This window comes from Primulina tabacum, chromosome 1 (assembly GCF_025594145.1).
Source record: "Primulina tabacum isolate GXHZ01 chromosome 1, ASM2559414v2, whole genome shotgun sequence".
In the NCBI taxonomy this organism is placed as follows: domain Eukaryota; kingdom Viridiplantae; phylum Streptophyta; class Magnoliopsida; order Lamiales; family Gesneriaceae; genus Primulina; species Primulina tabacum.
Window position 1 is genome coordinate 16032915 of NC_134550.1, and position 72089 is coordinate 16105003.

The 72089-nt window shown below is 35.8% G+C and overlaps 4 protein-coding genes, 1 long non-coding RNA gene and 1 pseudogene across 6 annotated transcripts; 1 reads left to right on the forward strand and 5 right to left on the reverse strand.

Annotated features, from left to right (window-relative positions):
• Positions 1-11050: 11050 nt before the first annotated feature.
• Positions 11051-11542, reverse strand: LOC142505741 (uncharacterized). The gene has a single exon (XM_075618844.1). It carries the CDS (start codon positions 11540-11542, stop codon positions 11051-11053), a length of 492 nt encoding a protein of 163 aa, XP_075474959.1.
• A 5492-nt stretch (positions 11543-17034) lies between these two features.
• LOC142518287 (uncharacterized) lies at positions 17035-19422 on the forward strand. 2 transcript variants are annotated; one of them, XM_075621044.1, is made up of 2 exons: positions 17035-18633; positions 18915-19422. In XM_075621044.1, the coding sequence occupies exon 1, from the start codon at positions 17709-17711 to the stop codon at positions 18444-18446; it is 738 nt and encodes a 245-aa protein (XP_075477159.1). In that variant the 5' UTR covers positions 17035-17708; the 3' UTR covers positions 18447-18633; positions 18915-19422. The 2 variants fall into 2 exon arrangements, with proteins under 2 accessions (XP_075477159.1, XP_075477169.1); XM_075621054.1 differs by having other exon boundaries at positions 17035-18609.
• A 3790-nt stretch (positions 19423-23212) lies between these two features.
• Positions 23213-26212, reverse strand: LOC142542381 (protein TUNICAMYCIN INDUCED 1-like). Its single transcript, XM_075648991.1, has 3 exons — positions 25934-26212; positions 25285-25632; positions 23213-24218 (listed from the first exon to the last, which is right to left on the reverse strand). The coding sequence occupies exons 1-3, from the start codon at positions 26063-26065 to the stop codon at positions 23394-23396; spliced, it is 1305 nt and encodes a 434-aa protein (XP_075505106.1). The 5' UTR covers positions 26066-26212; the 3' UTR covers positions 23213-23393.
• A 735-nt stretch (positions 26213-26947) lies between these two features.
• On the reverse strand, positions 26948-28276 carry LOC142518295 (uncharacterized). The gene is made up of 3 exons (XR_012813506.1): positions 27589-28276; positions 27380-27498; positions 26948-27292 (listed from the first exon to the last, which is right to left on the reverse strand). It is a non-coding gene; the product is annotated as an uncharacterized LOC142518295 (long non-coding RNA).
• Positions 28277-29859: 1583 nt separating this feature from the next.
• LOC142505756 (uncharacterized) lies at positions 29860-31499 on the reverse strand (annotated as a pseudogene).
• Positions 31500-40676: 9177 nt separating this feature from the next.
• Positions 40677-46182, reverse strand: LOC142542388 (zinc finger BED domain-containing protein RICESLEEPER 2-like). Its single transcript, XM_075649004.1, has 5 exons — positions 45929-46182; positions 45622-45836; positions 44263-45471; positions 41867-42571; positions 40677-41577 (listed from the first exon to the last, which is right to left on the reverse strand). The coding sequence occupies exons 3-5, from the start codon at positions 44497-44499 to the stop codon at positions 41518-41520; spliced, it is 1002 nt and encodes a 333-aa protein (XP_075505119.1). The 5' UTR covers positions 44500-45471; positions 45622-45836; positions 45929-46182; the 3' UTR covers positions 40677-41517.
• Between the last annotated feature and the right edge of the window lie 25907 nt (positions 46183-72089).

The following is a 72089-nucleotide window of genomic DNA, read 5'->3' on the forward strand; positions in this document are numbered from 1 at the left end:
AAATTTTATAAAATAAGTTTTCCAAAAATAATATTTTTGATTTTTTAAAACTCCTTGTTTGCCCTAAACCAGCTTCCCCGGAAAAATCGAGCTCGACTCGTAAAATAATTCGAACTCCAACATTTTTAGGGAAATTAAATCATATTAGGAAGCCTTGTCGTTATTTAATGAAAAATAAAATTCTTGTTTTGGTCGTCTCCGGTCTCCTTTCCCCTGCCTATTATCGAATATTCCGGTAAAATCCTTAATTTCATGTAAACATGTCATATTATCATTTAATCATGCAATCATGCATTTAATCATATAATAAATATCATGCTAGCATTTAAAATCAATTAAATAAAACAATCAAGCAATTAAAACAATTTTGCATGCATGCAGTTTACGTAGGTTAGTTTTTCGGATGTTACAAGAACTCTTCTACCAATCTCTCTCAAGCCACACGAAAGACTCACACGAAAAGCTCCCACAAAAACGACTCTTTTCTCTCCAACTCACCCTTTGTAGCCGTGAGTCCCTCCATATTTATATCCAATGCTTTACCTAAAAATAATTACATAAAAGATTCTTAGAAAATATGAAAACAAGATTTTCATTAGGGATAAAATTCTTTTTAACAAGGATAACATATCTTAGAAATAAAAATCATATTAAAAATAAATTCTATAATATTTAGAGATAAATAAAGCAAGATATTATCATCTAAAAATAAATCAAACAAAATCTTATAATCTAGAGACAAAATCTTAAATTGATATTATCAATTTAGCAAAAATAAATAAGGAATAATATATTCCTTTCATGGTCTTTATCCAAAAAGCATCATACAAATAGAGATATCACTCCATTTTATTAACTCATGATCTTATTCTTGACTTTGGTTGTATTCCAACTAACTTTAATAATATTCATCACCAGTTTTGGGCACAAAATTACTGCTTAAGTTTGTAAAAGGTTATTACTTATTCAAAGCTAATATCATATTTGACTAAATATTTACAAAAAACTGAAGTCCTTTAAAAATTGGGTTTGAAGCGGGTCCCTCACATGTTTGACGAATTAATTTATGGTGTCATTTTTAAATGTGACTCAAGTGGAAATTATGTATCGGCCATACTCTCGTGTGAATGTGCCAACATAGTTTTAATCTCCAAAGAAAGGAAATTAATTAGATAAAATACTAAATAATTTGCATGCATGAAATTTAAGTCATGATTGAGTATAACAATTTGGATACATAAATAATAATAATAATAATAATAATAATAATAATAATGGTAGGACGGTTTGTTAGGATCAGGAAAGAGTTTAGAGGGGGAGAGTGAATGAACTCTTTCAAATTTTCTGAATTAAAATAAGTTTTTCAAGCGTTTTTAGGCGGTTGAAAATTTTTTCTCAAACGGTTGGAAACTTGAACCACTAATGAGTGCGGAAAACGGTTCACAATTTTCAACGACAGTTCAAACACTTTTGGCAAACTTAATAAATTGCGGTTAAAAAAGTAAGAGCTTGCGATAAGTAAATAACATAAGATTTTTATGGATGTTCAGAGATTGAATACTCCTACGTCACCCCTTCTTCCTTTTTCAGGAAGGATTCCACTAAAAGACTTTGGCTCTACAACGTATTTGCAACAGCCCACTCCAATCAGGATTTATCACACTGCCTGTATTGGAACTCTTAGTGATCACTTTACACTTCTGGATATTAAGAACTCTCAGTTCACCAGATAACAAGACTTGATCTAATAACCAAAAGGTTAGTGATGAGAATAGACGGTTTGGTGTGAGTAGCACGAAAAGGATCCTAAGATGATCAAATGATTTTCTATTGGAAGCGTGTTGATTAAGCGAAGAAGTATGTAAACTTTTAGGAGCGCTCGAAAATCTTTTCAAGTATGCAAGCAAGCTGTTATGATTCGATTGTGAGCTGAAAAGACGCCTTTCTGCTAGCACACTCTTCCGTTAATATACACGATTTTCTTAACGGTCGGGAAGGACATAGCAACATTAACCTGATTCTCTGAACAGATGAGTCGCTGTCATCTTTATGAGCATTAAATGTTCTTTAATGAACGCATTTAATTTTCCTTTTGCTCAGCACCGTTCTGAAGTGCTATTCTTGAGGAGTTCCTTTTATAGTAACTGTATTTAGCATCAGAACATGCAGTCTATACTTGGTCTCTCTTCTTTGGGATATGATCATAAATGCGGATCAATCTTGGAGCAGATGTATATACGTTGACTTCAAGATGGTGTAATACTTTGAATGTATTAAACCGGTCAGAGAATGTCTTTGAGCAATAAATAGTCCTTTAAATGATCCGGTTCTGAAAATCGGTTGAAACTCCTTTTAGCTTTGGTCGGTTAGAAAGATAAGCCATTATTTGAGCTGGACGGTTGAACTGATATATGACACATATATGAACCGCAGAGCTATTTTGTTTTTGTCATACGCCAAAATTCTTGGGAATAATATTTTCTTCAACAATTTCCCCCTTTTTGGTGATGACAAAACCCAGCTGGAAGACTATTCAACTTAGTATTTTAAGGAGATTGAAAGGAGCGAAAGAGTTGTATTTCATTAAGTGAATGAAATTACAATGTTCAAAGTATCTCACAATTGTTTGAGATGACTAATTTCCCTTCTTTGAACCTGAGCTTTGTTCCCCAACTTTAGTTTTGTCTACCTTTTATCTTGAATCACGTAATTCCTTCATTACAGATAGTTCTGCTTCTTGAATTTCCTTTTGCCGCTCTCTTTCCCCCTTTTTGACATCACCGTGAACAAGGAAAGTCATAATTTCTGCAAGCTGAGCACCTTGGGCATCGAAGCGTTGTTCTAGATTTGCCTGAAGACGAGTCATTTGCTCCGAAAGGCCAAGGCACATGTTGAGATGTTTAGAGTTGTGTTTGGCTTGCTTGATAGAGAAACTTGTTTCAATTGAGGAAATATCAGTGCGAAGAGCCGACTTTACTAATTGAAAGTCCTTTTGTAGATCAGATTGTCTGTGATTGAGCGCCAGAATTGATTGATCCATAGTGATCAATCGTGCCAGAATTCGCTGTTGACAGCTTTCTTCTAGAACTTCTTCTTGAGATACCTGTTCTTCAAGTTTGTCTTCTCCAGATAATAAGTTGTGCTCGAGAGAGACCAATTGAGAGGAAGGCAGCTTTTCAGCAATTTGTAACGGTTCTGGCTCATGTAGTTCAGCTGTAATATTCTCAATGATTTGATCAATATCCTCAGTGGAGGCAGAGCTTTTAGAGCCGGTTTCAGTTGGTGCCTCAGGCTGAGCTGGCGTTGTATGAAATTCCTTGGGGGATGTCAACAGCTGTTCTGAAGGAGCTGTTGAATCATCCTTGGTGGGATCGATCGGTGAAAAGACTGTTTGATCTTGAAAAATGACAGCTTTATCAAATTCAGATAAAAACTTTTCTGCCTCATCAATGAAAACAATTTGAGTAGCTGAGGGATCAAGTTGAGGCAGTTGGATAGACTGATCCATGGCAGAGATTGTTCGAGACTCAGATGGAATGTCGGTGGTAATCTGACGACTCTGTGTTTCAGCACTTGGAAGATCTTCAGCCGTGATTTTCGTTGTAGAAAGAGGCACAGTGGTTTCTTCATCACCCGGTTGAGCTGTCATGGTAAGTACTGGTGAAGAAGGTTTAGTGATTGTACCAGGAGAAATAGATGAGGAATCTTTTTTAGTAAGGATGGCTTGAAACTGTTCGGAGCTCAGATCTTCATGAATGTCCATCAGAGAGTCTAACTTTGTTTGATCTGGGACAGCTGGGAGATTAAGATCCTGTCGCATTTGAGCGACTCTCATAGCCAATGACAACGCGTCCATCTCAAGTTGAGAGATGACTGTCGAATCATCCTTGGTTGTAGGACAAAAAGGGTCAAAATTATTTCTTTTCAACTGTATGATGATTCGGAGAGTGCTTTCTTTCATTTGAAGTTCTAGAAAGTCTCGTCGTTGAAGAGCGGTTTGAATATCAGCCGTTACTGTCAATTCCAAAATGGATTGCTCCAGCTTAGCAGATGCTTTTATTTTGCCGGTTTCAAGTAGCGAATCAAAAGTGACAGCAGTCCGATATTTAACCCATCTGTCAAACATCTTTATCTTTTTCTGGACAAACCTCATTTACAGGCTCGCTTGCGAGTACTATGGCCGTATGAACTGCATTGTTTTGAGGTGGATTTTCAATCACCACCTGTTTTCCCTTATCTGAGGAGAGAATAATGGGAAGTCCAGAGTAAGATGACTCAATCTCTGGTTCTCTAATTTGAATCCCTTTCAACTTAGTGAATGAGATTGCAGGGATTGGGGCACGAACGAGTGGTGTAGAAAGATGTTTGACCAATCTTATCTTTAATGGTTGTGCAGTTATCTTTTTCTTAAAAACTTGAGCAACTGGAACGTCATCTTCGGACTCATCATCGGAGCTTGTTTTTAGAACTAGCTTCCTCTTGGTTTCTTTGACGATTGAAACGGTTTTGGATGATTTCTTTTGTTTTACAAAATCTTCCCCAGTTTCAGTCTTGATGGAGACCAGCTCCTCAGCCGGTCGATTCTTTTGGATAAATTTTTCAACCGATACCCAGTTGAAGAGCTTAGTTTTGCCAACTTCAATCATATCAACCGGTTGAACTCCGGCATCAATCAGCATATGGCAGATTTGAACCGCAAAACCTTGCGATTGGCTTTCTTTGTTGATCATGGCCACCAATATTCTGAAGAGAACGTCAGACCAGTTAACTTGCAATTTGGATGAGATAGTGGCCATAACAAGAAATTTTTCCAAAGTGATTTTATCATAAGCACCGGCTTTGGCAAGTAGTCCTTTGGCGATGATATCTGCTAGCAGTCTGTATTCAATCTTTAAGTCGTGTTTTTGACAAGTTGGATGTGAAATTGGAGAGTCTGTGTCTGAGAAAGCACTACGCCAGATATCAATATTTCCATTAGGCAGTGTAGAGAAATCAGTTACTCCTTCTGTGGGTAAGCTGAAAAATTCAGTAAACATCTTCTGTGTGAACAGAAGTTTTTTGTTTTTGACGACACAAATAACTTCTCCGTTCTTCATGTGCACAGACTCAAAGAATTCCTTCAGCAGTATGTCGGAATATTTATAGCTGTAGCCCAGAAAGGAGCGAAGCCCAGAATGTTCTATTGTGCGAAACATGGCTTGCATCGATTTCTTGGGCATGGCAAATATTGACGTGAAGTTAACATCTATTGTGTTCTGAGCAATGGAGGCTGCCATTTTCTTGATATACCGAGGGGGTTTGAATTCAACACCTGCAAGTTAGATGAGAATGCGATGGAGTTGCAATAGCAAGGTAAGCTTAGCGAGGTTGCAAATGTAGAGTATGTATGTGCGGTTCAGATATTCACCAGTCAGTCCACGTGGAGGACTGTTAGTGGAGAGAATTTTGTAATAATTTTTTTTTTAGAGAAATTTGAGCGGCGGTAAAATAATTAATTTGAAATTTCAAAAGTAAAAATAGTCACGTCAGTCAAAAGCAGTCGAAAAGTTTGAGTAATTTTTACGCAATGACGTGGAAGTATCTCGCCCAAGTAAAATGAACCCTATGCGTAATGTAGTTAAGAGGAAACGGTTGGGAAGTCTATTTAATTAATGACTTAACCATTTTTTCCCCTAAACAGGTGGATTGAAGACTAATCCTGGATAATGAATCGTCGATGGCTTAGACAGAAAGCCTCTTTAAATCCTAGTGTCTGTCAATATGAGAGAGAGACCCTTCAATCACTTTATCTATAAAGACAGGTAGAGGGGTTAGTTTTACACACAACAATTATCAAAATGGAGAAAGCAGACAGTTCAAGTGAGCCAGATCTTGTGAAAGAATTTATGGAGTCGATGTTAGCTTCCTGCAAGGTTGCTCTTGAAGATAACGTTTTTGAGAAAACGCTGGTAGTCTGGACAAAGGTCTAAGAGCTTCGGTTCTCCATTGATGGAGGACTAGGTGTTACTGCTAAAGAGATGTCACTTCTGAAGAAATATCAGCGACTCTTTTATGTTGCTGATTCATCATACGTCTTCTCTGATGATGGCGTTTACCTCCTTCATGCTCTTAAAAGAGCAGAGGACTGAGGAAGATTGCTTCCTCAGATGACTTTTTACGTACCTCCACCGGCAAGCTGACCGCTTGGTTGCGCAACTGGTTGAGGGCAGTAGAAGATGAAGTTAGGGATGTACAATGCCGTCTGTTTGTTCAATAAAATATTTCTATTTTGTATTACCGACTTTCTTGTTTATTTCCTGCAATACAAACTAAACACACACAGAACTAAATACATCAAGATAAATCAATTAATCCAAGCATATTACGAAAATGAGAGAACTTAGCCTCTGGTAATGGTTTTGTGAAAATATCGGCAGTTTGTTGATCCGTATGAACATATTCAAGCCGTATTTCTTTCTTCATGACATGTTCTCGGATGAAGTGATGTCTGATATCAATATGTTTTGTCCGAGAGTACATAACTGGGTTGCATGTGATTTCTATTGCGCTGGTGTTATCGCAGAAAATGGGTGATTCACTAGCTTGAATGCCATAATCTTTTAAGTGTTGTTGTATCCAAAGCATCTGAGCACAAGCAACTTCCAGCCGAAAGGTATTACGCTTCAGCGGTTGATGCAGCAATTGACGTTTGTTTCTTACTGAGCCATGATATCAACCGTTCGCCTAAAAATTGACATGAACCGCTCGTACTTTTTCTGTCGACCTTGCACCCAGCATAATCTGCATCTGAGTACACTACAAGATTAAGACTTGAATCTTTGGGATACCAAAGACCCACATTAGCAGTTCCTTAGCAGTTCCTTTAAGATATTTAAGGATACGTTTAGAGGCAATAAAATGAGTGTACATTTTAAGATAAAATGGCAGTCAAATATAGCAAAGAACCTATTAACCCTCTGTACATTTTTGTGTCCACAGAGATTTCCCCCTTCATCTTTATCCAGTTTAATTGATGAGCTCATTGGGGTCGAGGCTTGAGAGAAATTTTCCATGCCAAATTTCTTTAGCATATCTCGAGTGTATTTGGCTTGATTTATAAATATACCATTTTCGGACTGCTTGACTTGCAGTCCTAAAAAGTAATTTAATTCGCCCATCATGCTCATCTCAAATTGCTCCTGCATCATCTTAGAGAATCTCTCACATAGCTTAGGGTTAGTTGATCCAAAAATAATATCGTCCATATATATTTGTACAAACAATGAATGATCATTTTTTGAGAATGTAAACAATATTTTATCAACCGTTCCAATTGAGAAACCATGCTCAAGCAAAAATTTGGTTGATGTGTCATACCATGCTCTCGGTGCCTGCTTAAGTCCAGACAGAGCTTTGTCCAGTTTGTAAACATAATTAGGAAAAGTGTGATTAATAAAGCCAGGTGGTTGTTCTACATGAACTACCTCATTTAATAATCCATTCAAAAATGCAGATTTAACATCCATTTGATATAGTTTGAAATTTTTAAATGCTGCAAATGCCAGAAATACTCTTATAGCTTCTAACCTAGCGAAAGGGGCAAAGGATTCATCAAAGTCTATACCTTCTTCTTGTCTATAGCCCTGAGCTACAAGTCTAGCCTTGTTTCTTATAATCAAACCGTTTTCATCCATTTTGTTTCTGAATACCCATCTAGTTCCAATCACATGAGTGTTATTAGGCCGAGGGACTAGATGCCAGACTTTACTTCTTTCAAACTGATTAAGTTTTCTTGCATGGCCTCTATCCAATTTGAGTCAAGTAATGCATCATCAATTTTCTTAGGTTCTATCTGAGAAACAAATGCAGCATGCATAACTTCATTTATCATGTGATTTCTAGTTCTAAGAGGAGCAGTAGGGTTACCGATGACCAGCTCAAGTGGATGATCCTTTTTCCACTGGAGACATGGTCCATATGGATTTAGTTCGGTAGGTTGAATAATTCCTTCTTCTTGCTCCAGTGCTACTTGCATCTGCGTTTATTGGATGTCCTCTGGTTCGTTCACCTGTTGAGTTTGTTCTTCAGCGGTTGGATTACTTTTGATGTGATTCCCCCTATTTTTCTCATATCTACTTCATCATCACTGCTTGCTTCAAGGTTAGTTGCATCAAGATTATTTATTAAATCATGTATACTGTTACTATTGTTGTCATGACATATAGATGATTCATCAAATACAATGTATATAGATTCTTCAACGGTGAGAGTTCTTTGGTTATAAACCCTGTATGCTTTGCTCACTGGTGAATATCCTAAAAAGGTGCCATTATCAGCTTTAACATCAAAAGCGGTGAGATGTGTTTTGCCATTAATGTGAATGAAACACTTACAACCAAAGATGCAAAAGTATCCAACTTCTGGCTGCTTGTCGGTCCAAATTTCATATGGAGTTTTCTCATGATTCTTATTGATCATGGACCGGTTTTGAGTATAACAGGCTGTGTTGATGGCTTCAGCCCAAAATCTTTGTGAGATACCAGATTCGGTTAGCATGGTTCTAGCTGCTTCCTTCAATGTGCGGTTTCTTCTTTCAGCTACTCCGTTTTGTTGAGGTGATCTTGCTGCTGATAATTCATGTTTTATGCCATGATCTTCAAGATAGGATGACATGAATCGGTTTATAAATTCAGTTCCTCTATCACTCCTGATTCTGTCAACTGCTTCACTTTTCTCGTTTTGAAGTCTTTTGAGCAGCTTGATTATTTGATCAACGATTTGGTCTTTGGAGTTTAGAAATGTTACCCATGTAAATCTGGAGAAATCATCAATTACTACGAGAGTGTATTTCTTTCCCCCTAAGCTTGTTACGGGTATTGGTCCGAACAAGTCTATATGAAGAAGTTCCAGGCATCTTGCTGATGAGTTTCTTCGTTTACTTTTGAATGTTGACCGGACATGTTTACCTAACTGACAAGCATTGCAAATTCTATCTTTGGCAAAATCAATGTTAGGCAATCCAGGTACTAATTTGAGTTTGCTGATAGTAGCAATAGATTTGAAATTTAGATGATTGATTCGCTTATGCCAAAGCCAATTTTTATTTCCATTTAAGGCGACAAAACAAGTAGGTGCGCTAAGACAGTCATCATTCCATTTAACTTTTTATGTATTTTGCTCTCTATGACCAGTTAACATGATATTACCTGCAACGGTTTTGACAGTACATATGAGTTTTTGAAATTCTACGGTGTAACCACTGTCACATAGTTGGCTTATACTTATCAGATTATAACTTAGATTTTCTACAAGAAGTACATCTCTAATAATAATTTTGCCGTGGATAATCTTACCCTTACCAACTGCTTTACCTTTAGAATTGTCATCGAAGGTGATTGTTTGACCTTTGTAGATGATTACTTCTGACATGAGATCTTTGTTTCCAATCATGTGTCTAGAACAGCCACTATCCAGGAACCAGATTGATTCCTCCAGGTTCTTCTTTTTAGACACCTAACATTATTGAAAAGAGACATTGGTACCCTTCCCTATTTGGGTCATGAGCTTATTAGACCCTTAGGGATCCACACTTGAATTATCCTGAAGGATTTTTCATGATGTGTCCTAAGGAGAGAGCTGTTATGTGCATAATCAGGTGGTGTATGCAGTGTCTTTTTCTTTCCAGTATGTTGTTTAGACCATCTGTCATTGTCACTCAACCGGTATCTCTTTTGAACAGGTCAGCTATTGTGGTAATGGTTCGGTCTAGTTTTTGAATGATTTCCGGTTGACCCTGACTTTCTGTTGGCCCAACCTAAACCGTTGTGAACGGTTGTATTAGGCCTGCGTCTGAGCCATGATCGGTTGGTTTTAGCATTCTCAATTTCGACGTATCCTAAAACACATCGCCTTCTGTTATTTTCAAGATTTACATTCTGAGTGCCTTGATCTTCAGGTTTATCATGTTCATATACCGTACTAGATCTGAAAAATTTAATTGGTTTTAAATTGCCTTTTTCTAGTAGCGGTTGAGTTTGTGCTCCTGAGGTGATGCATTCATTAATGCTATAACCTAGCTCAATTCTGTCTCTGGCTGGCTTCTGCATTTCTTGCATCCTATTCAGAGAAATAGAGGACTTGTTCCAAGTGTTAACTGTATTTATCAACCTTTTGTTTTCTTTCAAAGTAGCATGGAACAATCTTCGCAGATCATCATTCTCAGCCGTTAGCAGACTTAACTTTACTCTCAAACCGTTAACCTCTTTTTGCTGCGAACAACTAGAGAGAGTTAACTTGTTTTCCAAGTTTTGTTTTGGCTTCATTGAACTGCTGTGATAGCCTCTTAAACTCATCTACCTTGTCGTGAAGTGCGGTGAAAAGATCTACTTGTGTGAATTCATCAGAGTTAAAGTCAAATACCATTTCATCAGTAGATTCTTGATCTTCTTTGGCCATGAGACACTCTACTTTCTCATCTTTGCTTTCACTTGAAGATTCTTCAGAAATAGATCTTTTAGATTCTGATTCAGCCCATTTGCCTTTGTCTTCTTCTGCAACTAGGACTCGCTGACTCTTCTTTTTGATGAATCATTTGTTGTCTTTAACTCGTCTTCTGTCACCTGATTTCTTTTCATCTTTTCTTGGCCTGTTGCATTCTGCAATAAAGTATCCTCTCTTGCCACAGTTAAAACAAGCTTGACCATCATAAGTATGGTCCTTGTTGAAGTGAGGTTTATTCATCTGTGATTGATTCTTACTGCATGAATTTACTGAATTTTTTAACGAATAAAGACATGGCTTCATTGCTTAATTGCTCGGCCGATTTCTTACTTGAGGACTCTTCGACCGGAATAGTCACTATGGTACCTGGCAGTGCCTTTGTTTGTTGCGATGTGGATGGATCCTCTTCAGTTCGTATTCCTAGCTCGAACTCATACGCTTTAAGGTCGGAGAAGAGATCATGAAGTTCCAGTTTGTTCATATCTTTTGATTCTCGCATTGCTATAGTATTTACATCTCATTCTCTGGGAAGAGCTCGCATGACCTTTAAAGCAATTTCTCTGTTGGAATATTATTTTTCGAGTGAGGTGAGTTCGATAATGATACTGCTGAATCGTTCGTCAAATTCTGCAAGAGTTTCTCCTGGCTTCATCTTTGCGTTGTCAAACTTCTGGATAGCCACAATCAACTTGTTTTCCTTAGTCTGATCATTGCCTTCGCATAGTTGAGTAAGTTTTTCCCATATTTCATTCGCAGTAATGCAGGTCTTGATTTTGGCGAACATATTCTTGTCCAGAGTTTTATAGAGAATATCTTTCGCAACGTTATCCAAATTTGCCTTCTTTTTATCCTCAGCTGTCCATTCAGATCTGTGCTTTTCAACCATCTGAGGAGCACCTTCAGTTATTGTTGCAGCTGTATTCACCTTCAGAATTCTCATTGGCCCGTCAGTGATGACATACCACATGTCGTCATCTTGGGCTGCTAAATGTGCCTGCATGCGAATTTTCCAATCGTCATAATCTTCTTTAGAGAACATTGGAATTTTATTGAAAGAATCCATAAGTGATTGAAAAGATGCCAGTGTTTGAGAAAACCCTGCTCTGATACCACTTGTTGGATCGGGAAAGAGTTTAGAGGGGGGTGAATGAACTATTTCAAATTTTCTGAATTAAAATAAGTTTTTCAAGAATTTTTAGGAGGTTGAAAATTCTTTCTCAAACGGTTGGAAACTAACCACTAATGAGTGCGAAAAACGGTTCACAATTTTCAACGACAGTTCAAACACTTTTGGAAAACGTAATAAATTGCGGTTAAAAAAGTAAGAGCTTGCGATAAGTAAATAACACAAGATTTTTATGGATGTTCAGAGATTGAATACTCCTACGTCACCCCTTCTTCCTTTTTCAGGAAGGATTCCACTAAAAGACTTTGGCTCTACAACGTATTTGCAACAGCCCACTCCAATCAGGATTTATCACACTGCCTGTATTGGAACTCTTAGTGATCACTTTACACTTCTGGATATTAAGAACTCTCAGTTCACCAGATAACAAGACTTGATCTAATAACCAAAAGGTTAGTGATGAGAATAGACGGTTTGGTGTGAGTAGCACGAAAAGGATCCTAAGATGATCAAATGATTTTCTGTTGAAAGCGTGTTGATTAAGCGAAGAAGTATGTAAAATTTTAGGAGCGCTCGAAAATCTTTTCAAGTATGCAAGCAAGCTGTTATGATTCGATTGTGAGCTGAAAAGACGCCTTTCTGCTAGCACACTCTTCCGTTAATATACACGATTTTCTTAACGGTCGGGAAGAACATAGCAACGTTAACCTGATTCTCTGAACAGATGAGTCGCTGTCGTATTTATGAGCATTAAATGTTCTTTAATGAACGCATTTAATTTTTCTTTTGCTCAGCACCGTTCTGAAGTGCTATTCTTGATGAGTTCCTTTTATAGTAACTGTATTTAGCATCAGAACATGCAGTCTATACTTGGTATCTCTATTTTGGGATAGGATCATAAATACGGATCAATCTTGGAGCAGATGTATATACGTTGACTTCAAGATGGTGTAATACTTTGAATGTATTAAACCGGTCAGAGAATGTCTTTGAGCAATAAATGGTCCTTTAAATGATCCGGTTCTGATAAGCGGTTGAAACTCCTTTTAGCTTTGGCCGGTTAGAAAGATACACCATTATTTGAGCTGGACGGTTGAACTGATATATGTCACACATATGAACCGCAGAGCTGTCTTGTTTTTGTCATACGCCAAAATTCTTGGGAATAATATTTTCTTCAACACGGTTGGATTAGTCTCTTTGGATTTATTTCGTTTCGAAAATTTCCTGCCTAAGTCTACTGTGATTGCTTATACTAAAATCATGTTATTCAATAAATATAAAATTTCCCAGAAATTTTATCAGAATAATATAATATTTAGCTCCACATCCAAGATTTTAGAAAATATATTTTGTCCAAATTGACCACATACGATGTAAACTCTGTGTTGTGCACAAAAAATATGCAGGGAAGCTTGTTTATAATTTAAAATCATTCAAGTTTTTAATCAACAAAAATATTTCAAACTAATATATTTAAAATCTATTTTGAATATATACTCTCATTCGGCAACTTATAAAAAACTATATTAGTGGTGTTAGAATATTTCAAGTGCCTTAAATTTTGATGTTTGACAAATAAACAGTTTCAAGTTGTTTCAGAATTCATCCAATCTTTAATTGCAAATTCAGGTTTTCGGAACGCTGAAATTTTTTTAAGCTGTTCAGGCATAATATCAAGAGTTCAATCCATCTACGCAAGGAATTCAAGCCGCAGTACTTCTGATTTCTAGCTAAGAGATCATCTATAAATCTGAAAGGATTAAAGTATCATATGCAATAAACGTGTTCAAACCGTTTAACTCCAACTGTACTGATAACGGTCAGATCTGAGTAAATTCAAAAGATACTTCAAGTCAAATCGTTTATGTTAATGTATGATAGCATAACATCCTACCAACATCGAATAACAGAACGTTTTCTATTATGTCCTAAGTCAATCAAATTTTCAGATGCTACTGGAGCTAAAGACGGAAAAAGAAAAAAAAGGCATTAAATGGAATTTATTACAGTGTACAATGATGATATTGACAGGTCATTTCTTCGTGAACAAGTGCCTATGATTGTTGAAAAAAAATCCGGCCAGTTGAAGTTTTTAAACTATATATATATATATATATATATATATATATATATATATATATATGTATGTATGTATATGCAGACTTCAAATAAAAGAAACTACCAAACAGATTGATTATTTTTCTCGAGCCTGCATACTTTTGAGATCTTCGATCATCGTTAATTTTTCATATTGAGATATACTCACATAGCACACGCCTTTCAGAATATATCATATATTTAAGGATCAATTTATGCTACATTACTAAGTCAAGCCGTCAATCTGACCATTGGATTATTTGTATTTTTTTTTGTAAACCTAGGGTTCTTAAACATCTAGATCTTGTAAAGTGATAATTAAGAGTTTCAGTTTAGGCAGTGATAAGTTCTAACTGAAATGAGTTGTTACAAGATGTTGTAAAACCAAAGTTTTTTTAGTGAAACCTTCCTAAGTGAAAGAAAGAATGACGTAAGAGTATTATATCCGAATATCCGTAAAGCATTTGTCGCATTTCATTAGGTACTTTATATTATTGCATATTAGTTTTAAGGCGTTTCTTATTAACTGCCTTATATATGTTTTGTCACTAGAGTCACGTCCCGAGACCGAGGCGTGGAACATCCGATGTTGTCAATAATCACATGACTATTAACAACAAGCCTCGTAGTAATCAAATATCTAAAACCAGTCTATTTCATAAATCATATCAATGTCTTTACAAAACTTGAACGAAATGTGGAAGCGTAAACAAATATAATTAAAACGAAATAACATGACTGGTCTCGTTACGAATTGACATCTTCATCATCCCCATAAATATTCTTGTTCTTCTTCCTCAATTTGTTCATTGTTCTTATCTGAGGGGAGGAAGTAAGGGGTGAGTATTTGAGAAAATTCTCACCAAGTAGGAGCCGATCGATCATAGTTGATAACAAATGCATACATATATCGTATGTCATTCGAATGCAGACAACATGTTCAAATCATAATATATCATATTAAATCAAACAAATGACACTGAAAATCATCTTATTTTATATTGCTAACTGATCAGTTTCCTAAGTTATATCCTCTAAGGGGGCGATGTCATAATTATTATATCCCACCGAATCAGGGCCAAATCAAATCAAATCAAATGTCGGAATTTCCTGACCATTTCAAATGTGAATCATAGCAGTGACTTCAAAAATATTTTTCTCAAACATGCTTTCAAATATCATTTAGCAAATCGAAGAAATAACATATGTCGATCGAATTTCAAGAAACATACATAATTTATTTTTGTGCAAACGTTGACACACTTATGAAGAACAATCATGTCAATATATATATATATATATATATATATATATATATATCAAATAGTACCTTATGAAATACAAGTGTGCATAAAAGTATATCAAAAACCCACTTACTTAAAAGATTGTTTCAAAAATCTTCGAATGAACAAGTTAGAGTTTGACACTGAAAAACTAGTCACCTTGTAAGAATGTTTATGCATAATTGAACCGTTGGATCGGTCTGAATTTTTGCTATGTTGCTCAAAATACATGTAGGTGTATTCTGAACGGTGAAGATCAGATTTAGACTTATAAAAAATGAGCAAAACTTTCTGAAATTGAATAGAATTTTTGGTATTCGAAAATTGCAACTTTTGGAGAGGACTTTTGATGTTGTTTTGGTGTTATTTCACTCAGCCATTTGCCACTATTTATAGACGCCAATGTTACTTTAGGCCTCCCCCCTCCATGCCAAAGGTTGCATGGTTTATTGCATGTAATTTGTTCTCCTCCATACCAAAGGTTGCATCATTTATTGCATGTTATTTATTATCATCCATGCCAAAGTTTGCATGATTTACTACATGTAATTTATTATCTTCCATGAAATAATTCATCTTCAATGCAAAACTATAATCAACTTGCGCTGTCTCTTTGTATAGTAAAATTTTGGGTCTTCACATCCCTTCATCCTTATTGGAAGTTTTGTCCTCGAAACTTGAGTTGTTTTTCTCATTCAAAGAGAAAGATATGTTTCTCTCATATTTGCTTCCAACTCCCAAGTGGCTTACCTTTCTGTGTGATTTGACCAATGTATTTTGACATAAAGAATACTTGTTCGTCTCAATACTTGGTCGTTGGTATCCACAATTTTAATGAGAAATTCTTCATATCTTAATTCTTTGTTCAAGTTCCCTTCGATTAATAGCGATCCTTCTTCAAGAACATGACTTGGATCAAAGACATATTTTCTTAGTTGTGAAACATGGAAGACATTATGAATCCTCGCCATATTGGGTGGTAAGACTAGCCTGTATTCTAGTGTTCCCATTTTCTCTAGGATTGCAAACGGTCCAAGATATTTAGGATTTAGTTTCCCAGCCTTACGAAATTGGATTACTCTTTTCATCGGAAAAAATATATAAATAGTGAAATAATCACATCACGTTATTATAATGAAATTTTCATAGAGTCCTTTTTATATAATAACATGATATTATTCAAGTATATATATACAATAATTAAACAGTAACACAATAAAATTATATAGGCAGTGTAATCACATCACGTTATTAAAATGAGGTGTCATAGATTTCTTTTATATAATAACATGATATTATACATTAAATATATATATACAATAAAAATAAATAAACAGTAAATAAATATTCTTGCTTTTGAATATGGTTATATTGTTCTTGTGTTTTGGAGCTTGGAAAAATATGGAGAACCGAACCTTCGAGTATCGTGCTGATAACGTGTTAAAAGTAAAAATTTACGGTAAAAAGTTATAAAAATCTCAAACTCTCAAAATTTACCAAACTACAAACTTTATAAAATTTCTCTCTACTCAATTGTGATTTTATCACACATTGAAAGACCTATTTATAAATTTTTTTTGAAAATAATCCAAAAATAAATTCATCATTACATACATCATCACACACTAATTTTCAATATTTACAACTCTTATTTTCAATATTCAAATATATCAACTCTTATTTTTCAACATTTAAATATATCAACTATTATTTTTCAATACAAATATTATTTTCAACAATTTTCAGTTAGTATATTGAGTGCAATAATTGTCTCAGATAGAGAAATCGAAACATGGTGATCCAACTGTTGTATAGTTTAAAAGATTTAAGTTGTATTGTTACCACCAATAATAGCTTTTGGTAAAACAGCAAGCACTCAGTTCTACACAATTGGTATCAGAGTCAATGTCACATGTTCGATTCTAATTGATTATAAGAAGTGTAATAATTATTGGGTGAGAGATTATTAAGTGTAATAATTATTCTTATCAGGTAGAACATATTAGTTATATTATATTAGTAATATTATATTTATTAGTGCCTAAGGATATTTTAGTCTATTTACTTTCATTGTAAACCTAAACTATATAAACTCTTTATGTTGTTTCTACGGTTCAACAAGAAATCTTATTCTTCTTTTCTCTATGTTATCATGGTATCAGAGCCGCCCTATAAATTTGTTTGATGTTTTGAGAGACTGTTAATCCAATCTATAGTTATTGGAGATCGATTACGTTTCTCAAATTTGAAAAGAAAAAGAAGAAAAAGAAGGGGATTTTTCGGATTTTCGGAATTTTCAGGAGCAGTAAGACGAGAATTGCGATTTCTCACGTTTCAGCCGTTGGATCGTCTTGAAATTTTGATAGTTGGTTTAGAACATATAGAGGTACATTCTGAACGGTGGAGATCGTTTTTTTTGTTTTCTAAGACTGTTCAGTTAGGGAAAAACGAGACTGCAATTTGGGATTTGGAATTTTCGGTTTTTCAGATTTTTCACTTTGATTTGTTCTCGCTTTGTTTGATTGGATTTTGTCAATTTTTTGATTTTTCGACTCTGTTGATTTGGTTATTTGGGGATTCAAATTCTGTTGATTCAAGGATTTCAGATTTGGGGATTTCTTTTCTGTGTCTATTTCATTATGGCTAGTCGTAAGGATGATTCTCTTCAGTCGATTAGTATTCAATTGGATGGTTAAAACTACACGTATTGGAGCTATGTTATGAAGAATTTTTTGCGTGGAAAATCTATGTGGAGCTATGTTACAGGTGTGAGGGTTAAACCTACAGACGACCATGCAAACGATTATGCGGCCTTGGTCGACAATTGGGAGGCTGATAATTCGAAGATTATTACGTGGATTAACAATTCTGTTACTCACTCTATTGGTGTTCAATTGGCTAAGTATGAGACGGCTAAAGAGGTATGGGATCATCTGGCTAGATTGTATACGCAGTCTAATTTCGCCAAACAGTATCAATTGGAGTCAGATATTCGCGCACTTCAGCAGAATGATATGAGTATTCAAGAGTTTTATTCTGCCATGACTAATCTCTGGGATCAGTTGGCTCTCACTGAGTCTGCAGAGCTGCGAGCATTTGAACCGTATATTTCTCGTAGAAAAGCACAACGTCTGGTACAGTTTTTGATGGCCCTTCGGAATGATTTCGAGGGATTACGTGGGACAATTCTACATCGTTCTCCTCTTCCATCTGTTGATTCAGTGGTTAATGAACTGTTAGCAGAGGAGATTCGGCTTAAGTCTAAAGTAGATAAGGTGTCTGTCACAAATACGACTCCATCCGTCTTTGCTGCTCCTCAACATTCTCCACCTAGCAACCAAAACAGATCAGCTCCTAAGGTCTCTCCGGATGAATGTGCTTTCTGCAAGGGGAAAGGTCATTGGAAGGCTCAGTGTTCGAAATTGCTGAGTAAAGGCAAGCAACAGCAGCAACAATGACCACCGCAACAACAACGTCCGCCGCAGACTGCTCCATGGTCGTATCGCCCACCTCAGTCCAACAATGCAGTTGCTGCCCCGTCTTTGGATCCATATATGTTTGAGCAGTTTCAGCAGTTCCTTACTTCACATTCTCATGCCATGTCAGCCTCCTCTCCTAAAGGTTTGTCTTTGTCTGCTAATTCAGGTAAATCGTCTCCTTTATGGATCTTAGATTCAGGCGCTTCTCATCATATGTCTCCTGATATTGATTCTTTTACGTCTGTTAATTCTGCTCCCTCTTTGTCTGTCATGACCGCCGATGGTACTCCAATGCCATTGGTAGGAATTGGCTCTGTTAGCACATCTCGTGTATCTCTATCAGATGTATACCATATTCCTAGTCTAACCTTAAATCTTGCATCTGTTGGTCAATTGTGTGATTCTGGTCTCTCAGTTCTTTTTACTTCTACCAATTGTTGTGTTCAGGACCCGCAATCTCAGAAGGTGATTGGGACAGGCCGTAGGTAAGGGAGACTCTATGTTTTGGATAAGCTCCAAATATCAGATATTGCTGCTTCTAGTGTGGATTTGTCGTCTTTTCGTTTGAGTTGTTCGTCTTCTGATTTTCATCTTTGGCATTCTCGTTTGGGTCATGTTTCTGCGTCTCGTTTAAAGTTTTTGTTGTCTACAGAAGTTTTAGGTCATTTATCCAGTCATGATATTTCTGATTGTCGTGGTTGTAAACTGGCTAAATTTTCAGCCTTGCCTTTTTATAAAAGTATTTCTTTTTCTATTGCGCCATTTGATCTTGTGCATTCTGATGTGTGGGGACCCTCTCCTGTATCCACCAAAGGGGTTCCAGATATTATGTTTCGTTCATTGATGATTTCACTCGTTATACTTGGGTTTATCTTATGAAACACAGGTATGATTTTCTTACCATATTCAGTAACTTTAGAGCCCTTGTGAAAACCCAACATTCATCTGTCATTAAACGTTTTCAGTGTGATTTGGGGGGTGAATACACTTCTAACAATTTTTCTCAGTTACTTGCTTCTGATGGGACTATCCACCAAACCTCGTTTACAGACACTCCTCCACAAAATGGTGTTGCTGAAAGGAAACATCGCCATCTTGTTGAAACAGCTCGTTCGTTTTTGTTGTCAGCTGAGGTTCCAAGTGAGTTTTGGGGAGAGGCAATACTTACAGCTGTTCATGTGATCAATAGCATTCCTATATCTCATAATTTCGGTTTGTCCCCTTTTGAAAAGTTATATATTCATTCACCTGATTACTCATCGTTGCGCGTCTTCGGTTGTACTTGCTTTGTTCTCCGACCACATGTTGAGCGTAATAAATTGTCTCCTCGATCCGCCTTATGTGTCTTTTTGGGTTATGGTGTTGGTCAAAAATGATATCGTTGTTTTGATCCAGCTAGTCAAAAATTGTATGTCTCGCATCATGTTGTGTTTTTAGAGCATATTCCCTTCTTTTCTGTTCCTGCTAGTTCTCATCACATGACACGGTCAGATTTAGTTCGTATTGATCCTTTCGATACCGACCCCGACGATGTTCTATCTGATACTTTGGTTCACGAGGCATCCACCTCTCATGCCCCTGCTCCTACGACCACCCAGTTGTCGGATGAGATTGCGGAGGATCCTCCTCTGTGTCAGTCTACTCGTACTCGTAAGTCTACTAAACTCCCTGATTTTGAGTACTCTTCTTATTATACTTCCTTAGATTCTTTTGTTGCCGCTGTTCATCGTCTTTATGAGCCTTTGTCCTATAGAGAGGCAGTTCGTGATCCTCTTTGGCAGGATGCTATGGCTGAGGAACTTACTGCTCTACACCAGACTCATACATGGGATTTGGTTTCGCTGCCGTCCGGAAAACATACCATTGGTTCTCGTTGGGTCTACAAGATTAAAACCAAATCCGATGGATCTATTGAACGATACAAGGCCCGACTTGTTGCTAAAGGCTATTCCCAGGAGTATGGCATGGATTATGAAGAAACTTTTGCCCCTGTTGCAAAAATGACGACTGTTCGCACTCTGATTGCAGTTGCTTCTGTTTGTCAATGGAAAATATCTCAGATGGATGTCAAGAATGCCTTCTTGAATGGCGATCTTCATGAGGAAGTTTATATGACGCCTCCTCCCGGTGTAGCTCATCAACCTGGTAAAGTTTGCAAACTTCGCAAAGCTCTTTATGGTCTCAAACAAGCACCACGTGCCTGGTTTGAAAAGTTTTCCATAGTGATCACTTCGTTTGGCTTTCTTCCTAGTCACCACGATTCGGCATTATTTGTCAAGCGTACAACGGCAGGTCGTATTCTATTATCCTTGTATGTTGATGACATGATAATTACTGGTGATGATTATAATGGTATTGAGTTTTTGAAGTCTGAGTTGGCACGTTGCTTCGCTATGAAAGATTTAGGTGTGCTACGTTATTTTTTGAGAATTGAGGTTGCCTATTCTCCAAAAGGCTATCTCTTATCTCAATCAAAGTATATAGCTGATTTGTTTGAGTGTACTCGACTCACTGACAACAAGATTGTTGATACTCCCCTTGAGACTAATGCTAGATACTCTCCGTCGGATGGCACTCCTTTGACAGATTCCAGTCTCTATCGTACCATTGTAGGCAGTTTGGTTTATCTTACTATGACTCGCCCCGACATTGCGCATGCTGTTCATGTGGTTAGTCAGTTTGTCACTGCTCATACTACAGTTCATTGGGCTGCCGTTCTTCGTATTCTCAGGTACATTCGGAGCACTCAGTTTCATAGTCTCTTGTTCCCTTCTACGTCTTCGTTAGAGCTGTGTGCTTATTCTGATGCGGATTGGGCTGGTGATCCTACGAATCGCAAATCGACCACTGGATTTTGTATTTTCCTCGGTGACTCGCCTATTTCGTGGAAGAACAAGAAACAAGATGTCATATCTCGCTCTTCTACAGAAGCAAAGTATCGTGCCATGGCCTCGACTACCTGTGAAATCGTTTGGTTACGCCGGTTGCTTGCTGATATGGGTATTTCTCTTTGTCACCCTACTCCGTTACATTGTGATAATCAGAGTGCTATTCAGATTGCACACAATCCAGTTTTTCATGAGCGAACCAAACATATCGAGATTGATTGTCATGTCACTCGCCACCACCTACAGATCGGCACCATCACATTACCATTCGTTTCTTCTCATCTGCAAATTGCTGATATGTTTACAAAAGCACTCTAGGCTTCGCGCTTCCGTTTCTTGTCTGACAAACTCTCAATGCTTATCGCTGCAGCATCGTGAGTTAGAGGGGGAATATTAGTTATATTATATTAGTAATATTATATTTATTAGTGCCCAAGGATATTTTAGTCTATTTACTTTCATTGTAAACCTAAACTATATAAACTCTTTATGTTGTTTCTACGGTTCAACAAGAAATCATATTCTTCTTTTCTCTATGTTATCAAAACAATCAGAAATTGATGATTGAACTATTGTACGGTTTAAAAAATTTGAGATATACCGTCACCAACTTTTGGTAAAAGTGTAGTTGTCCCTACACAGTAGTTGCCCCTACTCCTCCTGCCACCACCACCATTGTTGTCCTTCCTCGTCCTGCCCCACGACTGCTGCCCCTCCTCCTGCCACTACTAGCGTTGGACTGTGGATTTCAAATTGCGGTATTTACCTTATTTGTCTGTGTGAGTCTAGGCACGTCGATTATTATTATTTTTAAAAAAAACATAGAATATACAAATTTATAATATTTAGATGATGAATCTCTTTTGAATAATCATATAATATACAGTGATTAAATTTCGTGCATTTACATTAGGCTTAATGAAGAATGAAGGGTTTTAATTATGTGAAGATTCATAAATTTACGTGTATAATTTACAATGGTTTTTACTCGAAGGTTTTTACGTGAATAATCATATTATATACAGTGATTAAATTTCGTGCATTTCCTTGAGCTTCACCGCCAGTTCTGAGTTAATATAGTGATTTACCAGTAGTTTTTACTCTTTGCTTTTTTACACATAAGCCAATCATATGTAGTTAATAACTGCTTAAGTTTAATGTTTTGTTAATTACATTAGTTAATTTTTTATAATAAACTTGACCACATTAAAATGCAATTAATCTTGTGAGAGTTGTGGTGTTTAGCTTTTTTATAAATCCTCGTAATTTTTTTTTTTTAACTGATCTTCCTTTCAAATTTTATCTGTCTGTTGATTAATATATCACTGTTTTAGATTAAAAATAATACTAATATTATCTTTTAATTTATTATCAGTACCCTTTGACATACTAAAAATCCGTTCTAAGTTGTATTAAGACCAAACTGACTATTTACCAGGAGAAGTCAAAACAAACAAATTTTTATAGTTTTCCATAGATAATTAGTGTAACTTGATAAAATATGTTGTTACGTTATATGATTTTAGCGTGAAGGATTAAGCCTGTTTAATTTATTTTATCGACCAAAATACCCCTCTATTATATGCTTAAAATCCAACTACCATGAATGGGGGCACACAACATGAACCAGTGAAATATCCCAAATCTCTCCGGCTTGAATCGCACCAAGGCGGGCTTAGCATCCAAAGAGAAATGTGAGAATCAACCACCAACAAACCCAGAAGAGAAACAGATCCCACCATTCTAAAGGTCCCAAATCCATTTACATTGCCTTAATTTCTAAAGGTTTAGCATATGCATGCATGATGCAGATACAACTTTCATACGAGGTGAATATATTATAGCCACACAAGTATCAGAAAAATAAAATTATGAGTATGGATATAAAATGGGTTTTAATTTCTTTATATATATATATATGTATGTATAATGTATATATAATTGCTTCCAAAGAAAAAAAGAAAGAAGAAAGAATATGGGCGGGAAAGTAATTTTACACTTTGCTCATCCTAAAAAAAATTACCTCCTCCACAAATATTCAGAGTGTAAATGGACTTAGAGGCTGGTAAACTATGGGAATACTTGACATTGTGATGTTTCCCATGAGCACATATGGTGCCACAGAATCCTCTTCCATCACAGGATCAACCTGCAGCACCTTCTCAGGCACGATTTTGTTTCTGTCAACCTTGGCCAACACCTCGAAATGCATAGTTACAGTCTCAGGCTTTGTTCTCCACTCTGGGTAACCCTCGAGGAAAAATTCTTCACCTTTTCTTATCTTCTTCTCGACCTTGAAACCTATCTTTATGAAAGTCTGAGCTGACACATCTGCCTTCAAAAGCTTAAAAGAACCCTCCTTATTCGCACCAGGACCGAGCAAAGAGGAAAGCAGTGTCTCAAAGCCGAGTAACTTGGAATTCGAGCCATTGATAGATGTGATGGGCCAAAATTTACTTGAAAAGTCCGTTGCAAGAAGAGCCTGTGGTTCTCCTGGTAGATCAATGGCTGGTGGGGCGTTGGTGTCCATGGATTTTCTTTTTGCTGCAGAGGATAGCTCGACTAGATCAGGTGCAAGACGCTTGAGTTTAAGCTTTGAAGAGGAAGATGATGATGCAGGGGATGTAAGTGATGTGGGGCCAACAATTCTAAGGGAAACAAGAGGACCATTGTGGGAACGTGCCGCATGTAGTAGATTTTCCGCCATACTTAAAAGACCAGAAGCAAAACCATTATCAGTTCTATTTAAGGGCAGTGGAAACTCCACTGCATGATGCAAGCTAACAGATCTGGCACCCTTGATGATGACCACGGCACCATCTGCTAAGATCACTTTCTTCAACACACCAGCATCCACATCATGCTGCATCATGTTTTATGCAAAAAGATCAATCAATACAGAAGTATCAAGAGAAAACAAGCATCCAATTGCTAGTTCCATTTGCATATACATGTGATAACACTCAATTTCCACCTTAATGTCCATGTTTGAATTGTTACAAAGATCCACAGCTCTTTACTAAAGCCTGTTTTTAGTAACCAACAACAAATTTTATTCCTCATCCAAAAGATTTATTATATTTTTAGAAATACATTTTTTGTAGTCTTAATGCAGTGAACCATGCACATTCCTGAATACATGTGAAAGGCAAAAATACATGTGAAAGGGAAAAATAAAGGCAAGACAGCAGTGCTAGATTAGACACAATATAGTCTTAATGCAGTGAACCATGCACATTTCCGAATCTATACACCCTACTCATCATTGCTGACATTACCAGCTTGTAGGCCCTTCTAAGTAAACACACCCAAAACACACACATAAATATACATACATACAAATCTGTATGTATTTTATAGGCAGAGAGTGACAGTGGGAAGAACTTTTAATGTTACTCGAGATGTTTTTATATATTACGCATACATAATGTATTACATGTAGAGGATTTAATCAACTTTTTTGTTGGGCTGTTCGATTCTGGCACATATATACAAGCGTTTTTGGATATACAGTAAAGAGAGATTTTGTGATGTGAGCCACGAAGAATTAGAGGAACCAAACTCAACTTTGATGCTTTAGTTAGGAGAACTTTGATGCTTTAGTTAGGAGAACTTCTTTTTAGTACTCTTATTTTTGTTTCAAGCTAAAACAAATTAACTTTCAACAACCATCAACAAATTTTATTCCTCATCCAAAAGATTTGGTTGTACTGTTGATTCGGTTACCATCCTCTGTCCTTTTCCAGAATATAATACAAGCCTTAGTCTTAACCTATTTGAGGTGGCTAACACATGTTCAAGAATCAACAGCATACAATACACATCCGATAGGTTTTTTTAAGGTCGAACAATCAAAATTTGAAGAAGCATACAACATAATACCGAACTAAATTATTCATATCAATCACGGATGAAAAACACGAACTTACAGGCAAAGAAATCCTCATGTCGTTTGCATCCTGAATCCACAGCTCCATTGGACCGGCCAACTGAAAGGGGGAAAGTACAGGCATCTGATAATCTAATTGCCTCCTGTCTACTAATCCGCTTTCATCACCCGGCATGATCGGATGTTCCGATCTGAAAATTGGCAAATCGACGTATTCCCAACTATTCACGTCCTCCACAAGCTTAAAGGGCATGGCTTTATGACCAATCTGAACAATGAAGTCGTACACTACAGACTTCCCCACCTGAGCGTCACTCGAATCGAAACCAGAAATCTTGAAATCATCAGATTGAAACCCTAATCCCTTCACAGTTATATCCTTCAAATCCTATGTCAACCAGAAAACATAACATTAAAAAAATCAAGATCAAAAAGAAAATCATTGTTACTCAACATTACTCTAACAGTAAAAAGACGAAAGCTTTGCTCCAAAATATGCAAAAAAATTTAAAAATAATAATAATAATACTCCCTCTTCTCCCAATCCAAGTCCCAACTCCGAACCTAAATTATATACACAACCCTTGATAATTCAGAATTCAAAATCTTTCCTTAATCGAAATTTCAATTCGAAGATGCATCAAATAAAGCCAAAAGACCGGGTTGAACAAGAATTTAATAAAAAATACCTTAATGGCTTCAGTTAACGAAGGCTCAAAACCTTGTGCGGCAACCGAAGCGGTTGATGGCGAGACTTTAGTTGAGATCAAAACCAAACAAAACACCGCAGAAAAATACGGCGATCGGAACCGCAAATCCATTGAAGTTAACAGAATCAACAGAAATATAGAATCGAATCAAACAATAGGTAATTGTATGAACCCAGCAGAAAAATTGATTTTAAAAAATAATAAAGCAGATAAAGGATACTTCTAGAACTCTGAGGTGATTACGTGGACGAGACGGACCAATAGGAATTGAGAGAATGATGCGACAATTAGATTTGATTGGAGAGAGGTAACTACGACAGTAATTTTAGGGTCCGACACGGTTTCCAGTATAAACTGGGCTGGCCGTCGGGTTTGGATATTGGATATCCAAACGGGTCAGTTGTTTTTTTGAAAAAAAATCCAGTTCGAGTTTATATTTGAACTAGAATTTTCTTTTTCAGATGGATACGGATACATATATTTTTTTTATGTTTCAGATTTTATGTAATTAACAATTAATAGTTAAATATATATATCATAAAATATAAAACAAACAGAAAAATATTATCCGAATATTTTTGCATTGGAAAAGGATATGACCATTCTTATTGAAGTTATTTTTTGTTTTTAGCTCTAAAAACAATAAGGAAATTTTGGATACCCAATATTTTCGGGTCGTGTTCGGATGGTTGAAAAGACGACTCCAGACGCCGACCCTAGGTTTGAAGAATACAAATATTTTTATCATCAGTGTGTCTAGGTTGTGTTTTTTATTTTAATAAATTGTAAGAATTATTATGAGAATGTTATTTATGTGTATGACAAGTTGGTCTACTGTAAGACCTTGAAATGAGATAATGATATTTTAAGAAAAATATATAGATTAAAAAATATATATATATTTATTATTATTATGAATATATATATATATACATGTACACATAGATAAATATAAAATTGCAATATTTAGTTGTTTTTGCAATTAGACCACGTCAAAAAATGTTAAATATTGGTCAAATCATTGTCAGATTCTAATTCGAATTCTTCTTCATTTATTTCATCTTCGGTACCATCCGATATATCATCGAAGTCCCCTTGAACATTGACATTGATATCGCTTGTAGGTTGTAAGGTGTCCATCTCCATCTCCATCTCCATCTCATCTTCATCATCACAATTTTCAACCATCCAAAATTTAGCTTTGCTAATATCACTTTCTTGTAAAATCTCAAATTTATGTTTTCTCTTTTTCTTGTTCATCAATCTTTCATTGAATTGGACATACACTAGATTATTCATCCTTGTAGTATCTAGTCTATTTCTTTTTTTAGTGTGTATCTACATTAAAAACAAAAGAAAAAATTAGAATAAGCTACAAATTATCATATTGCCACAAAAATAAAGTATAATGAAGTAAATATTTACCCCTTCAAAGACACTTCAATTCCTTTCACAACCCGATGAAGCAGTAGTTAAACCAAGGATCTTTTTTGCCATCACTTTCAAATTTGTCACCTCATTTCCATAGAAGTCCCACCAACTAACTATCAAAATTTAAAAAAAGAGAGAAATATCATGATATGTATCAACAATAATATATAAACATGAAAGGAAATAAAATAATGTTTACATACCTGGATTGTAATTTTGATAATTGTTTAGGCATCCACTTAATGCTAATTTTTTTCCAAACGCTCCTTCTTTTTGTGTGTATTTTTGCAACTCAACATTTATCACATGATTTTGCATTTGAACATCAGGAAAGAACTTTTCAACAGTAGTGATCATATTATTTGTTATCAAATGATCATCTTTGATGCTTTGATTCTTGAAGAAATAATATGGATTCAGAAGATAAGCTGTCGTATGAATTGGACTATCAAGACGACCCTTACTTTTTGCGTCAATAATGTCTAAAATTGGCCCATAATCACTTTCTTTCTTCAACGTTTTTTGAATTTCATCCTTTCCATTCAATAACTCTCCATGCACAAAACCCATAGAAGGTTTCTCCTCTCCATCAGCAAGTCTAAGAACTTTTACCAATGGAGTGAATACTCGCAAGCACAAATCTATCGAGTTCCAAAAATCATTGGGGACAAAAGTATCAAATGCCTCTTTTCCTTTTTTGCTCCTAGACCATTTAGTGTTATCTCATTCATTACTACACTAGTAGAAGTTCCTTGATTTACTTCGCATATTCAATGAAGTAATAGGTATATAATTGCCGAAGTAGACGCACGTGAAGTAATATGTAATCATTTTACTTCGCATTATCACCGAAGTCGTATCCAAGAAATTAGCGAAGTCTTTGGTCGAAATTAGATTGATGCTGAAGTAAAACAATATCTTCTAACTCGTCGATTTCGTAAAGTGCAGAAGTAATAGCTTATATATAACTGCATAGTTTACATTGAATGACGAAGTAAATGTGTTGTATAACTTCACAGTTTTGTATTTTGTGAAGTAATTGATGCGAATGACTTCGCTATTATGGAACTAAATCCTAATTAGCGACGATTTTTGTGGGATAGACCGTCGCTAATTTGCGACGGTGTTACATACCGTGGCTAATTAGCCACGGTTTATATAAAAAAGCCGTCGCTAATTAGCGACATATTAAATTATACAATCGCTAATTAGCGACCGTTAATCACAAAACTGTCGCTAATTAGCGACAGACTATCTCAAAACCGTTGCTAATTAACGACGGAATATTTCAAAATCGTCGCTAATTTATATTTTTTTTAAAAAAATTATTTTTATAAGTTAATAAAAAATATTTAATTTTATAATTTCTTATACATATTTTTAAATAATCTCCTCAACTAATCTTAATATTATATTTTTAAATAATCTATAAAATGATTTAACTTGCGATAAAATAAACGAACAACAAAATTAAATTCTTGATCATAAATTAAAAAGATAAAATAAACAAACAACAAAATTAAATTCTTGATCATAAATTAAAAATTGAAGCTAAAAAATTTATCTAGAGTGAAACTAAAATCGTTTAAGAGAAAAAAATAGACCGAAAATGTGAAGCGGTGCGGAGGAAAATGGAAGAGGATGGGGATATTTATAGGCAATTTGTGTAGGTGCAGTACGGTATATTTAAACTGTCGCTATTAGCGACAGTTTTTGCACCGTCGTCGATTCATTTAGCGACGGATTGTATTACACCGTTGCTATTGAGCGACGGTTTACTAAACTGTCGCTAATAGCGACAGTTAATGCACTGTCGCCGATTCATTTAGCGACGGATTGAGCAACGGTTGATTAATTCCATCGCTATTTGAATCGACGACGGTGCAAAAACTGTGGCTAATAGCGACAGTTTTAGTAACACCGTCGCTAATGAGCGACGATTTTGCCGAAACCGTCGCTGATACACCAACATTCATGTTTCAAATTTTTAAATGGCTTTGTTTTTTGTTTGTAAATATTTTATCTTTTGTTATTTCACAATTTATATTTAATTACGAAGTAGTAGATTTAAAAGACTTCATTTTTTGTATTGTAGTGAAGTAATTAATAGAGAACGACTTCGCAATTATTGAGTTGTGGTGAAGTAATTAATAAAGAATGACTTCGCAATTATTGAGTTGTGGTGAAGTAATTCTTTCTTTAACTTCGACACAATTTTAATATGAAAAGTTATTTTATATTTTATTACTTCATCACTTAAGGGAAATTAATTAAATTATGGTTCATTTTTTACTTCACTAAATTTAAGTTTCAAATTTTTTTTAACTTTTCACTTCATTAAAATTATTCTGTCGAAGTAAAATGATACAAAAAATTAGAAGTGAAGCCCGTGTTTTTTCAATTGTGAAGTAAAAAATAATGTTTTACTTCGCCGCTGTTATTACCGAAGTTGATTGATATATACTACTTCATAATTAATCATTGCCGAAGTAACTAGTGGCGAAGTAAAAGCCAAAAATTCTACTCGTGCTAGTCATCATATTTCTCAACTCTTGTTTCTTATCAAGCAAACTTTGCAATGTTAAGAAAGAGGTTGCAAATCTAGTTACACCCGGCCTAACTATCTCTCTTTTTGTAAACTTTCTCATCAATGCCAAGGTCTTGTGATGAGCATAAATGAAAATACAAAAAGATTTTGCCTTCTTGATCACTCCATTGAACATTTGAAGTTTAGAAATTCCTTCAAGCATAAGATTTATGGTGTGAGCTGAGCATGATGTCCAAAATATGTTGGATCTTTCTAATGCTAACAGATTCGCGGCAGCCATGTTGTTTGAGGCATTGTCGGTCACAATTTGCACCACATTTTTAGCCCCAACCCGATCAATACATGCAGTAACATATTCAAATATGTATTTTGCTGTGTGAGCTTCATTTGAAGCTTCTCTTGATGAAATAAAAGCAGTCCCCAACTTACAATTCACACAAAATTAATGATACTTCTTCTTTTCCTATCACTCCAACCATCAATCATAATAGAGCAACCATTATTTTCCCACTCTTCTTCCTGCTTCTTCGGAGTTTCTTTTGTTTTCTCCACCTCTCCTTTTAAAAGTGGTTCTCTAAGTTGGTATTGTGAAAGAAGGATATAGCCAGGACCATATTGTCCTAAAGCCTCAACAAATTTTTTGAAATTATCAATGTCAATTGCATGAAAAGGAATTCCGGCTTCATACACCCATCTTGCCAAATATTGATGAACTTGGAGAAATCGTTTTTTAGCAATTGCATCAGTAATATTTTGTTGTCTCATTTTCTTATTTGCACTCATAGAAGCATCATCAACATTAATTGGCTTTGCAAATTGATCAATAGGTCCAATATCAGTTGATCTTTTTTTACTCCCTCTCTCAATGATGGCAATTTCATCATCTTCATCTTCACATATATTCAAAGACATAACCACATCATTCCTTAACTTAGATTAATTCAATAATTTTTTCCGCTTCTTAGACTTATTATCCTCAAGTGCTAAACGACACTTTTCTTTTTGTTCTCCAGTTGCCCTCGCACATGCTTTTACACTTTTTCCTAGAATACCCGAAATGTGGATTTTGTGCCTATAAATTCCGCCGTTTGCAACTTTACCACACAAGGTACACTTGACAGATTTGTGATTTTGAGGATTTACTAACACAGCGGTGTCCCATCCAATATCCCCGGAGTCCCTTTTCAATTCACTGTCTGTAGAATGAGAATTTGATGCCATTGAAGAATCATTTTGTTCCATCGATCCCTACAAAATTCGAGCTAATAATACACGATGCAAGCTAATAAAAGAACTACATTTTTTAAACACAATCCATTGTTCATTCTGTTTTAAAAAAATCGTGGCAATATAACCCATTCATGCTCAAACAAAATTTGACAATAAGAAAATTATACAGTAAGAAACTAAGCATAAATGAGTGAACAAAGTGAGAGACTTACAAAAGGAGAGTTTTCGGTTTCCATTTTTGTTGTTCAGCTTTTGCCCATCGGTGGTGCTATAGTTTAGGTGTTTATTATCGGTGAGATTTCACGGTAAAATCAGAAGAGAAGAATGAAAAGAAGAAACTTGTGTGAAGCCGTGAAGTTGGTAGGTGGAAGGTCAACATCTAAATTAAAAATCAATTTATTTATTATTTTAAAATAACAAATAAAAAGACACGCTTAATTAAGTCAAATTAGAGTTGACTGCTTTTGTTACGCTTTTCTTCAAATCGGAGCTTTTTCGGAAGCGCACTTTTTAAACACTGAAAAATAATAGCATGTCTATTGTCTCTTTAAAAAAATTACCTTATCTTGTAATCATGGCGCCTATAAACCATATATCCCTACGCCTGCAACCCTAAACCAATCATTAAAAAAAACCCAATCCAATCATACAACAAATATATCTATAGGATTTTTTTATTAATAATTTAAAATATTTTTAATTTTAATAAATATTGTGGGTGGAGAACGTCAATGACAATAACGGACACTGTATTTTTCATCTATAAATAAGCAGCGTGGGCAGTGTCCGTTGCTCAAACATCCGGCACAACTGCATTTTTCATCTAAAATTATCGTTTTTTATTTTGTTTCGTTATACTCAAAACATTCACAATTTCTAAAAAAAATTGCCTACTATTTATTTCTTCTTTACACTTATTCAATCCAAAATTATCTGACACTTTATTTAAATTTTCCTTGTATCCAAAATTTATTCTTCCAAATGGCTATCGTTGATGTGCTTTTATATTTCGGTGGTCACGTTATTGTCGGGGATGGATTGATTGAATATAATATTCTTTATATTAAACTGATACGAGTATTATGATCTATTAGTTTGTTGATGTTTGTTAAAGTTGTGCATAAAATGTTAAGAATTGATCCAATGAAGTTTACTATAAAGTTATCAACAAAATATTCATTTATGAAGAGATCATCCTGGAATGAAGTTCAAGTGAATCTTGTTGATGATGAGGCTTTAGATTTTATAATGCATTGTCCCAGTATGCAATGTTACATTTATACGTGGAAACAAATCCAATTTATCATCAAGTTGATTTTGGTTTATCTGAATCATACGTTCCACACATCTTCGATTCACTGATCAATAACCAACCCGATAATTCTTCATATGGGGCTTTTCATGAGCCAGAATCATATGTGCACACGTCATTGAAGGATTGAATAATATATACTGGGAGCTTGGAAGTGGATCGTGGGATCAATATATCATCGGCCCGTCTGAACCAAATCCTGCTGCATGTTGGCCGAATAAGACACTAGGTTGGGACCTAAATGTTGGTAGATCAAGTTGGAATTCAGAAAGACATAACTGTGTAGCAAACAATGCTGGCTTAGATATGGAGGCTCGTTGTCCGGATATGGCCATTAATGGTGATGTTTCTAGGAGTGATACTGAACCGGAGATGTCACATATCAATTCTGAAGAAGTAGAAGAAAAAGAAGTGAATGCAGACGAAAATGTGAATAAGCATACTAATCCTGATGAGGGGACATCATCTTGTCAACCACCTTTTGAAATGTTTCAGAGACAAGTCGTACCATTTCTTTCTAGCACTTCTGAAATGCCATCATTTTCAATAAATTTTTCGGGAAGAGCCTCCTGATTCTATCGATGTACCTTTTGGAATACGATCAATCTACTATAATCTGGAGAGAGGAGAATAATGCATAAATATGCTTTTTAAGGATAAGAAAGATTTGATTGGATATGTGAAGCATTATTCTATTAGAGTTGCAAGGCGTGAGTATCGTGTCGTGGACAACACACACATTTTGTGGAAATTAAGGTGCAAAAATTATTATTCTACGATCATATGTTGATGGGGTCTTCGAGCTTCTTTCAAGTCGAAAACAGGTTATAGAAAAATAACAAAATATGGCGGGCCTCACACATGTATATCTACCAATGTCGGTATAGATCCCCACAACTTAAACAGTGATATGATGGCACAAACTCTATTTGGGGTTGTATGATGTGATCTTTCGTATGAGATTAAGTATATTATGAAAATGTGAAAGATAAATGTGGATATCAAATATCGTATAGAAAAGCATGGCAAAGTTTGAAATGCGAAGTGGAAATTACTTAAAGTACATGGGAGAGCTAGGTACAGCTACTTTCAAAATATATGCGTGCCATGATAAATATAATCAGGAAAAAATTGTGGACTGGAAGCATCTCAGATCAAACACCGAAGCGATGAAGATATTGAACTATTGTTGGAACTTTTCAAGTTCGCAATCTTTATTTTGATGATAACAAAACTTGTTAATTATGTTACTAATAATCTACCTCAGTGTGCAGCATCTATGATCACTCACGAGCTGTTTACATCGCAAGCTGAAGACCTAACTGATCGCACAAACTGAATCAGTCTAACTGTTACGTCAATTGAGTAGTCCAGCGGATTGTCCAGTTGATAGGTGGTTCAGCAGGAGAACCTCAGAAGCCTGGCCAACCGAAGGAGTGTTCAACTGATGAAGAAACCCAGCTGATCAGTTCAACTGAACAAGAATGAAATCAGTTCGACTGACGAGTCAACTGATTTCACCAGTCCAGCTGAAGATCAGTTCAGCTGACCAGTTTGAAGCATCAGTCGGAATCTTTCAGTTATGGATGAAGACAAACTCTTTCAGTGGAGTCCAGCTGTACGTGAAGGTACAAAGCTATTGTCTAGCCAAAGGACAATAATGGACGTTGCATCAGAGCATTAGAGACAAAACGTTTCAGAAGGGCAGTCGAAAATTCGAGACACAAAGTCCAAGACACGAATTCAAGATGTAACGGATACAACAAATGAGTCTCACTGTACGTTCAGTTTTCCCATCTATATAAAGAGAAGATCAGTGAAGACTCAACAAGAAGAGAGAAAAAAAAAAGCTTTTAAGCATGTACGAGAGAAAAGAAAGGTCACACTCATTGCACATAAGCTTTCAGAAGCAATCAATCCAGAGGGAACTCTTCAGAGTTATATCAGCTTAGATTAGAAGCTTATTTCCCCTCAGTATGTGAGAACATCCTTGTTCAGTTCTCACGCACAAACACTCTCAACCAGTCAAATACAGTCTTGCACAAAAACGTTAAACTTGTGTATCTAGTCTTTGACACATAGACGTTAAAGAAGTGTTGGCTAGAAGGTGCTGCCTTCAGTCGTAGCTAGGAGTTCAGTTTAGGCAGTAGCGTAAGTCCTAGCCGAGTGGGTTTATACAAATAGTTGTATAAATTAAAGTCTTCTAGTAAATCCTTCCCGAGGGAAAAAAGGGGTGATATAGGAGCATAGTCTCCGAACATCCATAAAAAAATTCGTGTCTATTTGTTTATTGCATTTACTTATCATTTCCATTGTTCTAAGGATGCATTGTTGAAGCATTTTATGTGTTTTTCAAATACAAAATTATTGCATACCAAATGTTTGATAAAATGCTCCAACCAAAATATTTTTACTCATTCCTTGCATATATTTTAAATGCTTTACAAAATATTTAATCGGTTTCTACGAAGGATTAATTCGAGTGTCTTCCGTTTGGTTTGAAAATAAAACTCGATTTAATTCATCGGTGTTCAATATTTCAAGAACCGAGCTATTTTAGCTCAGTGATTTACCCCTGAATCGATCCTGTCAATTGGTATCAGAGCGGGTTGTTCTAAGAAGAACATTTGAAAAAAACTGTGTTTTAAAATTTTCTACTTTAAAATAGTGTTAAAAGCTATTTAAAAGTATTTCATACTATTTTCAAAACTATTTTAAAATATTTATATGTCGCTCTTTAGTAAAGAGTTGAGAGGATTTCTCTAGATTCTTTGCTTAGGGGTTTTAATCAGCCTGCAGGGGACTGAGAATCATCTGCAAAGATGCACAGCTAAATTGCTCGTTGAACAAGTTTTCAGTTGCAAGCCTACCAGGTCATCTGTTCTTCAGACGAAACTCATCCATGCTGGCACGTTGGTTGATTAAATCACCAGCTGTATTCCAGTTGAGCCTAGTCAGAGTCTGCTCGACCAGTTAATCTGCGAAAAAGTCAAGTTCAAGCAGTTTAACTCATTTCTCTAGCAAATTGAACTCACAACCGATGCAGCATTTCAAGCAGTCAAGCAACCAATTGATGTTTATCCAGTTCTGTCGCATAAACCAACTGATATATGATGTTGTTTAAAATATGCTACTGTTGTAGTAATTTTTCTTGTTCAACTGATGTATGTGCTCAGATGTAAATACAAGAAAATTTATTTAAATAAACATCATATTTGTTCAGCCGTGTTTCGTTGTGACTGAATGGATATTTCCAGATCTCTTGTCTACATTGCTTGAATGATTATAATCTCTTAATGAATGATTATATAAATATATTTCAGATACGGGTATAAATCAAAGTCTTCTATTGGATCCTACCCGAGGCGGTAGAAGGGGTGACGTAGGAGCAGTTGAAGTCTCCGAACATCCATAAACAAATCTTGTGTATTTAACTGATTAACTATTGTTTTCAAATTGTTTGGATCAGTTAGAGTACCGTCAGTTCAGTAACTGAACTGATGAATGCAAAAACTAATCTACCCTTTTTCGGCTATTCAGTTTACATAAGTTAAAACGTTTTTTAATATAACAGTTTTCTTCACGAAGGATTACTTCGAGTTTCTTCCGCTTGGTTTTAATCAAACTCGATTTAATTCACTGGTGTTAATACTCTTAGAACACGAGCTATTGCAACTCATTGGAGAATATAGTGTTCGAAATGCCTTCGAAGGCACTAGCGCACTCGATCCTTCAACTATGTTTTCTAGGCATTCAAGTCGTGTATAAATGGGTTTCGACATTGTCAAAAAATTTATTAGTGTCGATGGTACACATTTATACACAAAATAAAAGCATAAGATGTTGATCGTTGTCACTTTATATGCGAAAAATCAGGTTCTACCGCTAGCATTCCTCATTGTGGATGAAGAAACATCTGATTTCTGAAAATGGCTCTTGGATAATTGTGGTCGACAAATTTTTTGTAGTGCAAATGGTCTCTGTGCCTAATTTCTGACAGGCATAAGGGAATTGTGCGAGCAGTTGATCTATTTTAATTTCAATCTCCTCATGGTGTGCTTTGTTTTTGATTGAGACACGTATGCTCAAATTTTAATTCTAAATTCAAAGATATGCATTTAAAAGATTTATGCTGGGAGGCAGGCACACAACATCAAATTTGTAAGTTTGATGCAAAAATGGAGGCAATCAAGAACAAGAACATTTTGGTGAACATGTATTTAACTGAAATTACGCCAGAGAAATGGAGTGTGGCCCATGACATCGTTGGCGTTGTGGGATGATGACAATCAATATGTGTTTAAACAGTGTATTAAAGGAAGCTCGTAGACTTCTTATATCTGCAATAGTACACTTGACATTTTTGAGGTGCGTACAGTACTTCATTGAACGTGTGACAAGAGGTGGTTGTATAATTCGGAAAAATCAGCTATGTCAGATTATGCATCTCGGAAGTATGAGCAATGGGCGAAAAAATCAAGTGAACATCATGTTGTCAAATATGATTTACGGGATCAAACTGCTTCGGTTGCGACTGGAGGAAGGCCAAGTCGTGGCCAACATTTGCACAGATAAATGGTAATCGTTTGATCCCACAACACTTGTGCAACCGTGATACATGTTTGAGTTTCCAACCGTATGAGGGAAGATTTCAATCTCTTGCAGATGAACGATACTGGGATCCACCCACGTTTGAGTTGCACCACAATCCGGTTAGACGTTAAAGAAGAAGAGTTGATAGGGACATAACAACTCGATTACGAAATGAGATGGAGAGGTCGGTAGTTAGAGAAAGACAACAACAAACTATGCATATGCAAAAATGCTTTTAATTTAATTTATCATTTATATTTTTGTTTATTCTATTTTTCATCACTAAATAATTATGTTATTCATTTTTATTTCAGGAACTAGATGAATGTAATGCCAGAATGATATCGATAATCGAAGAATACCGAACCAACAATAAAGTTAACTTCTTATCAATAAATATGTATTTTGTATTGATGTTGGCTAAAAGTTATTTATATGTTTAATATTACATTTTAGTTGTTGATATACAAAAATATTGTATTTGACTTTTTAAAAATTAATTCAATATTTTATATAATACAAAAAATATAAATCTTAATTATGAAATTTTTATGCAATATATAATTTAATTGGTACAATAATTCAAATTCTATTTTTCAGTATGTTATAATTTTTTTCTAACTTTTTCAAAATAAAAATCAATATCAATAATCTATTCATGTTGAATATAAATTTTATTTGTTGATATACAAAAGTATTGTATTTGACTTTTCAAAAATTAAATAATATTTTATATAATTTAAAAATATATATATCTTAATTATGAAATTTTAGTGAAATATATAATTTAATACAGTGAGACAAATTCTACTTTTTTACTATGATACAATTTTTTCTAAATTCTTGAAAATAAAATCAATATCAATAATCTATTCATGTTAAATATTAAATTTTAGTTGTTGATATATAAAAGTATTGTATTTGACTTTTTGAAAATTAAATCAATATTTTATATAATTCGAAAATATATAAATCTTAATTATCAAATTTTTGTACAATATATAATTTAATTGGTACAATGATACAAATTCTATTTTTTAGTATGATATAAATGTTTTTCCTAACTTTTTCAAAATAAAATCAATATCAATAATCTATTCATGTTAAATATTAAATTTTCATTGCTGATAAACAAAAATATTTTATTTAAAATTTTAAAAATTAAATCAATATTTTATATAATTCAAGAATATATAAATCTTAATTTTCAAATTTTTGTGTAATATATAATTTAATTGGTACAATGATTCATATTATATTTTTTAGTATGATATAAACGTTTTTTTTCTAACTTCTTCAAAAAAAAAAATCAATATCAATAATCTATTTATGTTCAATATTAAATTTTCGTTGTTGATAAAGAAAAATATGGTATTAAAATTTTTAAAAATTAAATCAATATTGTATATAATTCGAAAATATATAAATTTTAATTGTCAAATTTTAGTGTAATATGTAATTTAATTGGTACAATGATACAAATTCTATTTTTTATATGATATTTTTTTTTCTAACTTCTTCAAAATAAAATCAATATCAATAATCTATTCATGTTAAATATTAAATTTTAGTTGTTGATACACAAAAATATTTTATTTGACTTTTGAAAAATTAAATCAATATTTTATATAATTCAAAAATATATAAATCTTAATTATCAAATTTTACAATATATAATTTAATTGGTATAATAATACAAATTCTATTTTTCAGTATGATATAATTTTTATAACATCTTCAAAATAAAATCAATTTCAATCATTTATTCATATTAAATTTTAGTTGTTGATGTATAAAAGTATTGTATTTGACTTTTTAAAAATTAAATCAATATTTTATATAATTCAAAAATATATAAATCTTAATTATCAAATTTTAGTGCAATATATAATTCAATTGGTGCAAATCCCAACAAGTCAACATATATACGTTGTCATCGACCAACTGCATATGAAATATTTTTCATGGCACCGGGTCACCATCAATTATCAGACCCCAAATTATCGAAATATCTTGTAAAGACACAATCGTTTCACCGCTTCTAAAATGAAAGGCATGTGTCTCACGTCGCCATCGTTTAACAAGAGTAATAATCAAATAATTATCAAACACTCGAAAACGATATTATAAAACCCCATAAAATCCCATATGATTTAAGTAATCAAGGACACGATTGTATAAATTCCAACATGTAACATCCAAACTAGATCATCTTATCGCTTCACTCTTACCATATCATTAACAGGTTCAGAAGAAATTGTTGATGACATATGTGTTGCTCGTAAGTAAATAATACCGGGATTTTCTGGACCTCGATTTTCTGTCATTCTGAAATAAGTTGTCAAAAAAAATAAATTAATACAAAATATTCTGATAAGAATAAAATGGCACATATAAAATTTAATTGAAAATTTTATGAAGCATAATTTTAAAAATAATAAAATATTTAACATATATATAAAATAAAAATTCAATCTTCGATTTTCTTATAAACAAATACTTATTCTTGTATGGACAAATATTTCTTCTTATTTCGTTTGATTATTTTACTCTTCGTTCCATTTATTTATAGCTAAGTTTTGAGTAAAGTTTCATTCCCGAAATTATTACTTCGGCGTCTTTTTACGGTGTAAGCGGATGCCAGTGCTGAAAAAGTTGCAGCTAAGGTGCAGTGTCCGCTGCACTTGGTGGCATTTTACAATATTAGTGCAAAACACTACCATACACAGTATTTTTGTGAGGTTCATTTATTCTAATGATAATTAATTATCAAACAATAATGATTTGATTTAATTTTACAGTGGAAAATAGTTTAAAACGGACCTCAGGTACCTAAAAAAATTTCGACATAACCTCCCCCCGTAAGTGAGAGATCCCGAAAAACTCAAGCATCAGAAAATAGTAAAATGACTCGAGACTGACGCTGCGATCATCATAAACAATCACATGCAAGTGTCAACAGGCACACAACATAAATATCACATACAACAGTTCAAATAAGCCGGCAAGGCTCTCAAAAAACATAAATTAAATCCAAATAACAATACAGATACACAGTCCATCTCCCCGGCAAATAAAATACGACATAGAACTGACACAACTCCAAAACAAACATAAAGACTAGCTGGAAGACTCCAAAAAACCAAAATCAAACAATCCAACCTCAACCACGAGCTCCGCCAGCGGAACCTCTGCTTGGTGCAGCAAAAATACTCGAGAGATTTACCATGGTACCCAAAATCAACCACAACATCCCCCAGTAAACAACTGAGGTTAGGATTCTGGTATGAAACATTTCAACGAACATAATAATAACATAAATCATGCATCCTGATAAGTAGATGAAATATGAAATGCATGAACATGGCTTAATATCAACAAGATAAACAGAGTCAAACGAACGATACGATCAACAAGAGTAGTGCTTGAGAAACATACAGAGGAGCTACATCGTCATGCAGCTAAACTAGGGGTGGACGTCGGGTCGGGTTTCACGAGTTCGGGTAGTACGGGTCGGGTACCCGAAATTTTCGGGTAGCACATTTATTACCCGAACCCGAAATCGTTGCTACCCGATTGTTAGGGTACCCGAAATTTTCGCGTATGGGCAAATTTGATCCTTGCGTTAGAATTTTGATTCATCAAGAAATACTTGAATCATATTGTGCAGCAGAGTTTTGAATCTATGGAATCCAAACCAAACATATGCAGAAGGCAAAACCATCAATCTATATAACAATAAATATGTATCTTCTTTATCTCTCAATATATATTTGATGACATCTACAACAATAAAAAATTGTTGGAAAAACATCAATCTAAATAAAACACATTCCAATCAAAGGAAAAACCACTTGAATTCATCATAGACAAAAAATCCATCACATATTAACCAATCCAATCATCTTCGAAAGTAAAACATCAACTTTTTCAAATAATCAACAATAAATTAAAACAAGAAGTAAATCATCTTCTAACTTTCAAGCTAAAGCATCATCTGTCCAAATATATCATCTTCCAATTCAGGACTGACTCAAAGACTCAAAATTCAATCAAATCAAAGTACCTCAAATGTTATAATTTTATTAGTTGTCTAAGACAATCATTATTGAAGTACATAAATATAAAGAATTTAAATTTCAAATATTGACAGTCATCGAATATAATGAATTAAATCTCTAAAAACTTACAGTAATCGATTGTTGATGTTTTTCATAATTATATATCAATTATGGTTAAATCCTTCCCTGAGTTTGTTAATTATTTGTAAAAAAAAGCAAATAGATTAGTCATTAGAGAATAAAACATAACCATTAAGAATAAATATAGAAAAGTAAAGAGAAAAAAATATGACTTTCTCAAGTATTTCGATTTCAGCCAAATCTTCCTCCACGCATATTGGCTTAGAATCCAACCTTAGCCAATCTTGGGTACATACCAAAGCTTGAACTATTCTAGGAGACAATGAAATTCTAAAAGCATCCAAAACACGACCACCTGTACTAAATGCTGATTCCGAAGCATCAGTGGAGACAGGAATAGCTAAGATATCACGTGCCAATCGAGAAAGAATAGGAAATCTGGGAGAATTGACTTTCCACCACTGAAGGATGTCAAAATTTTCATCATAATCCTCAGGATCCTCACCTAGATATTTCTCCAATTATGACTTCACATATTCTTTTTTCCCACCAAGTTTGTATTTTCTAAACTCATCTTTCAAGTATGTTCGAGAAGTCATTGAATTATTAGATTGAGAATATTTTGAAAATGATGTAGAACCTAATGCAGGACATACCGGACTTCCTGGAGTTCCATGTGTCACTTTATAATCGAAAAAAATTTCTTGCATTCCACTCTTCACTTTTTCCTTCATCATCGCGCTCTTTGTGATATCATCATACATTGTATCAAATAAAAAATCAACAAACTCTAATTTGTGACGAGGATCAAGAATCACTGCATAATATAATATCATGTTCATTTTTTCAATCGAACCCCAATACTTGTCAAACTTATCTTTCATTTTTCTTGACATTTCACTTAGTTCAAAATCATCGCTTACTAACCACTGTTTTAGAAGCATGCCAACAGCACTTATTTCATGAAATATGATGTTCGAAGTGACATATAAAGAGCCAGAAATTGCCAAAGTGAGCTTGTAGAAGTGTCCAAGAAACTTGACCAACAAACTAGCCCTTTCCCAATCATATTCCGATGGAATCCCATCATACGGTGGTTTCAAGAGATCATTCACGTAGGCAAGATCTATATCGGCATATGAATCAAATGCTCTTTTCAAAGATATTGCTGACTCTAACATTAGATATGTTGAGTTCCATCTTGTAGGTACATCAAGACTTAACAATTTCTTTGTATCTATCTTTTCGATCTCAACACATTCACAAAATCTTTTATACCTTACTGACGAGTTTCGGACATACCTCACTGCTCTTCTAATTCGAGATATAGCTAAATGTTCGTCTTTCCCTTTCAGACCATCCTGCACAATAAGGTTGACAATATGTACAATACATCGCATGTGTAATATTTCCCCCCTAAAATATTTGTTTTCCAATTATCAAACTTTTTTTGCAATTATGTTATTGCACCATCATTTGATGAGGCATTATCAAATGTGATGGTAAAGATTTTATCAATTCTCCAATCAAGTAAACATTTTTCAACTGCTTTTACCTCTCTTATGTCCAGAAATCGGACAAAAATTCAAATTTCTATTTTGCAAAGTCCATTCATCATCAATGAAATGAGCAGTTAGACACATATAATTCACTTTTTGTATTGATGTCCATGTGTCTGTAGTTATAGAAATTATTGGACCATGTTGTTTCATAAAAGACATCAACTACACTTTTCATTTATGTACAAATTATAAACATCATTGGTTGTCGTCCTTCGAGATGGAATGTTAAACATTGAACATGCAATTGACATGAAGTGTCTAAAACCTTTGTTCTCAACTGTTTTGAAAGGAAGTTCATCGACAATCAACCAATAAGTTAGTGTCTCTCTTAATTTGTTATGATCAAATTTCCAAGTTCCAATTTGTGCTTCTGTCGGATCATCTTTTGATGGTTGAAAAGAAATCCGAGCTTGATTAGTTGCAACTTCATGAGGTTTTTTTTTACAAGAAGCGAATTGATTCTGCAAAAGTCGAGTCTCATGTATTTTTGGATCTGTCTTAATCTCTCTACAACAATATTTGCACCTATCTTTTTGCACCTTGTCACTTTCACAATATAATTTTTCAAAGTGTTCCCAATATTGTGATTTAGAGGTCATATCTTTCCTAGCTCTCTTTTTAGACTCGGGTTTCACTTCATCGTTATCACCATCGTGATCTAAATTTTCCACAAGATCAGCATCATTGTTCTTGTTCTCATCAGCATTATCAGCTTCTTCCATTATATGATCTATTACACTCTCCATTTACACAATAAATTTCTGAAATACAAAATATTCAATAAGATAAGCCAAATAATCACATAATTGAATTTATTTGTTAACTCACAAGTAATTCACATATTCAATTAACTATTCCAGTGAAACATGAACAATTGCACATAGACAGTCCACTGGTCCAATGAAACACATTTTCAGCAAACAAATATAATAAGTTGTAAATTGTATACACACATATTAAAGAGGGAACAAATCCATTTATTTACTCTCCAACTGCTGAAAAATAAAAACTTGAAGGCATATTGGAGACAAGCCAAACAAACTTGAACATTAATGCACCTTCTGTTCATCACACCAGGCAAGCCACAAATTTCAACTGAAGCAATTCATAATCCTAAAGAGTGATTTCGGGAGAGAAGAGGGAAGAGCAAAGAATCCTAATTATCAGTTAATTCCCAACAATTAATAATATTTCATCACCCCCAACAAATAATAATATTAGTTTTGGAGAAGAGCATATCAGTCCATGAACTACTTCAGTTTTCGGGAGGGAAGGAGGGAAGAGCAACTGAAGCAGTTCATCACCCCCAACAAATAATAATATTTCACAATCCTAATAAAACTGAAGCAGTTCATTCCCACGTACCAGAAATCATTACACCTTACACAAATCTCAAGACTCAATAACACGGATTTAGATATACTAGTTAGGAGAGATCTTTGCATTACACAATTTAGGTGTATGTACGATTTAATCAAATGTATACTCACTTTTTGAGAAGAGGCGGCTGACTGGCTGAGGGGTGACCGGCTGAGGCGCAGCGTCGGGAGGAAAGATGAGGCGCAGCGTCGGGAGGAAAGAGGGAAGAGCCGAATTGCCGAAGAGTGATTTAGGGACAGCGAAGAGTGATTTAGGGATTTAGTTTTTTTATTTCTTAATTTAAAACATAAAACAATATAAATATATATATATATATATAATATGTATATATGGAATTTCGGGTACATGTTTCTTATTTCGGGTAGTAGATTACTACCCGAAACCAACCTGACATTTTAATATCGGGTTCGGGTTTCTACCCGAACAAAAAAATGAGAAAAAAAACCGACCCGATCGGGTAATAACCGATCGAGTCGGGTCGGGTACCCGATACCCGATCACAAACGCCCACCCCTAAGCTAAACCACCATGCCAAGTATGCGAGGTATTTCAGGCTGTGCTAATAAACACCCCCAACTTGGCCTCCATACAGTTGTGACGATATATAATAGGAATGACACAAACAACTAGAACTGGATATCACTATTCCAACGTTCATCCCGAGGGCTACACTAATAATGGGATTGTTCGATCATATCTACGGTCTCATGTGTATAAATGAATATAGGTCTATCAGCCACACCATGATCCAGAGATAAACAACATTGCCAGATAACAACGAATGTCGACAACAGACTAACAAGAACAATAGGGCTCAACATGAATGTCATAATATCAACCTACAATAAATGCCATAGAATTTGCCCCATAACGATAATATAACACAACAAGGCATTTAGCAACACACATTAACTACATAAGCACGTAAACAACAATAACATGTATTTGTGTTTAAAACTTAATTTATGTGTTATCCGTTGGATGTTACTGAACTTTAACATACCTAAACCGACTTTAAAATCACAACAAGCTCAACTTTAATCTCCTCCACCTAAAAATGATAATATAAGTCGAATAATTCCCAAATTCGCCAACAAAACTAAATTAATCCATCTATATCCAAAAATTACTAAAGTTGAATTTATTTTCTAAAAATCCAACTTATCGAATTTTAACTATCAAAACTTAATTTCCAAATAAATTCCAACAATTCCAAATATCAATTAAATAACCGTAATTCTCAAATTACTAACACAATTAACTCGATAATAATCCACAAACTCTTCGATTTGTTCCACAAAACTCTCCAACCATCAAACCTACAATATAAACCCAATATGTACGTTATAATGCATTCTAATCGACGAAAGCGAATTAAATCGGGACGAGTAAAAACCCAAAATTCGGCAGCCTCTAAACCGAACAAAAGCTGGAATTTTGGACCCGAAAATCACAAGATCGAAGCTTACACTAGTCGCTAGCAGTCTTGAGGTGGTAAACACACTGGAAACTCGCCGGAGTTACTGTTCACGAGCTGGAAAATGGGCTGGAAAAGGCTGTAACTTGCAGCTATAAAATCAAGCTCAAATGTTGGACAAACTCGAAGCTAACTGAACAAAGATCGAAACATCATCTTCCCGGCCACTTCGCGCCGATATCTCACTGGAAACGAAGCTAATCTTGACTGAAAAATTAGGGAAATCTGGGACTAAATGCTAAGGCTCGATTACAAGCTGAAAATGGTCTGAAAGATGAATAAAACTCATTTAAACCAACCTGGAAAATGAGCAAGACAACACCGTTTTTCGCGCAGAAACAGGACTCGAATTCAGCAGCTTCGATCGGGCTGAATCTCTGCTCAAAAACAAAGATTTATGGCTTGAATCGAAGCTTGGGAACAAAATCGATCAAGAATTTCGAGATTATGATGTCGGACGAAGAAGTTACGACGGTTTTTCTGCGGCTGTTACGGTAGCTGCGGGAATTGGGTTTCTTCCTTTCTTATTTATTTTCTTCCTTCTCTCGCTCGTATGTTATGTGTGTATATAATGTAGTATTCATGCTCTTTTTTATTCCTATTTTGCATTTATTTTTATTTCGTGTGTTATTTCAATCTTATATGTATTTTATATCGTATCAACTTCGATATTCTAAAATACATATTTTTAACACACGTTCAAAAATTATTTTACATAAATCATTATTTTAATTTATCAACTCAATAATTATTCTAAATATACCAAATTATCGGATAATATATTATAGGGACTTACAATTTTTAAAATAAATTTTTAAAATAAAAAACCCCATATATAAAGGGATGAGAAATGAGAAATTAGTAATAAAACCTCTCTAGTTTATTCGTGCACATATTGAGGTACTAAATTCATCCATATATTTATTTTGTTCTGAAATTTTAAGGCATAATATGAGCTTCAATTCATGTCACTCTTGGTTTAAAAGTTTGTGCTAATATATAAGTTTATATATATAATTCATGTACATATAGCGTATAATTCTCAATTTAGCTTTGTTAAGGAATTACTATTACTAAGAGTTTTGGTGATCGATAAAATCAAAACAGCACTTAACTGTTTATGGAAACAGCTGCAATCTTCTGTGTATAAAAGAACCAGTTCAACCGTCTAAACTTACAACCTCCTAGTCTTCACCGCTTGAATTTCAGAGCACCGACCATTCAACCGTTTGAAGCAGAAGAAGTTCAAACTTTCTCAACCGGCTGTTCGAAGACTTTAAATCGAGTCATTAAAGAGCTATTTATTGCTCACTTAATGAAAGACATTCTCTGACCGGTTCAGGACATTCAATGATTTTGCACCGTTACAAGTCAACCATGTCCTGCATCAATCCCGATATTGATCTGCATTTATGTCAATATCCCAGAAAAGAAAGATTACTTATATCCTACAAGTTCTGATGGTAAAAACAGTTGCCATAAAAGAATACTCAGCAGTAACTCTTCAAGGAACGAGATTCAAAGCTATGCTAGCAAAGAGAACCTTAAATGGTTTGCTGCAAAACATTTAATGCATTTGCAGCTGATAGTGACACATCATTCCAAAGTTACATGTTAACGTTACTCATCTCTTTCCAACTGTTGAAATGATAGCTTATATAAAAAGAACTGGAAGTATGCAAGAAAGATATATAAAAATCGTCAAGTTTTCAACAGTGCGATTACTACAAGCCTGCATGTACTTAAAGAATCTGAGCGCAATCAAAAATCACATACCTCATCGCTCATCAAGCATGCACTCAACAGAAAGATATCTGATCATTCAAAGATCATATTTGTGCTACTAAAACAGATTTTTTTTACTTACATAAGTAACCTTTGGTTATTTGATTAATAATGGTGTCTGGTGAACCGATGGTTCTTAAAATCCAGAAGTGTAAAGTGATCACTAAGAGTTCCAAAACAAGCAGTGTGATAAGTTCTGATTGGAGTGGGTTGTTGAAAAGAGTTTTGTAAAGCTAAAGTCTTTCAGTGGAATTCTTCCTGCAGAGGAAGAAGGGGTGACGTAAGAGTCTTATCTCCGAACATCCATAAAAATCCTGTGTCCTTACTTTTCGCAAGCTTTTACATTTCAAATCATATCTTGTCGATTAGAGTGCCAACATGTTGAAAATATCATTAGAAATATTGAACCGTTTTCTGCACTTTTCAAGTGGTTCATATTTCTAACTGTTTGAGAAAAACTATTCAGAATTATACAATATATGTACATGAATTATATATACATATATATATATATATATTTAAAATTATTAAGCTAAATTGAGAATTATATGCTATATGTACATGAATTATATATATAGGTATATATATATATAGTTAAAATTATTAAGCTAAATTGAGAATTATATACTATATGTACATGAATTATATGTATAAACTTTTATATATTAGCACAAACTTAAAATTCATGTACAACTAGTATATAATTCCCAATTTAGCTTAAGAATTTAAACATAACTATCATGCATGCATGTATTTACAGTAGTTTATAATTCAAAGCATTCTCAATTTAGCTTAAGAATTTAAACATGACTACCATGCATATATATTATTATGATCAAACGCTAATCGTTAGGCCAAAAACTATAGTTGTTAGTCAAGAATCAATTTTATTTCCTTATACTTGTAGTAGCGTAGAGTACACCTACTTGGGTGCTAATGGGCCGGACTGTTAGACTCATGAGTTCGGAGAGGTGCGTGTTTATCTGTTGGAGGTGTCTCATATTATTTAGATATTAGTAATACATTTTATCCTCAGTAGAAACAATATTAACGTCGATATATATAATATATATATATATATATATATATATATATTATCACAAAAATTTGCGGACGTTACAGGCAAGAAATCTTGTCAAATATGTAAAATTCGACTTCTACGATCAAACGACGCGGATCCCGATTCGATGGTTATTTATAATTACCTTGGTAAACCACCAAAAATTAGAAAACTGAATCACAGAATTGAAGGAAAAATCATGAACAACAACCAATTTAATATTGTCATCATGAATTGATTCAAAAATTTTACAACTAGAATGAAAAAAGATGAAGGAATACAAGTTAAAACTAGAGGAATACTAGATAAAAACTGAAGATTAGCGAACTAATATGAGCTAAAATTGAAGATATTATGCAGATCATTTTTGTTGTATACTTTTGAGTAGATTGACGAGTTTGTGTATAGACTTCTTCTGATGATTATGTCTCTTTTGTTTGCATTCCTCCAAGCAGTTTGATCCATATTTCACGATCATTCGTAGTTGATCATGTCTCAACTTCCATCTTCCATGACAACTTCTTCACGGCTCAACTTCCATCTTCCACAATCACTTTTTCATGGCTCAACTTCCTCTATGTACATTGGAGGTCAGTTATATTTTCTCCACGATGTTGTTGTATGTTGAGTTGTGACAAGTTACGAGTCAATTAATTAGTCAATCATTCACCTATCTATCATTCAACCGATGAAGTAAATTGTCCATAATTCAATTTTTCTTGGTGGGGTTTCCCTTCATTTTCTTTATGAGCCAAAATTATATTTTGAGGACCAACATATGCTCCCCCGGGCAATTGGCCAACGAGACATTTTTCTTATATATTGATGCACCGAGCCGAACCTTCATTCGGAACCCATTATACCTAGTAATATTGGGGGTTTTGAGAGAAAATGGGTTAGTAATGATAATGTGCTTAAACTCTTCAAGACCCCAATCTAGAAAATGTGCTTGTTACAGAGAATTATTAAGGAGCAGCTCCAACTCTCCATACAAAAGACATATCTACAAAATGACATTTTCATCAAGCTTTTGTTTGCGTCAACCTCATCTATTCTCAATCTCATGAAATTGTTGCGCCATGAAGTTGTGTTTTCTCCAGCTTCTAAATCATTACATCGGTGTGAAAGGGGCAATAGAAGAAATGCAAAAAAACACAAGAAAATTATCACATCTATTTCACCAAACATATTGTGTGCATCAACCTCATACATTCTCAATCCCATCAAATTGTTGCACCATGGAGTTGTGTTTTCTCCTGTTCATAAATCATTACATCGGTGTCAAAGGGACACTAGAAGAAATACAAGAAAACATAGCAAAATTCTCACATTCGTTTCATCATACATATTGTGAGCATCAACTGTTATTGGACAAAATAAAAGGTGCTAAGAAAACATAGAGCGGACAAACATAATACAATAGCATGTTCAAACAATAACGTTTCTAACAAACATGGACATTCCCCTAATTTTGTACTTTCCTTCCTCAATTTTTCTACCTTTTGCAACAATTTTTTCTTTAGGTTCAATAGGTGGTAGTGGAATTTTATGGAAGTATACCGACACTCTTCTTTTTTCATTGATTTAGGAGAACGTATGAACTTCATGCTCCGTAATAAATCATTTTAGTATGATGATGATTATTCTCTTGAGTACCCGAGAATGTTTTTGATCTCCAAACTTATATCATGGAGATCTTTTATATTGAGCTCCAACATTGGAACTTAAAAAATATATTGGAACTTAAAACTTTTATTTCAACACTAATACATACACTTTTCTTTTACAATAATATATGATACTCCTCAAGCTAACACAAGGCCTCTATTTATAGGCCAAATGAGAGAAAAAGGTAAAATATTTTATTAATGTCATTGTTGTGCCTAAAAAATAGTTAAAAAGCCCAATAGAAGAAGCCCAACAGAAAAAGCCCAACAGATGAAGCCCAATGTAGTTGCAGTTGGCCAAGCGGAAGAACGTTGCTGCTAGTTACGGCCAATACCCAAGGTGGAAGATCGTGGGGTGATCGTGGAGAGGAGAAACTGATGTGCGGAATGTGACAAAAGGGAGGGAAGGGAATCAGAGAAACCCCCTGACAAATCAACACAAAATAGCTACAGACTTTACTTTGTACTCGGGGGAAGACGGTCAATCTAGCGTGGAACATGTGGCGAGGTTTACAATACAATGTGGGGAACTAGCAAATTTGGATGATTTTTCCAATTACAAGCTATGTTTGTTTCCCAATTCATTGACTAGTACTGCGTTTACTTGATATGCCACACTACCTCGGAATTCTATTATGACTTGGCATGACATGGAACATCAGTTCCATGCACAGTTTTTCAGAACAATACCTGCTATCAGTATAGCGGAATTGTCGAGAGTGGTCCAGAAGCCTGGAGAATCTGCTAATGATTTCATTTGCGAATTCAAAAGAGTGAGGAGTAGGTGCAAAGTTTTCATTCCAGAATCAGAATATGTGAAAATGGCGCAGCGAGGACTTGGCTTTGAGTTGAGAAAGAAATTCCAAGGGATGGAATTCCGCGATTTTTATGAGTTTGCTGCCAAGATATTAGAGTATGAGGAATTATTGCGTGAGGAAAATCATAAAAAGAAGTCTACTGTTGGCTCTTACTTCCAGCAAGTTGAGGAAGTCGCGTTGGCGGAAGTGGCAAATTCTGGATCACGCATCGTCCCTTTCTTGAGACGCAAGAGCGAAGAACTTCCCAACAAAAACGTTTCTCCAGTGCAAACACCATATACTTTCGATGCGTCAAAGACAGAAGAAATATTTGATCACTTGGTGAAGGAAAAGTTTATAACATTCCCCCCAGATCATAAGCTGCCCACCAGAGATGAGATGAAAGGAAGAAATTACTGTAAGTATCACAATTCTTTCGACCATAGTACTAATGTTTGTTGGGTTTTCAAAAATGTCTTGCAGGAAAGAATCAACAAGGGAGTTCTAAAATTTCCCGAGAAGAAAGAAACAATGATAGTGGATGAAGATCCTTTTCTCCCAGTGGCCAATGTGAATGTGAGCAGTACCGATTTGCGTTTCTTAATCAATGAGAGGAGAAGGAATGGAGGTGAGGACATGTACATTAGGCTAGTAGTTACTATAAGGAAGTATTGGGTGCCTCGGAAAATGATATTTGAGGTTAAGGGGAAGAAAACAGAAATTTTTCATGAAAAAGACAGCTATTACAGTGGGAGTGGTGTGCATTATGGTGAGAAGAATATGAGGTATGATAGGGAATTTATGGCCAAAAGGCCAGAGACCCAGTACCTCAGAAGGAACTCATCTCCTGGGTTGGTGACTAGCGAGAGAAGAAGTTACCCGCAGTTATCCCAGAAGATAATACAGAGGCCAGCACCTAAAAAATATGAAAGAAAATCCCGTTTTGTTGTTCCTCCCAGAGCAATCCCCAACGGCGTATGGAAATGAGTAGAGCATCCAAAGTTCCCAAAACCACTTTCTCGGACCCAAAAACGATGTTTGTTGAGAGAAAAAGCTGCTGAGCGCATATCTAAGATGGGGGAATCACTCAGAGAGAAGAAAAAATTTGGGAGGAAGGCTAATGAAGGTAGTAAGGAAAGAAGAGTTACAAATGGAGGATTTAATCTTAGTTCCGTCTCAGATGAAAGATCGACAGACGGAGTCAGATGTTTTATAAAGATGGAATAGATTAGAAGTGTTGTACAAAGTAGGCTGGATAGCCAATTTGGCTAATTTTGAGATATTGACTCGTAGGAAGTTTCTGTAATATGCGAGGAATAGGCTTTTAAGCCATTCCCTGCTGAACTTGTTTGCAAATAGTGATGGAGCATCTGTGAATAATTAAAAAGAAAATTTGCTCATGGAATCCTTTGCAGCTGATGTGTTTTTAAGAGAATAATGTGTTGTCTTGATAGCCGAATTGATGACGTGTAGAGTACGTTTATTACATATTTCGATACGTTGATGGTGTTTGGAAAGTATGGATGTTAATGAGCATTGGTGATAGCGTGTTGTGAGAATCTTAAGGGAAACAGGCTAGTTAGCCGTTATTTTTAAGTGATTTTTTACAAAAATTTGGGCAGAGTTTCCCCTTTAAACGTGACATCCCAGAAATACAAATATGTGTAAACACGTTTGAAAAAACCCAAGCAACAGACATAACATAATTCCATCAACAAAACTTGATTTCCAGGCATTATCCAACATCCAAAATTCAATATTAAGCAGAACATAAGAAAACTTACGTCCAGTTGAAGCCTGCGTCGAAAGGAACTCAGTACTGAAGTCGGATTCAAAATCAGACGGACGGATCGAAATATAACGGCGTAAGGATTTTTATCAATCTTTCTCGTTCCTTTCCTTTGTTTTTCTGAAGGAAATGAAGGTTATAAGTATATATATATCCACCTTGCATGTATATGAAACGTGGCTCATTTTTCTTCAATTCTGGTTGGCCTCGAGCGGTTATAAATTCCCGCCCGGGCGCTTGCTCGGCGCTCGGGCGGTTAATCTTTACCGCTCGGGCGCAGAAGTTTCTGTCGAGATACTCAACTGATCATCTTCCTGGCGCTCGGGCGGTAATATTCTACTGCTCGGGCGCCAAACATTCTGTCCAAGAAGTAAACTCATGGTGCATTGGCGCTCGGGCGGTTCTTTTCTATCGCTCGGGCGCCAGATGTTCGGTCCAACATCTTGGCTTATACTGTAACGATGCCCCGCTTCTTCATTTGAGTTCCTATAACCTCAATTCTGTCAATTAATCAACGTCTGATTACAGTACTTAAATCTCGGGCATTACAGGCACGCCCCGCAATTTTCGTGAGAAACAGTCATATAGTTGTAATAGTAGTTTTTGTCTCCTTCAACTTCAATTATGTGGCCTTTCTTTGAATGCTATGTTCCACGACTTTAATATCCGAATTTGACTTTGCTCAAAACAGAAAACATGTGGGGAATTGTCTGTAGATGAATATGGTATTTTGTTTCACCTCATTTGGTTAAATATTGAAATAATTATGATTTTTTTACATAAGCTGGTCATAGTAAAAGTAAATATATCATTCTTTTGATATTTGCACAATTTGATCATCTTAATGAATTTTTTAGGAATTCATGTCTTCTGCAATTGTAGATACTTCTTCAAGGATTTCAGACATGTTTGAATCACCTCAAATTGAATTTTGTAGCTTGAGTTATCACTATTTTACAAACATGTAGAAAACTTGAAAATAAAACATATTTAGTAAGACATTTAAATATAAACAAACAATAATAAAATAACATAATTTTATAATTTTAATGAAACTAAAATTTTAAAATACAGGTTTTAACATATAATAAATTATTAATTTTAAGTTTCATCATACCCCACACTATCATATTACTAGTCCATTAGTAATAAAATTTATCAGAAAATCACAAGTTAGATTCTTTATTCTTTTTATATATTCAAATATACAAACATATTCATTTTAAAAACAAATTGTATAACCGATTTATATATATATATTTTCATTTAATATAATAATATATATAGATGTGCTTTTATTATTATTCTTATTTTCACATAATATATAAAATAAAAATATATATTATTTATTTTTTTAATTTCTAAATTTTTTTATAATAATCTAGTCAAAAGATAATTCACACCACCCACCATAACATGTATAATATCAAGAATATTATTGTAAAAGCCTCAACTCCATATTCTTTCAAATCAAAATATCTAATGAATAACTGATTTTCACTCATGGATTTGGAATGAATATTAAATCTCATTGAAAAATGCTAAGTTAAATAAACTAATATTGAAAACAAAATAAGAAAATTTACAAAGAATAAAATCCTTTTTTTTCTTTTTCTCTCTTGTTTTTCTTTTTTTTTTTAACGTGACGACAAAGTTTTACAATAACATAAATCGGATACCTCCAACTACCTTTGAAACTTATCCAACACAAACAAATCTTTTCGTTTTTTTTTTTAAATTTGGAACACATTGATAGTACATCAATCAAATCTAGATAAAATTACAATGAACAAAGTACTTTGCAGCCCGTTATTTATTTATTTTAAATAAATAATTTTTTAGGGTAGTTAAATTCTTGTAATTAACCATTTTTTTAATAATCAATAAAAATTTATTAATTATTTTCTCATTTCTCACCACCTACTCACAAAAGATGTGTGAGTATATATTCTACTTTTACAAAAAAAATTCTTTCAATTATACATGCTAACATTCATACAAATCATAACTTTTAACTATATTCTCATAAGAGTTTTAGAAATTATTTTATTTGAAAACACACACAATTATATATGTGTAATAGATGTGTTTATATAAATATAAATATATATATATATATATATATATATATATATAAATTGGTAAATATGAAAAAATATTTTTCTTGTAATTTGTAATTTGAATATAATGAATATTAAAATCTAGCGTATTGTGATTTTTCAATAATTATTTACTAATGCGTCTCAGGTGTATTTTATTGACACCAAACTTAATATTGAAACTGTTAGACTTAATTTAATTGTGGTGATGAGAGTCAAAACCAGTAGGTCGCGATAGCTAAAACCAGAAGATTATATAAAAGCAGAAGCTCTCGTATCGCGTTAACAAAAGCAGTACTCTTCGAGTACTTATCAGCTTAGAAAAACCAGAAGTAGAACGTAGCTTTATAAGCAGATCTTAGCTTAAGCAGAAGTAACTTAACGTCTTTTACTTGATCGTTACAATCTTAAATGTTGCCATTATTTTACCTAGTACTAGCATTAATTGCACAATTAATGTTATAAAAAGTTATTTTATACGCATTACCAGTTTTGGTATAAAGCAAAGACTGATTATTCTGATAGCTTTCTGCAAGACCTTTTTTAGGTATTAAAGATGATTCTATCAGAAGTCAAAAGAAGTCATTTTGTTTACGTTGGACTCAAGATTTTTATATATAAGAAGATCAATCCTTTATAGAAATCAACGTTATTATCATTATCAACGCAACGATTATTCTAACGTGAGTTTTGAGCTTTCATCAACTACTTATCTTCTAGCTCAACATACAAAAAAGCAGCATACGCTTTATTATCCATATCCGATCTTCTGAGATCACTTTGTGCGTTGGTGTTTCGAAAACCTTTTCAAGCTAAACACTTTACTATATCCTTGAGAAGAGTTTGTAAACTCGAAAAGAGTTTTTTCCAAAACTTTGTTGTATTCGTTTTACTGAGTTGTGTAACTAAGAGTTTCAGTAGGCTAAGGGTAAGTTCTACTGAAGTGGGTGTGTACAAGTGTTATACTGTAATATCCAAAGTCTTTTAGTGATATCTTTTGGAAACAGAAGAAGGGGAGCTGTAGAAGATTTTATCTTCGAACTTCCAGAAACAACCACTGTTCTACTGCATACTATTTTATTATTTCTCATCGTACTCCATTGGATCGTTTCCGCACTTATTGTGATATGCTGGATTTACATTCGAACAAGACCAACTATAATCTCTAACATGATTCTAGCACCCTTTGCAAAATCGTCAAACAAAGGAAAGAGTTTATTAACCCCCCCTCTAAACTCCTTATCGATCCCCAACAAGTGGTATCGGAGCAGATTTTTCTTGTTCTAAATATTTACAACAGATATGGCACACTTCAGCAAAGGACCCATGTTCTCAAAAAAAGATTTCGATGACTAGAAGAATCTGTATGCAAGCTCATCTTGCAGCTCAAGATGATGACATGTGGTTGTCATCACAGATGATCCTCTGAAAATTTTAAAGCCAAATGCAGCTATTGCTGTTACTGAGGGTGTAACGCCCCGAAAATTTAAAGGTCCACGCAAACCACATGCATGCAATTATTAAATTCTCTTGTATTTTAATATTTTTTTTAATTGCATTAATTAATTATGTTATGCATATTTACATGTTTAAAATATATTTTTCTACATGATTGCATTAAAATGTATTTTTTAAAGGTTATTCGAGTTGCGATCGAGGAACGGAGACCGATGGATGAAAAACAGAAAATGTTTTTATTAAATAGTTGTTTTTAATTATTTAAAATAAAGTTGAAGGTTTTTCATATTATTGAAAATATGGGGTTTTGAGGTGATTTTATACGGCGGGACGTAAATTTTATCGGTGATGGTTTTTCAACAAAAATACGAACTTTTTGGCAACCCGGCTAATAAAGTCACAAACTTATTTTACCAAAACTATTTTTATATTTTAATTAAATCCTAATCAAGCACTAATGGGCCTAAACTTATGCTTAATAGGCCTAAAGCCTTAATTAGTGAATTGATTAATATATAATATGTAAACCCTTACCAAAACCCTTAACTTTGCAATAGAAAACACACGGCCACCCACTTTTAAATTCTGAAAACTCTCCCCACCACCCCTTTTCACGACACACACTTATTCACCACAAGTTGAAGGAAATTCGAAGGGTTCAAGGTAGAACAAGCAAAAGGTTTCACTTCGTTCTTCGTCGTCAACGTTAATTCGTGCGTATAAAACGCAAAGGCACGCCATACATCTCCTTTTCTCATCCATCATATCATATTATTGTTTGAATTATTGCATGCATGAAGAACATGATTTATTTTCCAGAGTTTTCGAAATATTGCACTTGCATGTGTTAACTTCATGAGGTTTGATCCAAAGATTTGTTCTAGGCATGTTAAGGGGCTGCCATGACATAAGGTAAGATCAAGAGTGGTTTATACCTGTTTTAGAGTCACACACACACGCCTAAACCACATCACAGTCGAAGGAAAGAAGCACCATGCGAGAATCGTTTCTGTAATGGGTTACAATAGGGGTTCGGCTTTCATGTGAAGGGGCTGGTAGGGCCTTGGCTTGGGGTCAGGGCTGGCCAGGGATGGGTTTGAGTCGAGGGAAGAGTCCTAGCCATGCTAGGACTCGAATCAAGGGCTGGGGAAAGAGTCCTAGCCATGCTAGGACTCTACCCGAGAAAGCGCGCAGCGCATGCGCAGGAAGCTGGAGGCTTCCAGGGGCTTGGGGCTCGGTCTGTGGTTCAAGGGCCGGATTAAGGTGATGCACTAGAGTCCTTGGAGGGTGCACGTGTGGTTGGTTCAGGGGCTGAGCATGCTGGTAAGGGCTACGAAGCAGATCATGGAGTCCTATCACAATAGGGAATCTCGGCCAGCATAGGGGATTACTTGGGGCTGCTCTTTTTCGGGTTTGGCTTGGGTTTCTTAGTTGTCTAAGGGTCCAGTAGGGTACTTTAGGATATTGGTCAAGTTTTGGCTCAACATGGTTCGGGGGTAACTCGTGAAAATCGAAAGTTGGCTCGGGGTCGAAGTTTAGGTGTCAAGTTAGGTTCTTTAATTAAGAAAAATTGAAAAACGGCTCACGGGGGGTCGAATCGGGGTTCATAAGGGCTAAAATAATATAAAAGACTAAATTTTGAATTTAGGAATTTTATATTAAAGTTTGAGATTTTTCGGGATTAAAACACCGTCAAAACGATTAATTTAAAAAGCCTAGATTTTAAGCTAAATAAAATTATGGCAATTTTAATTTAGGCTTAAATAATTATTTGAGACATGTTAGAGTCAATGAATTCAAGAAAAAGTCAAAAACGTGAAATTTTACGTCCAGGGGTAAAACGGTCTTTTTACACCTAAAAATTAGTAACGTCATGGCAGTGCCCTGAATGCTGTTTTATGTGCTAATATGATTATTTTTTATAGTTATGGATGTTTATGGAATTTTTTATGTTAAAATAATATTTTAAACGTTTATGAGATTTTCTATGTTAAAATGCTATTTTAAATATTTATGGAATTTTATATGTTTATGATTTAAGATGTCAAAATGTTATTTTAAATGTTACGAGGTTAAAATGTCATTTTAAATGTTTATGAAATGTTCATGATTAAATTATGATTTTTAGATGTCTATGGGATTTTTATGATTTAAGGAAGACATTAAAAGACATGTTGCATGCTTGGTTTCAAAAATAAAAATATATGTTATGTACGATTTTATAAAGTGATGAGAATGTAAAACGTTGAAGGAAGTGAAGTGATTGCGACTAATTCGCTAATACTGGAGATATCGTGAGGGCGACGGTCCCAGTGGGAGCCCGACGATCGTGTTTCCATTATTACGAATATGAGGATATGAGGATATGAGGTTTGAGGTAAGAATGGGAATATCGTGAGGGGAGAAGGCCCCAGAGGGAGCCCATTTATGGGAGAAGGCCCCAGAGGGAGCCCCGACGATCGTATTTCTATTCGATGAGGATAGGCCAGGGCCGAGTTGACCGGTGAGAGTGTTGCTGGTATCCCCCGTCGCCCAGTACTGCGGTTTCATGTAGATGGATCCATCGACTTTTGAGGTTTGAGGAAAGTCACAATTAACGATCTGAATTTATTGCGTGTTTTCTTAAATGCTCGCAAGCGCATGATGTCAAGTTATAGTAAAATGTAATTTTGAGTGCAAGTGTCGATCCCACGAGGAGTGTGTAAAAAAATATATATCAATGCTTGTTACTAAAATAGTCAAGACTTTATCTAGAAAAATCAATAACCAGATTGGTTTGTTTGAATGAATTAATTAAAAACAAAGGATTAATCTAATCACCGAATTGAGAAATAACACTGAGAGAAAATATATAGAGAAATGATTTCACCAAGTTTCCACGATAATTATCCCCAATTATATTTATATTCCTGAATTCCAATTATTTAATGGTCAAGAACACTTAATTATTTTATTCCCCCTTTCCCAAGTGAAGAATAAATTGTATCAATCAAACTTCGATTCAATTATTCTTAATAAAATATAAGTTTAATTGATAAATACAAACGATGTTCTTACCTAAGCCTCGCTAAAGTTATACGCCTTCCGAATGCTATAAACATTCAACGATGTGTTTCTAATGATCTATAATCCTAGTCCCTCTCCCGAGTTATAGAATTAATCAAACAACAAACAATTTATGGCCAGTAAATTGCAGAGAAATAAACACAGAGAAACACATTTAAATATAAAATGGAATTCAATCATATAAAACAACCACGTCAAATTATCGTATCCACAAAGCTACATCATTCTCTAGAATGGAAATTTAGTTCATCACGAAATCCAAGCGAAAAAAAGACATATTCGTAGTTCTAGACATCGCTACACAGTAGAATATAAAAAACGAAGGAAAAAATAACAAATCCGAAGTGTCGTCTCCGTCCCCGGATCCGTTGTTCTTCGTATTTGTGCCTGTTCTTCGTACTCTGAATATTCGTCTCGTGTATGCGCTCCGATTTCTCGTGCTTTTCTCCAATGACGGCTCGATCTCGTGTCTTTCTTTCCCAAGGTGGCCCGATCTCCCGTTTCTGACCTAGCTCGCGCATTTTATAAGATTCTGGACGCTCGGTGCGTGCGGTGGCGCATGAAGTCGCATGGCCGCGCGCGCCTTTCTGCTCGCTGGCCCATGTAATGTGTGCGCGCGGTCGCGCGGCCGCGCGAAAGCTTCTGCCTTGGTTGCGTGTCTGCGCGCGCGCGGCTGCGCGTGAAGTGGCGCGACCGCGCGCGCGCCTCTGGCCGATGGCATGCTCATGGCTGTGCATTTCTTGGTCCACTTGGCTTCGTTTCCACTTTTTCTCCATACCTGAGATGACAATCAAAACAAGCCAAAAGCGCATAATTCTGTTCGAAACAAGCATAATTCAAAATGGATTCTAATATAAATTAAGTGCAAATCTTGCACTTATCAAACCCCCCAAACTTGAACTTTTGATAGTCCCGAGCAAAATAGAATAAAAGCTAATAAATAAGAAAAAAAATTTAGGCAAACTACTAAAGTCATGGATATGCGAAAAATGATATTGACCTCCGACTTATCTAATTTCATGTAATTCACGATTTCCCAAGAATCACGTGTGTGTGTGATATGTCAATGTTCGTTTACCCCATCGAATGCTCAAATAGAGTCGTAATGCCCATTCGCCTTACAGAATCAAGAAATCATCATTTCAGTTCAATTCACACTTCATTAAAATATAAATTCACATTCACAGATCACATAGGACTTTATCGGTGATTATTTGGCTCGAAAGATAGTTAACATAAGTACGCCATAGATGAAATCACACAATGAGATGCTTGCAAGCAAGTGTTTAAAGTCTATACTTGATAACAATGTTTTTCAGGTATCCATAGGCTTGACTTGAACAACTTTTCTCCACTAGTATATTGGATAAATGTGACAAGGTTAATAGGTCTTGTAGGCTTGTAACGTTAGGCCACAGCTCATGGCTACAATTGTAATAGCCAAGCCTGGTGTACGGTACGGTTTAAGTTTTCATAAGTTTATTGACTGCTTGGTCAAGTTTAAGTATAGTTTGGATGTTAAGAGTTTCGATTTAGGATTTATAGTATGGTTGGTTATAGATGATGTGCAGTGCTATTGTAGCGACGTTACGATTAAATTCATGATAATTCGTATGTTGAGCCAATTGGTATGAGGCTAATTGGAGTGATTAGATAAGACATAGATGTGTAACTTTCTTATTTTGAGTTTTGTTCAAATCATTGTGGAAGATAAGACAAAAGAGCCCCGAAGTGTGTTGTGCGTTTCGTCGTTCCTCCAGTGACACATGTTGGGAGATTTAGCATAACTTTTTATTCAAACCTCCAAATGATCTGAAATTTGGAGAGATTCAAGGAAAAACATAGGGCTACAACTTTGTAGTTTACAACCTTTTCTAATTCGGAAGGGAAGAGGTGTTTTTGAAGCGATCTTTAACGTGGCAGTGCGCAGAGTGGCGCCCGAGCGGTAACATATGGCCGCCCGAGCGCCACTACTTCCGGTAATATTGATTTATTCCAAGACCAGAGAGCTTCATTCAGAGCACCTCAGAGTTGTTCTTCAGTTGTTGAGAGAGAAGCGGTTGTATGCTAAGCTGAAGAAATGTGAATTCTGGTTGGAGCAGATTTCTTTTTTAGGCCATGTCGTTTCAAAGGATGGTATAGCTGTTGATCCAGTGAAGATAGAGGCGATTCAGAAGTGGCCTATTCCTACCACTGTATCAGAGGTACGCAGTTTTCTTGGATTGGCGGGTTATTATCGTCGTTTTATTTCAGATTTTTCAAAGATTGCCCTGCCATTAACCAATCTGACGAGGAAGACTGTGAAGTTTGAGTGGTCCAATGAATGCCAGAGTGGATTCCAAGAGCTGAAAGATAAGTTGACGACAGCTCTTGTTCTTGCATTGCCCAGTGGTTCAGAGGATTTTGTTGTTTATACTGACGCGTCGAAGAAGGGTCTTGGTGCAGTGCTGATGCAACGTGGAAAGGTTATAGCCTATGCTTCTCGCTAGTTGAAGGACTACGAGAAGAATTATCCTACGCACGATTTGGAGCTGGCAGCTGTGGTTTTCGCCCTGAAAATCTGGAGACATTACTTATATGGCGAAAAGTGTGAAATTTTCACGGACCACAAGAGTTTGAAGTATTTGTTTTCTCAGAAAGAACTCAATATGCGACAGAGGCTGTGGTTAGAGCTTGTCAAAGACTATGATGTGACTATTAGTTACCACCCAGGAAAGGCAAATGTTGTAGCAGATGCATTGAGCCGTAAGTCGAGTTCTTCTTTGAGTTCTTTGATTCAGAAGCCATTGTTGTTGGACTTGCAGCGAGAAGAGATAGCTTTGGTGGTTCCGGGAACCATTGCTCGCTTTTCAGCGTTGGTTATTCGGGCTACATTGACGGACAGGATCCGTAGAGAGCAGGTCAATGATTTACAGTTGACAGAGTTGAGAGCCAGAGCAGAGGAGAGAGGTAATTCAGAGTTTGGGTTGAATGGAGATGGTTTATGACTTTTAGAGGCCGTATTTGTGTTCCTACTGGTGATGATATTCGTAGAGACGTCTTGACAGAGGCTCATACCGCGCCATATTCGATACATCCAGGTGGTACCAAGATGTATCAGGATCTTCGTAGACTCTATTGGTGGCCAGGTATGAAGAAAGATATTGCCATGTTTATTTCTCAGTGCCTAACTTGTCAGCAGGTGAAGATCGAGCACCAGAGACCTGCTGGGACATTGCTATCTTTGCCGATTCCTCAATGGAAATGGGAGCATATTACGATGGACTTCGTGACTGGTCTTCCCAGAACGCAGAAATGTTTTAACTCTATTTGGGTTATTGTTGATCGGTTGACCAAGTCAGCACATTTTCTTCCAGTCAAGACGACGTATTCTATGAACCAGTATGCCGAAGAGTACATAGCAGAGATTGTTAGACTTCATGGTGTTCCTGTGTCGATCGTGTCTGATCGTGACCCTAGATTTACTTCAGAGTTTTGGAAGAGTTTGCACAGAGCTATGGGTTCACGGTTAGCATTTAGTACAGCATATCACCCCCAGAGCGACGGTAAATCAGAGAGAGTTATTTAGATTCTAAAGGATATGCTCAGAGCTTGTACTATTGATTATTCAGGTAGCTGGGATTCCAAATTGCCTCTGGTTGAGTTCACGTACAATAATAGCTACCAAGCGACGATTGGCATGGCACCGTATGAAGCACTTTATGGCAGGAAGTGTAGATCTCCCTTGTATTGGGATGAGATTGGTGAGAGGAAGATGTTGGGTCCAGAGTTGGTCCAACAGACAGCTGATGTTGTTGCTGTTATTCGAGAGAGGATGAAGACAGCGCAGTCGAGACAGAAGAGTTATGCTGATGTGCGTCGTAGACCGTTGCAGTTTGAGGTTGGCGACCATGTGTTCTTGAAGATAGCACCTCTCAAGGGTGTGATGCGGTTTGGCAAGAAGGGAAAGTTGAGTCCGAGATTTATTGGCCCATTTGAGATCTTGGACAGAGTTGGTGATTGAGCTTACAGGTTAGCCCTACCGCCAGATCTTGATAGAGTTCATAATGTTTTTCATGTTTCGTTGCTCAGGAAGTATATTGCGAATCCTTCCCATGTTCTTCGTCACGAGCCATTGGATTTGACGCCGAATTTGACGTACCAAGAGATTCCGGTCCAGATTCTGGATCACAAAGTTAAAGTGTTGAGAAACAAAGAGATCGGCATTGTTAAAGTTCTTTGGAGGAATCATTTGATTGAAGAAGCCACGTGGGAACCAGAGGATGAGATGAAAGAGAAGTATCCCGAGTTGTTTGCGCAGTGACGTTAATTTCGGGGACGAAATTCCTTTAAGGAGGGGAGATTATAATAGGCAAGCCTGGTGTACAGTACGGTTTAAGTTTTCATAAGTTTATTGACTACTTGGTCAAGTTTAAGTATAGTTTGGATGTTAAGAGTTTCGATTTAGGATTTATAGTATGGTTGGTTATAGATGATGTGTAGTGCTATTGTAGCGGCGTTACGATTAAATTCATGATAATTCGTATGTTGAGCCAATTGGTATGAGGCCAATTGGAGTGATTAGATAAGACATAGAGGTGTAACTTTCTTATTTTGAATTTTGTTCAAATCATTGTGGAAGATAATCCAAAAGAGCCCCGAATTGTGTTGTGCGTTTCGTCGTTCCTCCAGTGACACATGTTGTGAGATTTAGCATAACTTTTTACTCAAACCTCCAAATGATCTGATATTTGGAGAGGTTCAAGGAAATACATAGGGCTACAACTTTGTAGTTTACAACTTTTTCTAATTCTGAAGGGAAGAGGCGTTTCTGAAGCAATCTTTAACATGGCAGTGCGTAGAGTGGCGCCCGAGCGGTAATATATGGCCGCCCGAGCGCCACTACTTCTGGAAATTTGGGTTTTGTGCAGAATCATTAGCGCCCGAGCGGTAATTTTCGACCGCCCGAGCGCCGGGCACAGTACAAAAACGTGTTTTCGGATTTTAAGTGTTTAAATGCAAGAGTTGGTCTCATTTTTCTCATTCTTCCTTCTCACTTTTCGTTTCTTCTTCTCTTGGGAGACTAGGGTTCCAATTTCTCTCCTTTCTTTTCTTTAATCCAAGCTTCTTGTTAGTTATTTGTGTTGAGAGCAAGATTATTTTGGGATCAAGGAAGCTAAGGTAAGCTTTTGGTTTGGTTATTTCTTAGTTTTTGGTGTTGGAGATGTTATGGGTTTGTGATGGTGTTGATTCTTTGGCTTTTATGGTATTGTTGCTGGATTATTGGGTTATTGATGGTGCAAATTATGGATTATTGTTGTAGGATTGCTACCAAGAGTATAGAATCAAGGTTTCAAGTGGTTGTAAGTGGAATCTCATTCTTGTGCTCACATGATAGTATATGTATTGTGTTTCAATGGTTTTAACATGTTATTCCCTTCCATTTGATCCATATTATGTATTGAATTACTTGATTGTATATTTGAGACAATTGAATGTCTCAATTGTGAAAAAGGGAATACAAGAGAAAAGAGTTTACAAAGTGTTTGATTAAATGCCCCAAAGAGAGTTTAAAATGATTTATGGATTGATAGATACATAGTCATAGATTGCATGCAATTAGTTGATCAATGACCATAGGCTTATATCCCTCAGAGTTATCGATTTATATCGATGGGATATAGGTACAGAGACAGAGATACTATATAGATATCAATCCAACAGAGAAAAGAGAAATACCATCTTATTGTTATATTATTGCTATGTTATTCATGATTCAGAGTTGATGGTATTTAATGTTTTTAAAGCCATGTTTTACAGAGTATGATATATGTATCCATTGCTATGTAAGAGTTCCACTTGCTGAGTTTTATACTCATTTCAGTTATTTCATGTGATGCAGATAAGAGCGACGGGCCAGGACGTTGATTGTGGGCCGGAGTCGTATGCATACCCAATATGGAAGGAAGAAGATATTTTGATGGCATTTTGGACATGATCACAAGAATGATATTTTGCTTTTTGTTATATCATTTCCTTGATCATGTGTATACATTTGTTTGTAAAGATTTTATGTCAAGAACTTTTTATCCTTCATCCTTCAAGAAAATTTTAAATTCCGCTATTATTTTATAAAATGGGTCAGAGGTGTCACATTAAGTGGTATCAGAGCACCGTTCTTCGGACCAATGCATATGACTTCGTCTACTTTCAACTGTCCGGGTATGTCTTCTTCTACATCTATTAATTGTTATCTATTGATTTGTATTGTGTGAGCACATTGTAGGAATAGATGCCTCCTAAGAGAAAAGCCGTAGAGGGTGAGGATAGTTCTTCCTCTAGAGTTGTCGATGAGTTCGGCAAGTTGTTGAAAGAGCAAGCCAAGGTCCATAGTGAGCAGATCCAACAGTTGCTACGTATGCAAGGTACAGGCCAAGGTAGAGGACATGGTAGAGGCCAAGTGGCTCAGGCAGTGGGAACCGATGGGATCTTTACTGCTTTCAAGAGGATGGATCCGCCTGAATTTGCAGCAAGCACCGATCCGTTGGTGGCCGTAGAATGGATCAAGGCACTTGAGGCGATTTTCGATCATCTCAACTACGAAGACAAAGACAGAATCAGTTGTGCAGTGTTCATGTTAGTCAAGGCTGCACGCATTTGGTGGAATGCTACCAAAGTTAGTGTGGATGTTTCGACATTGAAGTGGCAAGAGTTTACTGATCTTTTCTACGACAAGTACTTCCCAGATGCACTTCGAGCGAGGAAGGTGACAGAGTTCTTGGAGCTTCGACAGGGAGGTTTGAATGTCGATGAGTATATTCTGAAGTTCGAGGAGGGCTGTCTGTTTGCCCCATACATTGCCTCCAATGACTAAGACAAGGGTGCTCATTTCATTCGAGGCCTTAGAGCAGAAATCAGAAGGGACATCAATATGTCCAAAGCTGTGACATTCAAGGAGATTGTAGCTAAGGCCTTGTTGGCCGAACAAGATGAGAAAGACATTGCCAGAGAGAGACAGGCGAGGCAACAGGCTATTGCTCAAAGGGGTCAGGGCTCGAACCAAAGAGGAAAGGATCGTTTCAAGGGGAAAGGCAAGTTAGAGCCGAGTCCTAAACCACCGACAGTTCCATCTGATCCTGAGAAGCCATTGTGTCCCAAGTGCAGTAGACATCATCGGGGAGAGTGCAGATTTGGTACTCACACTTGTTATCGATGTGGCACTGCAGGCCACATTGCCAAAGATTGTCCTAGAGGAACAAGTAAAGAGAAGGTTCAGGGTCGCATCTTTACCATGACGAAGGAAGGTATAAACCATAATTCTTCTGTGATCTCTAGCACTATTTTAATTTCAGGCAGAGTAGCTACGACATTGATTGATACAGGTGCTACTCATTCTTTTATGTCTGAACTATTTTTGAGATCTTTGGATATAGTTCCTTCTGTTATTCCCCTTCAGTTTAATGTTGTATTGCCTTCGGGGGATGTGTTGTGCCCGACATCTATTGTGTATGCGTGCTCTGTTCAAATTGATGAGCGAGTGGTTTATGCCGACTTGATTGTTATCTCGATGTTTGCGTTTGATATTATACTTGGCATGGATTGGCTATCAACCTATCGTGCAGTGATTGATTGCGTTGCTAAGACGGTGAAATTTGCAGATGATGGCAATAAGGAAGGTATGCTCGCCATTGCAGGTACTTCGCTGGTCCTTCCTTTTATTTCATTTCTTGAGGCTAAGAAGTTGTTGTTTAGAGGTTGTGATGGGTTTTTGGCTTCGATTGTTGATGTGGAAAAAATTGTGAAGTTGAATGTTGATGATATTGATGTTGTGAGAGAGTTCTCTGTTGTTTTTGAGGATGATGTACCGGGTTTACCGCCGGACAGAGATGTGGAGTTTGTGATTGACCTAGCTCCAGGTACGGTTCCTATTTCCAAGGCTCCGTACAGAATGGCCCCTACAGAGATGAAGGAGTTGAAGACGCAGTTGCAGGATCTTTTGGATAAAGGTTTCATTCGGCCGAGTTCTTCGCCTTGGGGAGCTCCGGTTCTATTTGTCAAGAAGAAAGATGGGACTTTGCGGCTCTGTATTGATTATAGAGAGATCAACAAAGTGACTATCAAGAATAAGTATCCGTTGCCACGGATAGATGACTTGTTTGATCAGCTGCAAGGAGCTACCGTGTTTTCGAAGATTGATCTGCGATCTGGCTATTATCAGTTGAAGGTTAGGGAGTCTGATATCCCTAAGACGGCGTTTCGGACCAGGTACGGTCATTATGAGTTCCTTGTGATGTCTTTTGGTCTGACTAATGCTCCTTCAGTCTTCATGGATCTGATGAACCGAGTGTTCAAGCCGTATTTGGATAGCTTTGTCATTGTTTTCATCGATGACATATTGATTTATTCCAAGACCAGAGAGCTTCATTCAGAGCACCTCAGAGTTGTTCTTCAGTTGTTGAGAGAGAAGCGGTTGTATGCTAAGCTGAAGAAATGTGAATTCTGGTTGGAGCAGATTTCTTTTTTAGGCCATGTCGTTTCAAAGGATGGTATAGCTGTTGATCCAGTGAAGATAGAGGCGATTCAGAAGTGGCCTATTCCTACCACTGTATCAGAGGTACGCAGTTTTCTTGGATTGGCGGGTTATTATCGTCGTTTTATTTCAGATTTTTCAAAGATTTCCCTGCCATTAACCAATCTGACGAGGAAGACTGTGAAGTTTGAGTGGTCCAATGAATGCCAGAGTGGATTCCAAGAGCTGAAAGATAAGTTGACGACAGCTCTTGTTCTTGCATTGCCCAGTGGTTCAGAGGATTTTGTTGTTTATACTGACGCGTCGAAGAAGGGTCTTGGTGCAGTGCTGATGCAACGTGGAAAGGCTATAGCCTATGCTTCTCGCCAGTTGAAGGACTACGAGAAGAATTATCCTACGCACGATTTGGAGCTGGCAGCTGTGGTTTTCGCCCTGAAAATCTGGAGACATTACTTATATGGCGAAAAGTGTGAAATTTTCACGGACCACAAGAGTTTGAAGTATTTGTTTTCTCAGAAAGAACTCAATATGCGACAGAGGCTGTGGTTAGAGCTTGTCAAAGACTATGATGTGACTATTAGTTACCACCCAGGAAAGGCAAATGTTGTAGCAGATGCATTAAGCCGTAAGTCGAGTTCTTCTTTGAGTTCTTTGATTCAGAAGCCATTGTTGTTGGACTTGCAGCGAGAAGAGATAGCTTTGGTGGTTCCGGGAACCATTGCTCGCTTTTCAGCGTTGGTTATTCGGGCTACATTGACGGACAGGATCCGTAGAGAGCAGGTCAATGATTTACAGTTGACAGAGTTGAGAGCCAGAGCAGAGGAGAGAGGTAATTCAGAGTTTGGGTTTAATGGAGATGGTTTAGTGACTTTTAGAGGCCGTATTTGTGTTCCTACTGGTGATGATATTCGTAGAGACGTCTTGACAGAGGCTCATACCGCGCCATATTCGATACATCCAGGTGGTACCAAGATGTATCAGGATCTTCGTAGACTCTATTGGTGGCCAGGTATGAAGAAAGATATTGCCATGTTTATTTCTCAGTGCCTAACTTGTCAGCAGGTGAAGATCGAGCACCAGAGACCTGCTGGGACATTGCTATCTTTGCCGATTCCTCAATGGAAATGGGAGCATATTACGATGGACTTCGTGACTGGTCTTCCCAGAACGCAGAAAGGTTTTAACTCTATTTGGGTTATTGTTGATCGGTTGACCAAGTCAGCGCATTTTCTTCCAGTCAAGACGACGTATTCTATGAACCAGTATGCCGAAGAGTACATAGCAGAGATTGTTAGACTTCATGGTGTTCCTGTGTCGATCGTGTCTGATCGTGACCCTAGATTTACTTCAGAGTTTTGGAAGAGTTTGCACAGAGCTATGGGTTCACGGTTAGCATTTAGTACAACATATCACCCCCAGAGCGACGGTAAATCAGAGAGAGTTATTTAGATTCTAAAGGATATGCTCAGAGCTTGTACTATTGATTATTCAGGTAGCTGGGATTCCAAATTGCCTCTGGTTGAGTTCACGTACAATAATAGCTACCAAGCGACGATTGGCATGGCACCGTATGAAGCACTTTATGGCAGGAAGTGTAGATCTCCCTTGTATTGGGATGAGATTGGTGAGAGGAAGATGTTGGGTCGAGAGTTGGTCCAACAGACAGCTGATGTTGTTGCTGTTATTCGAGAGAGGATGAAGACAGCGCAGTCGAGACAGAAGAGTTATGCTGACGTGCGTCGTAGACCGTTGCAGTTTGAGGTTGGCGACCATGTGTTCTTGAAGATAGCACCTCTCAAGGGTGTGATGCGGTTTGGCAAGAAGGGAAAGTTGAGTCCGAGATTTATTGGCCCATTTGAGATCTTGGACAGAGTTGGTGATTGAGCTTACAGGTTAGCCCTACCGCCAGATCTTGATAGAGTTCATAATGTTTTTCATGTTTCGATGCTCAGGAAGTATATTGCGAATCCTTCCCATGTTCTTCGTCACGAGCCATTGGATTTGACGCCGAATTTGACGTACCAAGAGATTCCGGTCCAGATTCTGGATCACAAAGTTAAAGTGTTGAGAAACAAAGAGATCGGCATTGTTAAAGTTCTTTGGAGGAATCATTTGATTGAAGAAGCCACGTGGGAACCAGAGGATGAGATGAAAGAGAAGTATCCCGAGTTGTTTGCGCAGTGACGTTAATTTCGGGGACGAAATTCCTTTAAGGAGGGGAGATTGTAATAGGCAAGCCTGATGTACGGTACGGTTTAAGTTTTCATAAGTTTATTGACTACTTGGTCAAGTTTAAGTATAGTTTGGATGTTAAGAGTTTCGATTTAGGATTTATAGTATGGTTGGTTATAGATGATGTGTAGTGCTATTGTAGCGGCGTTACGATTAAATTCATGATAATTCGTATGTTGAGCCAATTGGTATGAGGCCAATTGGAGTGATTAGATAAGACATAGAGGTGTAACTTTCTTATTTTGAATTTTGTTCAAATCATTGTGGAAGATAAGCCAAAAGAGCCCCGAAATGTGTTGTGCGTTTCGTCGTTCCTCCAGTGACACATGTTGGGAGATTTAGCATAACGTTTTACTCAAACCTCCAAATGATCTGAAATTTGGAGAGATTCAAGGAAAGACATAGGGATACAACTTTGTAGTTTACAACGTTTTCTAATTCGGAAGGGAAGAGGCGTTTCTGAAGCAATCTTTAACATTGCAGTGCGCAGAGTGGCGCCCGAGCGGTAATATATGGCCGCCCGAGCGCCACTACTTCTGGAAATTTTGGTTTTGGGCAGAATCATTGGCGCCCGAGCGGTAATTTTCGACCGCCCGAGCGCCGGGCACAGTACAAAAACGTGTTTTCGGATTTTAAGTGTTTAAATGCAAGAGTTGGTCTCATTTTTCTCATTCTTCCTTCTCACTTTTCGTTTTTTCTTCTCTTGGGAGACTAGGGTTCCAATTTATCTCCTTTCTTTTCTTTAATCCAAGCTTCTTGTTAGTTATTTGTGTTGAGAGCAAGATTATTTTGGGATCAAGGAAGCTAAGGTAAGCTTTTGGTTTGGTTATTTCTTAGTTTTTGGTGTTGGAGATGTTATGGGTTTGTGATGGTGTTGATTCTTTGGCTTTTATGGTATTGTTGCTGGATTATTGGGTTATTGATGGTGCAAATTATGGTTTATTGTTGTAGGATTGCTACCAAGAGTATAGAATCAAGGTTTCAAGTGGTTGTAAGTGGAATCTCATTCTTGTGCTCACATGATAGTATATGTATTGTGTTTCAATGGTTTTAACATATTATTCCCTTCCATTTGATCCATATTATGTATTGAATTACTTGATTGTATATTTGAGACAATTAAATGTCTCAATTGTGAAAAAGAGAATACAAGAGAAAAGAGTTTACAAAGTGTTTGATTAAATGCCCCAAAGAGAGTTTAAAATGATTTATGGATTGATAGATACATAGTCATAGATTGCATGCAATTAGTTGATCAACGACCATAGGCTTATATCCCTCAGAGTTATCGATTTATATCGATGGGATATAGGTACAGAGACAGAGATACTATATTGATATCAATCCAACAGAGAAAAGAGAAATACCATCTTATTGTTATATTATTGCTATGTTATTCATGATTCAGAGTTGATGGTATTTAATGTTTTTAAAGCCATGTTTTACAGAGTATGATATATGTATCCATTGCTATGTAAGAGTTCCACTTGCTGAGTTTTATACTCATTTAAGTTATTTCATGTGATGCAGATAAGAACGACGGGCCGGGACGTTGATATGGAAGGAAGAAGATATTTTGATGGCATTTTGGACATGATCACAAGAATGATATTTTGCTTTTTGTTGTATCATTTCCTTGATCATGTGTATACATTTGTTTGTAAAGATTTTATGTCAAGAACTTTTTATCCTTCCTCCTTCAAGAAAATTTTAAATTCCGCTGTTATTTTATAAAATGGGTCAGAGGTGTCACAACAATAAAAGGTATGAAAATCAAAATTTGAGAGAAATAATCAAATCTTCATCATTTTCACTCTCATTTCATTCACCATCACTTTATTGTTTTCTTCCCAATCATATCCTCCATTTTCCAATTTTTCCTTTTTCACCACTTTTGTTTGATTCATTCCTTTGATCTCTTTCCTTTCCTTTCTTCATTTTTTTGTCTATTCTCAACTCTTTTTTGCACATTTCAATTTTTTCTTTTTCTTTTCAAGG

Excerpts from the sequence above, each read along its gene's own strand:
- LOC142505741 (XM_075618844.1), bottom strand. The coding sequence starts at position 11,542 with ATGGATTCTTTCAATAAAATTCCAATGTTCTCTAAAGAAGATTATGAC.
- LOC142518287 (XM_075621044.1), top strand. The coding sequence starts at position 17,709 with ATGAAGAATTTTTTGCGTGGAAAATCTATGTGGAGCTATGTTACAGGT.
- LOC142542381 (XM_075648991.1), bottom strand. The coding sequence starts at position 26,065 with ATGGATTTGCGGTTCCGATCGCCGTATTTTTCTGCGGTGTTTTGTTTG. Across the intron at positions 25,633-25,933 it reads CGTTAACTGAAGCCATTAAG|GATTTGAAGGATATAACTGT; the intron begins GTATTTTTTATT and ends TGGTTGACATAG. Across the intron at positions 24,219-25,284 it reads ACATGAGGATTTCTTTGCCT|CATGATGTGGATGCTGGTGT; the intron begins GTAAGTTCGTGT and ends AACATGATGCAG.
- LOC142542388 (XM_075649004.1), bottom strand. The coding sequence starts at position 44,499 with ATGTACCCGAAATTCCATATATACATATTATATATATATATATATATT. Across the intron at positions 42,572-44,262 it reads CAGCCGCCTCTTCTCAAAAA|GATGGTCTGAAAGGGAAAGA; the intron begins GTGAGTATACAT and ends CTTATTGTGCAG. Across the intron at positions 41,578-41,866 it reads ATGGAACTCCAGGAAGTCCG|CATTTAGTACAGGTGGTCGT; the intron begins GTATGTCCTGCA and ends CTTCGGAATCAG.